The 72,089-nt window shown below is 39.5% G+C and overlaps 1 protein-coding gene and 1 long non-coding RNA gene across 4 annotated transcripts; both read right to left on the reverse strand.

The window, feature by feature from the left end:
* Positions 1-44,275: 44,275 nt before the first annotated feature.
* On the reverse strand, positions 44,276-55,657 carry pcdh18b (protocadherin 18b). Of its 3 annotated transcripts, none has more exons than XM_014975388.2 (4): positions 52,479-55,657; positions 52,004-52,059; positions 51,524-51,693; positions 44,276-45,771 (listed from the first exon to the last, which is right to left on the reverse strand). In XM_014975388.2, the coding sequence occupies exons 1-4, from the start codon at positions 54,981-54,983 to the stop codon at positions 44,816-44,818; spliced, it is 3,687 nt and encodes a 1,228-aa protein (XP_014830874.1). In that variant the 5' UTR covers positions 54,984-55,657; the 3' UTR covers positions 44,276-44,815. The 3 variants fall into 3 exon arrangements, with proteins under 3 accessions (XP_014830874.1, XP_014830875.1, XP_014830873.1); XM_014975389.2 differs by having other exon boundaries at positions 51,578-51,693; positions 52,004-52,092; positions 52,479-55,656; XM_014975387.2 differs by having other exon boundaries at positions 52,004-52,092; positions 52,479-55,656.
* Positions 55,658-67,113: 11,456 nt separating this feature from the next.
* Positions 67,114-68,152, reverse strand: LOC106913684 (uncharacterized). The gene is made up of 2 exons (XR_001417394.2): positions 67,468-68,152; positions 67,114-67,280 (listed from the first exon to the last, which is right to left on the reverse strand). It is a non-coding gene; the product is annotated as an uncharacterized LOC106913684 (long non-coding RNA).
* Between the last annotated feature and the right edge of the window lie 3,937 nt (positions 68,153-72,089).

Here is a 72,089-nt window from a genome sequence, read left to right on the forward strand (position 1 = left end):
AGAAAAGTTTCTAAAAACCCTTTTTTACATATTTGTTTTCATCTGTATGTCTTTATATGCGATGTATGTGACCTTCTGGTTTCAGATGTAAGTTGGATCTGTAGTCATTGTCAGATCCAAGTTCTGAATTCAGACTTTAAGGGGATGCAACACAAACTAAAACAGCAGGTTAGAATATATTGAAGAGCACAGTGATGGATAAATGATAATAATAAATTAAAATCTAAAGCGAAAACAGGGTGTGCCTCCAGTTAAGGACCTGTAGCATTACAACCAAGAGCTAGTTTACTGTTTATATTGTTTACATAGACCTGTTGTCCTGAGAGCTTACATCATGCTATCTAAGGATGTTGGCCCACCTGAATAATACCAGAACCCCTGCAGTTTGCTTATCACTGTGGAGTTGGAGTTGATGATGCCATCATGCACCTCCTTCAACAAACCCACTGTCATCTGGACAAGGCAGGCAGCACTGTGAGGATCATGTTCTTTGATTTCTCAAGAGCATTTAACACAATTCAGCCTGATCTGCTCTGTGAGAAACTCCAAAGACACAGGTGGAGGCCTCAACAATCACATGGATCTATGACTACCAAACACACAGACCACAGTTTGAGAGACCATTCCTTTTCACTCTGAAGATGAACACAGAAGATGGTTTTAGATTTCAGGACAAACCAGTGTGGCAGGATGAAGTAGGTGGAGCCTGCACCTGCTGGCAGAACAATTGCTTTGGTCAGCCAATGACAATTGGAGGTGTTCACTACAAAAGTGCAGGCCGACACTCATTGGCTGACACGTCACTGTGTGCTTCATTGTTGTGCTTTGTGTGCCGAGTACGGGTGGGGCTGGCTGCCTGCATCAGAGCCAGGGTCCTAAAAAGGCTCAACAACCTGGCAAAGAAGCATGGTTCTGTTCTGGTTCTGTTCTGATTTGGTTCTATTCTGGTCTGTTTTGTTCTGTTCTGGGCACGACTGTGAAACTTCTAAAGATGATGATGCATAGAAGGATTCTTCATAAACTCAAGAAATTATGGACAACCCTGACCATTCTGTTGATGAGACTGCCTTGGGAAAACAGAGCATCTTCAGTCAGAGGTTTCTTCAAATTCATTCTAATACAAACTACTACAGGAGATCGTTCCTGCCAACAGCCATCAACATCTACAATAATTCTTTGAAGAACTTTGAATTAATGAGTTACAACAACATGGTTTTCCCTTTGGAAACAGTAAAAAGTTTTTGAATTTGAATGTTTGGCACTATCAGCACGCTCACAATATTCTAATTTTAGAAATATTTTAATGTTTTGACATCAGGATTACTTCAAAAGTCTAAAGGGACAAACATATTGTCACTTTCCGTAGGCCAAACAAAGGCTTAAGTCATTGTTTGGCAAAAGTAACTTCACTTTTGGCAAAAGATGACATAGGCCATTATTTTAGGAAGGTGACAATATTCTGATTAGATTTAATTATTAGTAACTTTTATTTATTTTATTATGAGTTTGAGCTTTCTTACCAAATATGTCCTAAACATTTGACATTAATTTATTTGATTCTGAGGATATAAATATTATTTATTAAATGAAAGGTTTTCTTTTGTTTCTGGTAAAATAACTATGTGCATATGAATATTAAAGAGCCTTTGACTCTGTTATTCTATGTACTTTTGGAGGACACAATATGTCCTTCTGAATTAGAAATTACACAGCACTACATCTACTTTGCATTTCTACTTGGCCACAGCTGTGAAAATACAACTAATGCTTGGCCAATGTGTGCGACCTGTCTCATTTGCATGTTTTCTTTTTCTTTGTGTTCAATGTCAGATGCTGTTTGAAATGTGAGAACAGGTCATTAACCTGCAACCAGCACATAAGTGCAATTTTAACTGTCCGATCTGTTAAACTGACTTTTGGCAAGGCAAATGAGGAAATATTACATATGATGCTCAAATGCAACTATAATGCATGAAGCAGGTATGTTTTGTCCCAATCACTAATTTGTCTGGATTCACAGCATCCTGTGCAGAGTCACAGTCAGTGAAAGTTTACAGCAGTGGTGTCCAAAGTTAGTCCTTGAGGGCCAACATCCTGCATATTTTAGTTCTCTCCCTGTTTTAACACTCTTGGATCCAATGATGGCTCATTAGAGGCCTAAGAAGAACATTGACCTGCTGAAAAGGTTGTTACTGCCACCGGGAGAGAACTGAAACATGCAGGATGCCGGGCCTCTAGGACCGACTTTGGACACCCCTGGTTTACAGCATACTGAACAAGCTATACAGTGAACATCCTCATACTGAATTAAGTGTCTCAACTGTATGTTATTACATGCATCACATCTACAAACACAACAAAAACAGACTGATGTCAAGGCCAAAACTTTGACTACAGTTTTGTTCTTATTGGATTGTTTTAACCACCACTTCTTGCATGTACTATTCTAGTTTCTCTTGATTTTCATCTTCAGTTTTCTGTCATTTCAAACCAAATGTTTGAATCTTTTCTTTACACACCATCTATTGCTGTTACTCATTCAAGCCTCTGTTGTGTTGCTTGCACAACAGAGTCGTTGATGGTTCACTTCCCTGTGCGACACTGACGTCATCACTGATTAGTGCTACAACACATTCAGGTATTAACATACTATTAATATTTGGACATATTCAAATATTGTAGTTAAAACTGTGGGACAGTACATACTGCACATTAAGCATTAAACTGATTTAGATTTTTCAGAAAGGAAACATTTAATCATATAATAATTACAGGATTATTCTTCTGTAGATTCTCAGCTTATATTATTATGAGCATACAAACCCGCTCTTCATAAAATCCAGAATTCTCAAATTTGACGAGCTTGTAGAATTTAAAATGGCTCAATTTATGTTCAAAGTATCTAAAAAGTTGTTACCTGAGCACATACAGAGCACGTTTTCTGAAAGAGAAGGGGGGTATAACTTAAGGGGTCACTCAAACTTCAAGATCCGCAATTTTAGAACAACAAGAAAAAGCTTCTGTATTTCAATTACAGGTGTAAAGTTATGGAACAAGTTACATGAAGATTTAAAACAAAGCAATAGTTTAACACAATTCAAAAGAAAGTACAAAGAGGTAATTTTCAATAGATACACATACGGGTGATAGAAAGCAATAAGGTGTGTATTGCAGATAACTTGGTGTAAGGGTTTAGAAAGACAAACCAGCATAAAATGGGAAAATGTATAGGTAAATATTAGTAACTGTTACTTCTGACTGCCACTTTGATTTTGATTTTTTTAATGACAGTAGGACTCTAAAGTTTCAAGTGTTTAGGGGGTAGGAGTTTATAAGTTCTCACTTCTTCCTACCCCATTTTGAGCATGATATGTTAACTGAAACAAAAAAATCTGTATTTTCTCTTCTTTCTCATGCACTTCTTGTTACTGTGCACTATTTTATTTTTATATTTGTATCATGTTCGAATAAAATTTCATTTCATTTCATTTCATTTCATATTACCACAAAACATGTTTATTTCTGAGTTCTTCTCATACAATCTAACAGGTAGATTGCTGCTGAGTAGGAGCCTCGGGGTCTTCCAACACTTTTTTTAAAGATGACTGCAGACTTTTCTTTCTCTGATTTTTCTTTCAAAAGCAGAAACTTTTATCAAAGTCTCTGCTTGTATTGTCTCTTTTCAATCTACATGTGTTTTTTTTTCTTTGTTGACAGTTTTTCCATCTCTCCTAATGTATCTGAACACTACCCTTAAACAAAGATTAGAACACATATCTAGTGGAGCTATACTTCATCTATCACCTCTGAATATGTTTTGTATTATCACAATTACAAAAAAGTTAATATTGCTACATAATGTTTTTATCTTTGTCTCTAATTCTGAATTTAAATTTTGTGTCATTGTCAACATTCTACTCACACCAGGTATCAGACTCAACACACTCTTGTTCAAGGCAGCTGGAAACTGAGAAATATTAATACTTTAGAAATTAAGATTTTTTTCTTAATTAAGTGTTAGTCTGTCTCCTTGTAGAGGCAACACACATCAGCACCATTAAGGAAGATGTGGAAGACACCCCATCGTCATTAATTCAAACAACATATTGTTTAGAATATATTGTTTTTTTATCTTTAATTTCTATGAACGTAGTCTTAGAATTACGGAGCCCCCCAGGGGACATGGGGAATTTTTTTTCTTTTGCGTTCCCTCGCAAAAGGTTTTGCGTTCCCTCGCAAAACTTTTGCGTTCCCTCGCAATAATCTACTGATCAGTTCATGCGGCATAATTGATACTATAAGCCTTTTTTACGGAGGAAGCCGTACTTTCTGCTTTAATACAAGCTTATAAGGTTTTTCCACGGACTATTGAGTTATTATCGCGGGGTAATTAGTCATCTGATTGTGTCTCTATTGTGTTCGTGTCTGAATGGTTTAAAGGGCTGCTTTCAGTGCCGTTCCATCTGAGCCTTAACAGACATAAACATGCAGTAAATAAATCGATTTTCAATCAGTTTTTTGCACCAAAGCGTTAATAATAATAAACACGTTTTCACTGAGGCTCTATAAGAGCAATATGAATGAAATAAGTAATTATTGATATGACAGGAGCAGCAGCTTTGACACCTGGTGGTGGGCGTGTCGATGTGGGCGTGACGTCATCAAATATGAATGGGAAGGTGACGCTGCTGGCTCTGTGTGTATGAGGCAGCGGGTGAGCTGGGTGGTCAGTCCTCGCAAAGTTTGGAGCATAATAAAAATTTAAAAAATCGATAATTGTGACAGAACAAAGAAGAGGTTAGGAGTTGATTGATACACGGACAGATGAGATTCCCTGAGTTAATCCAGTGTGGCCGTCTACCACCATTAGTTTGCTGTGTTTTATAATAATAAAACGTGTTTATTATTATTAACGCTTTGGTGCAAAAAACTGATTGAAAATCGATTTATTTACTGCATGTTTATGTCTGTTAAGGCTCAGATGGAACGGCACTGAAAGCTGCACTTTAAACCATTCAGACACGAACACAATAGAGACACAATCAGATGACTTATTACCCCGCGATAATAACTCAATAGTCCGTGGAAAAACCTTATAAGCTTGTATTAAAGCAGAAAGTACGGCTTCCTCCGTAAAAAAGGCTTATAGTATCAATTATGCCGCATGAACTGATCAGTAGATTATTGCGAGGGAACGCAAAAGGTTTTGCGAGGGAACGCAAAAGTTTTGCGAGGGAACGCAAAAGGTTTTGCGAGGGAACGCAAAAGTATTGCGAGGGAACGCAAAAGTATTGCGAGGGAACGCAAAAGGTTTTGCGAGGGAACGCAAAAGTTTTGCGAGGGAACGCAAAAGAAAAAAAATTCCCCATGTCCCCTCGGGGGCTCCGTCATTTTTAAGAACCATCAGTAACAGGTTAGATCTGTTGACCCTAAGCAGGCAACAGGCATTCCATGAACATTAGATAGATAGATTTTACATTCATATAGAAAGCACAGCTATGTTGATATTTACACCACTTGATTAATTCATTAAAAAATTAAAAATGAAAATATTGGGTTGGATCACTCCTGCTGCCATTACACTAGAATAAATCACATGTATGTGATGTGCTAAACATTATGTGATGATGTAACTGAAATTAAGGTCATCTTCAGTAAACAAAGACTTTGTTTTATGAAACTCCAATAAACAGAAGGAAAATAGTTCATATGTTGGAGGCTGTGAAGTTTACTCCAGTTTTTATCTTCATCTTTTTTAGCTAATTTTTCTTAAAGTGGAAAAAATGTTCAGAATAACTCAAATGACTTTAAAAAGTCCTTGAAGCAAAAATCTTTGCTAGTGGATTCATTTCTTTATAACTCCACATTTCCATGCAGTTTGAGGTGCCAGAAGAAGCCAAGGCCTCCGCAGGCTCTGTGTATGTGTAGCTGAGCCACATAACACAGCATATTAAATGAAGATAATCACTATATTTTTTATGGCTCTATGACATTACTTTGCCACATCAGTGGTACAAAAATTTAAGATCTGATTGCAATTTCTGGGTGTCATGAAAATCTGCCATTTCCTTGGTCTACTGGGAGGCTCTGAAAAGAAATGTTATAGTATTTACATAAAGATTTTCTTAAACTAACAGGAAGTAAATGGCTGTGCCTTGTGTTCGCCTCTTCCAGAATGTTCTCCTCTTGTTAAATGTAAACATTTTTTAAAAAGTGTTCCATCTGTCACTGAATGTTTTGTGGTGCACCTATAAAAATGCCACCAGAGTATTTATTTATTTATTTTTATTAATTTTGAAATGTTTTCATGTATGATTTATTCTATTTTCTAAAACAGTTAACAAATAACATTTTATTTGCACATTTATAGTGCTTTCCTGAGGTGGGGACAGGAGCAGTAGTGGCGAAGCGGAACCTTTGTTTGGGAGGCGTTGCTTCCAGGTTGGTTTTGGGATGGACTTCCGGTTTGCCTCAAACACAATCTGGATGCTAACGGCAGCGCTCGGTCGTCATTGCTGACTTTTGTTTATTTACTCTTCAGATTGTGTCATCACTGGTTCAGTAGTCCTGACACCCGGGACCTGTAACAGGTCGTTCAAAGGAAATCCACTGTTTTATCTGTCCCTATCTAATGTTCCTAATGCTTACCTTTCTTGTGAATAAAGTATTTAATAGTAAATAGTATTTTATGAGACAATAGAATATCTGCCCAAACAGCTCCATGTTGTTTATTCATGCATGTAGTTCCACACAGCCAGGTGCAGAAAGCTATGTGTACCTTTCTGTAGACGGATGGAAATATCAAATGAAACCTTCATATTTATAAAGTTCTATTTACCAGTGGAATAAAAACCTAAAGTTATGAAAGCTAAAGTTAGAAACATGTCCAAGACAAGACGATTCTGACCTACATCAATAAGATTTAGGACTTGACTGGCAAAGAGACATTTTTTATCCATCTATCTGTTTCAGGGCAAATGCAGTATTGCTTAATCTCTACTTTATGTCTGCTTTCTCCCTTAATAGTGTTTTTTTTTTTTTTATCTTTCTTGCCGTTTCCCATGAAGCCCAGATTTGTCAACAGCAGGAATAGCTGCTGTCCTATGGATAGGTTCTTCCACCTGCACTGTGGATTTCTGCAGCTTCTCTGGTTTTCATTGGCCTCTGTTACGGTCCACACAGGACACACAACATAAGAAGTCCAGACCAATTTACATATAGCAGAAAGATTTTATTGCATAACTAGATACAAGATAACTAGATGACTTATCTAGTTATCAAGTTCTAGTTATCTAGTTATCTAGACACAGAACTAGATTACTAGTGTCTAGATAGTAATATACTTGTTAAAGCAGCCCTCGTACTCATAAAGGCATGTTTGCTGAAAGCAACTGGAGATGATTTTTGCAGAAATGTGTCTACATGGATCATGAGCCCAGCAGACACACTGTGTGTGTATTTTGTCTGGTGCTGATCCAGAGCAGTATGGATACACTGCTCAGTGTGTTTACTTTCCACAGGTCTAAGGCAATTTCTGCCTTTTGAAACTTTTTTGGACTGAGGCTTTAGCAGATCTCACCAATTATCTTTAGTGTTTTCAAAACCATAAGTGCACTTGTAAAAGTAATTTAGACAAGTATCATCTCACAGTAACTTACCTGTAAAATCTCTGAATCTCTCTCTCTCTGTTCATCTTCCTGAAGTAGCTGTCGTGTCATTAGTAGAGGTTCACTGTAATGAAAAATTCATGTTCTGAGCAATACAGATGGTCAAGTTACATAAATAACATGGTCATCTATGTAGTCTGTTCTCTGGTAAAATGTGAACCTTCAGTACAAATTCAGTATTCTTCATCACTGATTCTCCCACATCTGATTTGTCACTCTTTCATGACTACAAATGTGCAATAACACACAGTCCAGTCAGAGAGCACAGAACACATACCAGTCCATACACAACAATCATAATGAACCTTGCCAAGGCTGTGTGTGGGTGACTTTTTTCACACCCTTAGCCTACTTCACGGGAAGTGGAGAGGTGGATGATGGAGATGATTAGGAATAGCTGTGCTAGACAACACTTCATGTCTGTAGTGGAAGGAATGTTCTGGCATCCTGCTGTCCAACTGCAAACAAGCAGTTATTCAGAGGCAGTGGATCAAAACACTGACTGCTGTTTGTTGGACTCATGGTTTTACTTCTACAATATGTTCTTGTGCACTTGTTAAACAAGTGTGGTCCTTCTTTGTGTTAGGGTGTTATTTGGGCCTAGAGACAGAAGCCACTATTCTAAAGAATATTGCTCAATAAAAAATGTTACCTGGTGAAGAAAAAAATGACTTTCTGAGGAGGAAGTTGCAAAATCAAGAATCTCTCTTTGTTATAACGTTCCTAACTTTTGGGTGAAGCTTGTGGTGAGATTCTTCCTGTGGATGGACTGGATTGAAATTTCTTAATTTATTTGTTTCATTTGGATGTTGAGCATATGGGTCTCTTTTAAAGTGTGATGGATCCTAAATTCTATATGTAAACTGTACATGCTGTACATCTGTCTGTAATTCTCAAGTTTGCCACACTGAAACATGAATCTGTCGCTCTAAAGTTTAACCACTTTGGAACCCGGCTTCAGAAATGATCGTTTCTGGTCTCCCAAGATGCAAAATTTGTGTGGACACACAGCAACAAAATATATTGGTATACACCTAAAATCACCTGCATGCGAATGAGGCCTCAGCTTCACCCTGATGCTGCTGGAGGTTTCATCCTGTTAAAAATGGAGTTCCTCTTCACTGCAGTCACCACATGCTCACTGTGGGATTGCTTCAAACTCCCAGCAAGCATCTGGCCTTACATAGATATCTTTTTACCAATTCATTCAGAATGATGAACTAACTTTGCTCGTAACAATTTAATAATATAATAATATGACAGATATAGATGGCACACACCTGGATTTGAATGGGATGATAAAAAGTGTTTGTAAGAATAAACTGGACCTATTTAAATCTTATGTTAGTCTATTGTACATGGCGAGTTTATCAACATTACAACTCTGTAATAAAATATTATTATTTCAATATATATATATATATATATATATATATATATATATATATATATATATATATATATATTATATATATATATATATATATATATATAGAGAGAGAGAGAGAGAGAGAGAGAGAGGCCTCTGAGACAGTCCAGCACATAACAGCAGGGTGCAAGATGCTGGCAGGGAAAGCGTACATGGAACGACATAACCAAGTAGCGGGCATAGTGTACAGCAGTGGTTCCCAAACATTTTCTGCGCCCCAATCACCCACCCCCCATGGATTACAAATGGCTGTCTGGTTGAAACGACGGCGGGGGGGGGGGCATCGACTTTTTTGGGGGCAAAATGAATGTACGTAGCTGAAAATAGACACCAACATCGGTAGCCTAAGGTACTTGTTAAGCTTAAGGTTCTGTATTGATGTTAGCTAGTCATCTTTTAGCTAACATTACCTGCATCCAACAGCTTTACTCAACTCAGTCGGTTAGTTTGGAGGGAAAAACTGTGAAAAGTTCTTTGCGTTTTGCTGGTTTGCTGCCGTGATTCTAACACACCTGAGCAGCAGCAGGTCTCCTTCACAGGTGTAAACCCAGCGTGAGTGTCGTAGCGCTCATGTTGCGTTTAAAGGCGGCTCGGAAAAACAGGTTACAACATGTTAACAACGGATTAAACAGTTTTAACTGCTGATAAAAGTGACAGAGGACACAGATATGGGAAGTGTGGAAGCCTCTACTGTATCAAATTGACAGGAATAACAGAGAGTTGGCCATTCTAAGGTAAAAACCCAGCGGATACAGATTCATATTTTATTTGTTTCTCATCCAGACGGCTTCCCGCGCCCCCCCTGCAATGACACGGCGCCCCTCCTAGGGGGCGCGCCCCACAGTTTGGGAACCTCTGGTGTACAGGAACATCTGTGCAGAATATGGACTGGAAGCCCCGAGGTCAAAGTGGGGAACACCCCCAAAGGTGGTGGAGAATGACCGAGCTAAGATCCTGTGGGACTTCCAGATCCAGACAGACAAGATGGTAATGGCGAACCAACCAGACATTGTGGTGGTGGATAAACAACAGAGGAAAGCCGTTGTGGTGGATGTAGCAATACCAAGTGACCACAACATCAGGAGAAAGGAGCAGGAGAAACTGGAGAAATACCAGGGCCTCAGAGAGGAACTGGAGAAGGCCTGGAAGGTGAAGACCACAGTGGTGCCTGTGGTCATTGGGGCCCTCGGGGCAGTCACCCCCAAACCTGAGCAGTGGCTAAAACAGATCCCAGGAACAACATCAGACATCTCAGTTCTAGGAACTGCCAAGATACTGGAGGAACCCTCAAGCTCCCAGGCCTCTGGTAGAGGACCCGAGCTCAGAGGATGAAAAGAGACCACCCGCGGAGGGTGAGAAGGGAATTTTTTTTTATATATATATATGTGTGTGTGTGTGTGTGTGTGTGTGTGTCATAAAGGCAACAATGGCATTGGCCACAGTATTTAAACCACTCTGTGAAGATATATGAAGTCGGAGTCTATAGTAAATGGAAGCAGGTATTTCTAAGGATCTTTGGGTTTCTTCTTGGTTAGCAGTTATCTAGTTATTACACGGTGTACTGTTCCTGTAGTGGTGTGTTACTTTGAGTCACAGCATCCACCAAAGCTATTTTAATTGAAGAAAACCTGAAGTAAATGAGCAAAACAGGGAATGGTTTCCTTATGTTACCAAACTTTAATCTAGTACCAGTGTTGTGGTACTCGAAATTGGTCTTGGTCTCGAGACCGCTCTTAAGACCATTTTTTGATGGTCTCGTCTCGGACTCGACCGCATTTGGTCTCGGTCTTGTCTCGGTCTCGGGCGCTGAGGACTCGGCATTTTATTTCAAGACCAGTCGAGACCGCAACTGTGAAAATATTACTAAACGTGCAGCATACTGTCCAGTTTATTTGTTAACATCTTTGTTTTCAGTGGATGCAAAACACACCAATTAAAATCCAAGCAACTAAGTGTTTCGCCCCCTCCCGCCCCCCCCCCCCCTTCACTCGCACATGGCGCTCTGAGACATGCGCAGTGGTTTTCTCTCAGCGGCAGAAAATGTTTGTCTAATCGTCAGTAATGGAATAGCGCTGCATAAATCATAAGAAATCCGATGGCCACAGCTAACTCAGCAGCGCTTCGCTTTCAGAGATGATGGAGACAATGTCTAACTATTTTCGTCACTTAGAAAAGTAGCTCAAAGAAGGTAAGATCCGTTGACGTGATGTTAGCAAAGCTAGCTGTACAGAGACACATAAGCATTGTGATGAAAAAAAAGTTGTCACTCACTGCGCTGAATTATTGTGCGGAGATGTTGACTGACTTGTCGCATATATGGGACAACGCTGTGTCCAAAAGTCTGCAATATAGTGATGTGACATTCAGGAACAGTACGATTCATCTGCTCGTCTCTTTACTTATTAGATAGGACTGGAGTGTCGCTGAGAGCCGTTGTTCTATCAGATTACCATACGCTGTCAGAATAGCAAACATGCAGTGAGTACCATGCCTGCACATTAAGAAGTCCGACTGTCAGAGGAGTTGTCAGTTCACCATACGCAGCAAGTTATGACGAAAATAAGTCATTAAATTGTTTTCAATGATAACTATATAGATATACATGTGTTGTCATGGTTTCAAAGTGTATTTAAAGCAGGTCTGGCTGCAGCTGGAGTCAGCTACAACACACGCCCGTGTAAAACTCACTTAACCGCTAAGTCAGGATGCCATACAACTGTTAATAACAAAGTGTATGACGATCTAAGTCATGATTCTATGTTGCTGATTAAATGAAATCTTATGGTAATGACAGCGTATGCATGTCTGAGCTAAGCGTACGACTATCTGACAACATATGCTGATCTGACAGAACACCGTGAGTTTTGCTAAGCGTATGACGATCTGACCTGACAGAACACCCGTTCTTTGTTCTAGTAATGCTCTGTGTACACTGCATCATTATTTTATTTATGTACGTGGATATTTAAATTAACAAATAACTAAAACACAAGAACGAAAGAGCACGCAGAGCATGGACATTGCTCTTTGATTGTTTTTGTTCAAAGTGGCAGCTGTAATGTCTGCCATGGTGTCAGACTACCTGGCTTCATGTACTGGGAGAGAGAGTGAAAACAGTCACGATGAGCGCCTTCTGTTTAGTTACTTCTTGCTTGTTGCTCCTTGGTCAGTGTTCGTAGTTGAGCGTTATTTACCGTCAGGGCATTGCCTCAATTGCTATGTTTAATGGCGCAACAGTGGTGGTTTCTTATATGGGCAAATGTCCAGGGTGTTATGTTTTTAGGGATGGCATGAGACCATCACACATTGTAGCACAGAAATGGAATATTTAATATTGGTAAAATGTATTAAGTATTTAATATCTAGGTGTTTTTATGGGAATATGGATCTTTCAGATTATTTTGAGAAGCAATTTTGATCATATTTTACATTTTATTGTGTCATGTAGTACGGGCCGCTGGTCTTGGTCTTGACTTGGTCTCGGACCCTAAAAGTCTTGGTCTTGTCTCGGTCTTGATACACTCTGGTCTTGGTCTTGTCTTGGTCTCGGGTTAGGTGGTTTGAACACAACACTGTCTAGTACTGTAGCTTATTTTGCTTTTTTAACGAAAATAGTGTATACATTTAACACTTACTGTAAGTGAACATGTATTAAGTTTATCCCTGGAGCCAGATGAATTAAAAAAAAAAGAAAAAAAAGAGTGTGTTAACATTGTAAAAGGCAGCCTGGATTATGTCTGATTTTTTTTTCTGCTAAACTCAGAAGATCAAAGCAACATTCAGTCAAAAAATGTCAACATCTGCCCATAAAGCAACAAACATGTCTTTTAAAAAATGCTTTGCATGACAAATTTTTCACATACCGTCACTAAATATTTCATTTTTATGCTCGTTTCAAACAATCACTTTATTTCTGTGAGGTTTCTAATTTCTTCAAGATGGCAAATGATGAAAGGGTGTATCCCAATACTTGGATGAAATGAAACCATATTTCATCAAATATTTAATGGTTTCCTGAACCATGAAATATTCAAGAATATTTCAAGAATATTCAGGAATATTCCTGAAGATATTTCCTGATGAAACCATATTTCCCGATGTCAAGAACTTGACAAAATGTCAAGTTCTTGACATTTTATTGTATTCACATAATAAATGAAAGGTTAGTGTGACCCAAAGTATAGTGTAAAAAAAGTCTGTAAAAAAAAAAAGTGTAAATGTACTGTAAAAATGTGACAAAAATTGTCTGTTTTGCTAGGCATGTCATGTTGGGTTCCAGTTTCTTTACTCACATACAGAACACCAGCAGGAGAACAGATAATCAGATAAATAAAGTTTATTTCAACAATGACAAGGTGATAATGTGAGTCTGGTCCTCGGGGGAGGCGCTACCAGAGTAGACTGTATGCTGAAGAATAGTGACAGAGAAATGGTGAGTTTGAGGTCGTCGGAAAATAGAATCTTTTGAAACAATCAGAAAGATCTTACTTGATCTTGAAGGATATGTCTGCCAGGGAGGAGATACTGTGGGTCCAGGATTTGGTCTCTTTGTGAGTATCCTTCAAGTGATCCAGGTTCCAGTTTGAGATCTTGATGGAAAAAGTTATTCGTTGGAAATATGGAGGCTGCGGTGGAGGGTGGATAGGCAACAGGCGTGGAGGAAGGAGGAGCGAGAATCCAGGAACGGTTTTAATTTAGTTCTGCAGAGACGGGTAACCAGTGGGTAACAATCCACGGCGTCACGAAGGGGAAAATCCACACAAAATAAAGAAAATAAAAATAAAAGTATGTGAAAACCTCGCTCGAATGTAAATAGTACTTTTCCTCAGTTTTTGTCTCATAAAGATGTAGCGCATTGGTCTGTGAGCCGAAGCGCATGAAATGCATCTATGGGGTAATTTCATTCTCACTGAAAGAAGAAAACAGGGTTAGATCAGCAGATTAACCCACATCTGCTGATTAAAAATAATCAAAAAGTTTGATTATTTTTAAGGTGATCAAGGTGTGTATGCAATCACATGTATAAAAGTAGCTGCGCAAAGGTGAACCGCGTAATTGTGGAGCGCTATGGCTCTGATGGAGAACATCATCAATGGAAGGATTCAGAGGAAGCGATTGATCTGAGATCATATTCTCCTTCTTTAGGTTTTGCTCAGAGCTCCAGGATGATCAGTCTGAGCAAAACCTAAAGAAGGAGCAGTGTGGTACCGGTACCGGTCCAGCTGCAGTCATCCTTCAGTCCAGCCACCCGCTTTGTGAATGAGCCTTATGGACATAAAGCATCTTTATTCTGTAAATTTACAACTCATGCACGCAACTCATAATCTAGATTAAACGTTCACATTCCCACTCAAAGGACCCTCTGACTCTCTGTCTGTCCTTAAATCCTGGCTGAACGCGCTACTGTTCAGACAGGCATTTGCACGATCTCTATTTTTATTTTTTTAATTTGGACCTTTTTTATTTAAAATGTACTTTTATTTTTGTGAGGTGACATCATGTGCCCTCAAAGCACATTTTAAGTAAAATATATAATTATTGTTATTATAAATACTTCTTCAAACAAGGACGTTGCCATGGTTATTCCCCCCCCGTGGTGGCATACTTCCGGGTATTTATCCTAATGTATTTATGGATGGCGACAGGGCAGACCAGCAGCTGAGCTCAATTACCCGCAAATTGGGATGTATAGATTTTTTATTTTGTGCGCCGCACTTTCCTAAATTTTTCCGTACGCCAAGTTTTAGTGAGAAACCTGTGCACTCTTTTATGCATGAGGCCCTTGGTGTCGGGCTTCACAACGGATTTTTCCAGGGCGTCACAAGGAAACACCTGAGAAAGAGGCGACAAGGACAAATTACTAATAGTAATTTCAGAGAAAACACAGAGAGCTAGTAATGGGCCATTTGAATCCAGGCTTCGAGGCATGTACTGAATAAAAAGGGGGCGTGTCCGATGAAGTCCCACTTCGAGGCTTGTGTCGTCTTGCTGAAAACCACGTGACTGGCAACAAAGAGGTTTCGCATTGCATGGGTCACGTGACTGCTTCATTTTGCGTGTTGGTTTTCAAAATAAAAGCGCGATGAGCCTTGCTGTGTCATGGGTTGTTGTCCATTTGGTCGCGCATCAGAGGAGAATATTTGTCTTCAGTGACCAAAATAAAATTAACATTATCCAACATATTTGATGTGTATTGATGATGGCACTCATCAAAATGTAATGTTTGTTACTGGTTTTCTCAATTGTAGATTATGTTTTTTTTTATGACTTTATATTTTTGTGATTTTATTATGTAAATCTCTTTGAACTGAATGGGGTATATGCCACAAGAGGTGACGTATTTCCGTTTTAATTTATTCCACATAGTTTGGTTCCGGGTCCTGCTTGCTCCTATTGTTCTTGGCCGAAGCTGCAAGATCTGTACCATGAAAAAGACGCAAAACTTAAAATATCTGTGAGCTGCTGGTACAACGACTGAGTTTTGTGGTGTGCCGTTGTTTCCAGTAATTAGTCGGTACCATCCAGGGCTTAGTTTTTTCATTTTCCAGCTGATATCAAGGCGACAGCGGACTGTAGCCAAAACTTAGCCACTACAGCTAACACACGGTTTGTAGCTGCCTGCTATTTAAAAGCTTGAGGATATTGAAGATCCAGCGTCAGAAATGGGAAGATGGGGGATATAAAGGGAGTTGTACGTGGTTCGTTTAGTGGAATAATTTGTTGGAGGAAAATAATGCTGGAGGAAATCTACTGCAACGGGAACAGGCTGAGAACAGAGGCAGCGATTCGGCACAAGGTAAGTCAATACGTGTGTGTTGATGTGCGTTTATGTTATATGGAGTATGAAATTATTTTTAGGCAACTCCTTAGTTTCTGTTTATGTGACAATTATATAAAATACATTTAACATGCAGTTGGAGCGATACCGAGCACGGTCATTTAAAAACAGCCGAGAGCAGCAATGCTCCAAACCACACAAGAAGTCAGTCAGATTAAGGTCCAAAACCTTCGCTTTACAGCCGTTTAAGTGGCACCGACCCACATAAAAAACCCACAGAACAAATGGTGCAAATCACGTATTTCCCGAATCCCGAATATATGATTATCTACCTTTGCTGTTTCATAATTATTATCCACGTTAGAGTGAATTTTTCCACTTGACTGCTATAATCTGTTCTTGCGTTACACAACGTAATTTCTCTTTTTTTCCCTCTGAGATTCTGCTTAGAAAATGAGGTTATGAAGTTACATCCTCCTGCTGCTTTTTGTTTTTAAAATGGTTAACGGTTACTGTGGGCAAATCCAGCAAGGACCAAGTGAAAAACTCCATCTCTAACACAGAGTGACCTGTGCACCGGAAGCAGGCTATGTGGAAAAATAGCCTATTATTGCTGAAATGTGCTACACAAACTTGACTGATTGTCTGAAATGGAGCCAGCAAGAGGAAAATCTCTGACATCTGGGAATACATTGAGATTATCCTCACAATGAAATTCTTCTTAGATAACAATAATTAACCTCTCCAACTTCCAGTTTCTCACCTTCTGGAAAGTTCCACTATTATTTGTAGTCTGATTAGCAAAGATATATCAGACTTGCACAGCAAAAAGAGATTTAATGCTGTCGAAAGACTAAAATTCTGCATGTAGCTAAACATAAGAGATCAGAGCCAATTAAAAATCCAAGAAAAAGCGAAAGCCCCTACAGGCACTGCACTCCCAAGACACTAAAACATCAAATGTCTTCATTGTCAAATCCGTCTGACATAAAAGACTGACGTTCAACCAGGATTAGATTGGCTACAAATCATTTTAATAATTAAAACATATGACAATTAAATATAGTTTCATTGATTCTCCTGTTACTAAACATGAGTTTGATGAAAACTTTGTGACAATATTGCATTTAGTAATTTTTGGAAGTATCATCCAACTGAGTGACAAGGCTGTTACAGTTTCACCAGCAGATGTCACTATTGAGTGATGAATGAAGCATCAAGTAATGAACCTTTTTACAAAGCAAAGGGCTGGAAAGCTTCGTTGCTTCATGAGGCTTCATTTGCCCATCACTACAGAGAGCTAGCTCAGAGGGGCGCAGAATACTATAACTGGTAAACACCCAGGCCTCGAAGTGCTGGCAGCCTGCTCCTCATATACTCCAGGATGATTGTCTGATAGATCTCAGGTGCTGACAGAATCAGCAGGCATGCCCTCCACAGAGTGCAGCCTCCAGTCGCCATATAGTGGATGAAGGGGGAAGTAGCAGGCAAACAGAGAAAAACCCACAAAGAAACAAAAACCTCAGTTCCCAACAAGGAAGGCTTAACTCAAATGACAACTTAGACTGCTTCCAAAAATCAACAGGTTTACCTGTTGATCCCGTGTGTTCCAAGTAAAGGTCGGTACTAGTGATGGGTCCGGCAAGACCGATGCGTCTGTGCATGTGTCAAGCCCCAGTCCAAAACCCGTATCAGTGCACGTATTGGTTTCAGCAAGTCACATGACCAATACAGGAACTGTTTTGAAATTACATTAAAGTGCCAAACTGTATTTATAAGGAAGCGAATCTGTCAATCTGTAAAAAGCATTTGCATTGATCTTTTACATCGCTAACTATGGAGCAGCCTCAAATAAAAGGTTTCTGCAATGTGGGACCATTTTGATCTTATATTGGAAAATAAATTTGTTTTCTTTTTGTTCTTTCATCCGGTTCTTGTCAGTTTCTATTTGATCTATCTGAATCCAAATTCAGCTCAAATTAACTCTTAGTTTACTTTCATATTATGTTCTGCAGGTTAAGTGTCGCATATGTTTGACTAAACTGTCTTATTTAAATAAATCCACCTCCTCAATGCCGAGGCATTATGAGGCCAGACATGAGAATGAAGTCCCAGATCAAATAACTCTCTCTGGGTTCTTCACAGAAAAAATCCAGGACATAACACTATTTATGAAAGAACACTATTCATGAAATAAATTTTCATAAAAATTTTCCGTATTTTCTGGTCTATAAGCCACATCGGACTATAAGCCGCAGATATCTCTGATGCTCCAGGTTTTCCACAACGATGCAGCAGCAGCAGAGGGGGGCGGACACCCAAAATTTGAGTCAATTGAATATTGAATAAAGTTGACAAGTTTAGATTTAACTGAACTGATTACGGTAGTTTCTGAATGGTAACTTTAACAGTAAAAATGCTGACCCTTTGTGTCTGCTACTAGCATGTGCTAAATGAAAATAGGTGATTTCTTCTTCTTCTTCTTTAGATTTCAACGGCAGCTTGTATCCATTATTGTTGCACTACTACCATCTATTGGATCTTAATATCTATGCCTCAAATTCTCATAATGATCCCAGTATTATTTAAAAAAAAATTAAAAATCTTATTTTTCCCCTCAATGCTATTTAACTGATCAACATCATTCTCAAATTTTGATTCACTATTAAAACCTAATTCCGTTTTCTTCTTTTATTTCCAATTTTAACTTCCAATGATTCACTTCCTGCTAAAGAGCCCCCTGGTGGTTGAAGAAAAATACACATACACTGCTCAAAAAAATAAAGGGGAACACTCAAATAACACATCCTAGATCTGAATGAATGAAATATTCTCATTCAATACTTTGTTTTGTACAAAGTTGAATGTGCTGACAACAAAATCACACAAAAATCATCAATGGAAATCAAATTTATTAACCAATGGAGGCCTGGATTTGGAGCCACACACAAAATTAAAGTGAAATGTTCCCTTTATTTTTTTGAGCAGTATATAATCCGCACCAGGCAATAAGCCGCAAGGTTCACAGCTTAGGAAAAAAGTAGCGGCTTATAGTCTGGAAAATACGGTATATGAAAAAAAAATCTAAACGCTCTCTGGTATTGTTCAGGGGGCCGGACCAAATGTGGAGGCGGGCCGGATTTGCCGAGGTTTGGGGACCACTGGACTAGGTCATCAAATCACTACGTTGCCTGTAGGAATTTTTAATGTCCAGCAGGTGTCAGTATTCAGTGGCACAGTATCAAGACAGAATCGACACAGTTTTGCTACGGTTAAAACGACACATGACGCCTTGTCTACCCATCACTAGTCGGTTCACATGGGATCAGTCTGAAAGGGGAGAAGTTTCCGAAACACTGGGCTGAGCCCAGAGTCAAAAACACACTATAGGTCAAAAAGGTCACTGGAGATAAGAATACCTGGGGAAAAGGTGGGTCCACTTGCTGGTGAACTGGTATGGAAGGAAGGGAGCAGGCTGACTAAATACACACACAGGAGGAGATGATGGTGAACAGGTGTGTTCAGTCAGGCTGGCAGGGCAGCAGTGAGACAGCAATCACTTTAACCCTTGTGTTTAGAAATAGGGTCCAGCAGACCCCACACACGTAAAACTTGAATCATTTGCCACAGTCCTCTATGTTTGCCTCAGTCCTCACACACAAGGGTTAAAATCAACATCACACTGAACCAGTAACTGTAAAAGTAGTTATTTTTCCATCATTTCACATGAAGAACACTTTTCATTCATGCTGGCTTCAACTGTAGTTATACTAGTTTAACCTTATCTAGTAACTTTTCCTTAAATTCCACGTATTGTACATATTTGCAAACTTTGTTTAAAAAAGAACAGCCTGAGTTGAAAGGAGATTTTGTTCTTCCTCGTTTTAACTAAACCATGTCAGATTTTTCATCTATCATTTCATAAAAAAATAAATCAATGTTGAACTCAGATGCTATTCTCAAAGGCATGTTTCCTTTTAAAATGCACAAACTTTCCTTGAGTTCATTCCAAGTGTAGATTTAAAGAATGTGGATCTGAAAGGTCTTTGCTGGAATGAGACAAGACATGAGGGCTGTGTGTTAGCAGCTGTGTGCAGGTGCTGAGTCTGTGTGTATGTGCCTCAGTGCCTCTGCTCCAATGCATGTCAAGTTTAATCAGCAACATGTTGGAGTAATTAGAAGCAATCAGCTCTTTTCAAGTCAATCACACATGACTGAGAAGAAAGAATTAACAACAAGTTGGGCGCAAGAGGGGAAGAAGAGAGGAGGTGAGGTCACCAGGGAGAGGGAGGAAGAAAAAGAGCTTTGGATAGATGGTGTTCACTGAGGTTTCATTTAGTTCACTTTCTATGATCATCGTGCAACAATCTGAAATGCTTCGTTGCATTATCTGTTCATGCTTTGAAATGAAGTTGTCCTTACTTTTGCTAATGGCTGCAAATATCTTGTTGATAAATAAAATAAACAACTAGAGAAAAAAAGTATTTCAGAATCAGCTGGTTTTCCTTTTACTTCAAGCAATGAAATACAGGTGATTTTACCCCTTTGTTTCTCAAATTTATGTTACTCTAATTTGATCTCTTTATTCTCTGGAATTGGTGAACAACGAAGACCTCCTGCATCGCTGCTGGATGATTTATTAAAAGAAAATGAATTAAAAGAAAATTTAATTCCTACGGAGCAGATTTCTTTCACTTGAACCACCTGAATAGTTTCCCCTGAAATGTACTGTACTGTGATTTACTGTACTGTGATACAGTACATCACAGTAGATGCATATCTCAACCATAATGGACCAGATCAAGGCTGAGACAAGTCAAGTACAAGAAAGTCCAATAAGAAGGAATCCAGGGAGAAGGTGAGATCTTCTTCCAGTAGCTCACATTAGCTTTCACACTGGCAGCTGGAAGGCCTTCAGAGTACACCCAAACTCTTAGTGTTCTGTGATTGAGCATGGAATTTATTGAAAACTACATTCAAACCCAAACCGGCTTCTCATTAGATGATTGAAAGTTTAAGAGCTTCAGCCAAAAAACACAAACACTGAAGTAAAAGTGTCAAAAGTCATTTGGACGAGCTTGATGCCAGTTTGTTATGCAGGTTAGTGGCTCCATGTGGAGAAGATGGCTTCATGAAGGTCATTCACTGTCTGATGTCCATTTTTCTTTCATTTCCCTAAATGATTTTAATGGGATTTGTTGTTTATCCTATGAATTGTTGAAATACTACATGATAACGCCATGGACAAAAACCTGCAATCAAGTCTGATGTTTGCTGAAATAACTCCACTAGCCAGCTGCAAGTTGACATACAACCTGGACATCTGTGAAGACACAATCTCTGATGTCATCATAGACCCTCTGTCCATGGTATAGTATATTATAGTACACTATACTATAAAATAGCATAATACAGTGGTGTAGTGTAGCGTAGTATAGGATAGTGAATATTTCATTTTAACTAGAGTAACATTATGCAGATTGGGAGTTATTTATCAAACATCATTTTATTTAGGTTTTCCTGGATGATAGAAAGGTGAGAACTAAAATACAGGAATCTTAACTACTGTGTTGCCTAGCAACATAATATTTTGTCTGAACAAATACAGCACAGACTTGCTTTTTGCAGCAGCTGTGCTGTCTATGTTGTTTATACATGTCAATGTTCCAGCTCTGTGGGGGTGATGTCCTCATTTCTAATTAATTATAGTAAGGCTTTACTGTGAAGAGGCCTGAAGTGTGTGTGACAATGTGGCAACATTTAGAATGATTGCTTAATGGTCACTTTGAGACCTCTGAATGTGAGTGGATTTTGCATTTATTTTAGGTTTGATACAAAATGCTTTGAAAATTAAGTCCTGATATGCATAAATATTTTAATTTGCTTGCCTGATTTTACTTCATATAACATTGTGAATCTTTGATTCAAGCGTTTCAGTAACACTTTATTTGAAGGGATGTGCATAAGACTGACATAACACTGTCATAAACATGACATGACATCTGTCATGAACATGAACGAGTCTTTATGAATGTCTGACAGTTGTCATGAAGTGTCATTCGGTAAATAATGACACTTTAATGCAAAGTTGCACTAAAAGTCCATTAAATTGCCAACTTTGCATTAAATTGTCATTATTTACAAAATCATGCAAAGTTGGCACTTTTAATGGACTTTTAATGCAACTTTTAAAGCAACTTTGCATTAACAGTGTCATTATTTACCAAATGACACTTCATGACAACTGTCAGACATTCATAAGGACTTGTTCATGTTTATGACAGTGTTATGTCAGTCTTATGCACATCCCGTCAAATATTTCTCATTCAGCTTCATATTCTATGAGAACATCAGGGATTGCTCACTGTAATTGGTTTGGCCTGGCCACTATTGGATGCTCAGGCAGCACTGTTCAGGACAGCAGTTTGACTTCTGACACATTTATGTGGATCTGAATGGTGTTTTAATGATACCAGAGGGAAATTAAATTTGTGAAGGGAACAAAGGGAAATGTAAAAGTGAGTGGGGAAAAGTCACACAGGTACATCATTCACACAGCTAGACAAGTTACTTCCTGAGAGACTCACAGGAAGAGATTGTTTTAGAAAGCAGAAATGACCTCTTGTAACAGTTCTTATTGTAGCGAAGAAAGTCTGAGGCTGAAAGTACTCTCATCACTCATCTGTATACTGTGCAAGTGGTGAAAAATCTGGACTGCTATATTGGACAGTGAGGGTAACATTTTGCTTTGTACCATTGCAACTGGAGGACCCAGAACAGTTTGATAAAATAAAATACCCTTTGTTTCCTAACCATGTCAACTTTTCAACACTGGTGTTATATAAAAAAAAATACATAAATTTCCATCATAGATTTATGAAACTTGCAATAAGAGAACAAAAGCATGAGCCTTTTTTGGTGAGAAAAAAGTAAACCAATATATTCTAGTACCCAGTTGGTAAGTAGAGTACAGTCATCTCTGAAAACAGTTGGAGTGGACCCCCGCTATTGGGGACCACAGTAAGTAGATCAAATATGTGAATCCTTGAGATCCCCTCTGGAATATCCCTAATATGCCTTAAGATACATTAATGTACACAGTATAAACCATCTTAGCACTACCATAGAGGCTACATCAACCCACAGAGTGTGCAGTAACATTGTGCCAAGTATTTCAGCTTCCCAAACCAGTTCTGGGTTTTTTTATGACTTCCTGGCCGAGGGGTCAGTGTCCGGTCTTGGGAAGGTTCCCCACTGTTCTATTTTTTTTACTTGTTGGTAATAGTTCTCACTATGATTTGATAGAGTCTTAAATATTTAAGGAAGATGCTGTTTTCCATTCCAGACTGGGAAATGTCAAACTTTGTTTCTTAGCTGTTTTATGATGTAATTTAGTTGGGTTCCCATGTTTTGCCTTTTGAGATCTTTTATGGAGATCTGCTTGATTTTGTCAGACAGCTCCTCAGGTTTGGGGGTGGTCAGTTAAAATGAATTCAGGTTTTGTCTTTTATAGTTGCAGCATATGACTTTTATAAAAAAAAATATGGTTTTACATATTTGTTAAAACTGCAACATTGTATTTTGCAGAGCAACTTAAATGTATATCTTAGTTTGGTTTCCTTACTGTTTTAATGCCTTTTATTAGATTTGAATCCATGTATCGTTCACAGTTTAACAACTGCTGTTGATTGTTAGAATTCGATTTCTATTGATTTTCCAAAGCTCCGTTCCCACATAACTCTTTATATCGCTGCACATTGACCCACATCTGTTAAAATGTTTCCACAATCTCAAACCCCTGATCTATTAAACTTGAAATGTGCGCTGCTGATGACAGATGGGTGCTTGTTAATCATAAGGTTGAACTGATGCAAAAGGGCTGTTTTTCTGTGCTTTCTGTCACTGGTTGAAAAAACGTCTTTTCATACACACAGGAGCACGCAAACAAACACGTCAGTGTGTGTGCGCTGCTTACACTCCTTGTAAAAAAACAGCAAAAATATGTGACAGAAATTGTCAGCTCACCTTGTAAAAGTAGATTTAAAGGTATCTGTCAATAAATTAAAATGTCATCAAGTGAAAATGTATTTCAGTAATATAAATTAGAAAGTAAAACCCATATTTTATGGGTTCATTACACACAAATCAATGCATCTTAAGTGGGTGCTTTTGTTCATTTTGGTGATTATGGCTGAGTTATAAGCCATAATCTGAGTTATTACAAAAACACACACCTTCCTTCACTGAAACGACATTTTTTATTGGATATTTTTTAAAGATGTAGTGAAGAACTGCATTTTCTTAAACAGTCTACCTTTAGTTATTAAAAATAAAAGAACAGCATATTAATTTATCATTTTTACAGTTGAGCAAAGAATCTCCCAGGTAATAACTGTATTTGGTAACACTTTATTTGAAGGGGGTTGAATAAGACTGTCATGACACTGTCATAAACATGACATAACACCTGTCATGAACATCAATAAGTCTTCATGAATAGTTATGACTGTTGTCATAAAGCTTCATTTGGTAAATAATGACACTTTTAATACAAAGTTGACATTATTCAAAATGTCTTCGTTATGACAACTTGTCATTAACCAAGAAATCATGATCTGACATAAATTTGTTATAAAAGCATTACCGATTAAACTTTAAAAATTAGCTTTATGTAGTAATATTATAAAGCTCTGCCATGTTGTTTAGTCTTAATTTTCTTAATTTAATCGATCTTAAAGTTTTACAGCAAGATGTCAACAAAGCACTTATGAACTTAGCATTTGAAACATTATTTAAGGTTGTTTTAACCCTTGTGCGTGCGAGGACTGAGGCAAACGTAGAGAACTGTGGCAAATGATAAAAGTTTTACGTGTGCGGGGTCGGTTGGTATGGATCCCATTTCTAAACACAAGGGCTAAGTAGTGCAATACACCATCTCCACCAGTGAGAGGCAGCAGTGCACGAACAGGCGTGCAGTGTGTTGGTGAAGAAGAAATCTTCCATATTGTGGCGCAAACCTAACACAAGTTATAACGGCCAGACCTCCTGTTTAAAAAGAAGCCGAAGTTTGATACCTAATACATATGAGGTATGTGTCTTATTAACTTTACATTTTCTTTGAGAAAATAACATTGACTATGTTCTCGTTCTCTGTAATGTTAGCTATAAGCAATTCAAGCCAATCCTACCTTGCTGTAAGTTAATGTTAGCTAAAGTTATTAAACACAATTACTGTAAAGTTAGCCCTTAATATTAAATATATTTTAAAGACAGGCAAATTGTTTTTCCCCCTCCAATTTTAATCTAGCAAATTAAAAGCTTATATATTAGTCAAAGTTATCCTTCATGTGCATTATTTAGCGACTTGGCTGATGTGACACAGAGTTTGTGTTCTTTGCTTTGGCAAGTTTAGCCACATGAAGACCCAGGCTAGCCTAAGGACACATGGTGGGGAGGACAAAGTTGGCTAATGAAGACATGCTACCAGTGTTGTGTTCAAGACCACCTAACCCGAGACCAAGACAAGACCAAGACCAGAGCGTATCGAGACCGAGACAAGACCAAGACTTTTAGGGTCCGAGACCAAGTCAAGACCAAGACCGAGGGAAGTCGAGACCGAGACAAGACCAAGTCCAGCGCCCCACGCTACATGATACTATAAAATGTGAAATATGATCAAAATTACTTCTCAAATTGATCTGAAAGATCCATATTCACATAAAAACACCTAGATATTAAATACTTAATAAAATTAATCATTATTAATTTTGCTTCCATCTCTGTGCTACAATACGCGGTGGTCTCGTGCCATCCTTAAAAAGATAACGCCCTGGGTGTTTGTCCATGTTGCTCATGTCAGAAACCACCACTGTCTGCACCATTAAACATAGCAATTGAGGCAATGCCCTGACGGTAAATAACACTCAACTATGAACACTGACCAAGGAGCAACAAGCAAGAAGTAACCAATCACAAAACGCTCACCGTGACTGTTCTCACCCTCTCTCCCACCACATGAAACCAGATAGTCTGACACCATGGCAGACTACCATTACAGCTGCCACTTTGACCGAAAACAATCAAAGAGCAATGTGCATGCTCTGTGTGCTCTTTCGTTCTTGTTTTATTTATTTGTTAATTAAAAAATGTCAATGTACATAATTAAATAAAATAATGATAGCTGCTACAGTGTACGCAGGGGATTACAATAACAAAGAAGAGTGTTCTGTCAGGTCAGCATATGCTGTCAGATCGTCATACGCTTAGCACAAACCCACGGCTATATCTGTCAGACACGTCTTTACTATATAATTTTATTTAATTAGCAACATAGAATCATGACGTAGATCATTATACACTTTATTAACAGTTGTATGGCATCTTGACTTAGGTTAATGAATTTTACACAGGCGTGTGTTGTAGCTGACTCCAGCTGCAGCCAGACCCTGCTTTAAATACAATTTGAAAAAACAATGCATGTATATCTACATAGTTATCATGGAAAACAATTTAATTACTTATTTTCATCATAACTTGTTGTGTATGGTGAGCTGACAACTCCTCTGACTGTCGGACTTCTTAATGCGCAGGCATGGTACTCACTGCACGTATGCTATTCTGACAGCGTATGGTAATCTAATGGGCTCTTTGCACCTACGGCGTTGACATTACATCTCCAGGAGCTAATGCGGCTCACTTGTTTCCGCTTTGAGTTACCATGACTGGTAGAAAAGACTAAGTTGTATTTCAGATGCAAAAAACGCAATACTATGAATGTTGTTGTCTTCCTAATATAATGAGCTTTTAAGTTTTCATTAATTTCCAAGCAATCCTGAATTAAGAAGATGGTGGCTTGTAAATATTTGTCACCACCAGTTAAAGCTAACGCTGCACAACACAAAGTTTGCAGCCTTCACTTCACTCCGGATCAGCCTAAAAATACCAGGGATACGGATAATAAATAAAGGAGCCTCCCTGAGTTATTTCCATGGAATCACTTCTGTATTCAGCCTGAAAAAGCGAGTATATGGGAACGAGACAGCAGACCAGAGCCAGACAGCCAAGCAACTGATCCGTCTGCACATACTGCTGTAAACACCACCCTGAGCTCTTCACAAGAAACATGCAAAGGTAATAAAACGAAATAACACGGAGACATGAAGCAACACGGTCATATTTTTCTAAAAGCAGCAACTTTGAACCTGAACAGCTAAACCAGATCTCTGACACCAGAGCTGTGTCTAAGCTATGAGGCTTGTTGTGCTTCGTTGTGCTTCGGAAGTAAAAAGCCCGAACCGTAACCAAACCCCTTTAGTCTGACACTAACGACAATAAACACACAATATACTTGAAAATTAGGTAAAAACATTGTCCGTTATAATGTTTAGATACTTAAATAGCACATTTTTACAAGAACAATGTCCGAGAATATTGCCTACTAGCATAAGCTAAGGTTAATGTTAGCTACAAAGTTTAAGTAAAACTCACCTTCGTATCACTAAATGTATAACGAGGCATACATCTTAAAACCTTTCTCCAGCTTACTTGTTGGGGCTCCGGATCGATGTACAAACCTTGGCCAAGCCCTGAAAGCACCTATTGTAAAAGGCCATTTTCAATAGATCGGAAACAATCGAGCCGCTTTTCCCCAAACGCGGAAGCTGAGGTGCAAAGAGTCCATAGAACGACTCTCAGTGACACTCCAGTCCTATCTAATAAGTAAAGAGACGAGCAGATGAATCGTACTATTCCTGAATGTCACATCACTATATTACAGACTTTTGGACACAGCGCCGTTGTCCCATATATGCGACAAGTCAGTCAACACCTCCGCACAATAATTAAGCGCAGTGAGTGACAACTTTTTTCGTCACAAATGCTTATGTGTCTCTGTACAGCTAGCTTTGCTAACATCACATCAACGGATCTTACCTTCTTTGAGCTACTTTTCTAAGTGACGAAAAAAGTAAGACGTTGTCCCCACCGTCTGTGAAACTGCCTGGATGTTGAGTTAGCTGTGGCCATCGGATTTCTTATTATTTATGCAGCGATATTATATTACTGACGATTAAACATCTTATGCCGCTGAGAGAAAACCACTGCGCCTGTCTCAGAGCACCGCGTGCGAGTGAAAGGTGGGGAGGGGGAGGGGAGAGAAACAGAAACACGCATTTGGCAAGTCACGTTATTGCTTGGATTTTAATCGGTGCGTTTTGCATCCACTGAAAACAAAGATGTTAACAAATAAACTAGATAGTGTGCTGTATGTTTAGTGATATTTTAACAGTTGCGGTCTCGACTGGTCTTGAAATAAAATGCCGAGTCCTCAGCGTCCGAGACCGAGACAAGACCGAGACCAAATGCGGTCAAGTCCGAGACGAGACCGAGACCATCAATAAATGGTCTCGAGACCGGTATCGAGACCAAGACCGATCTCGAGTACTACAACACTGCATGCTACGAGTGTGGAGGATGATCATAAGGACCAGCCACCAGAGAAAGAAGTTCCTATTTCACCAAAGAGAAAGAAGCATATGAAATATTCCCCAAGAAAATTAGGTAAGTCGTTTTTGTGTTAATATTTTCACCATGTGAAGTGGGGTGGGACAGCCAGGTAAGAGGGGAATGGGGAGCAGGAATCAACATTCACCAGCTGAGTTAAGTTACGTTTTAGACAACTAAAACTGATGTTAAATCTATTTATTTATTAATAAGCTTCTTGCAAACAACCCTAAGTTAGAGTATCTGGTTAGAAATAATTTAGAATGCTCATTAAGTAAAAAGATGCATTCATGTGCCTAAAACTATATGTTAAATGATGCATTCGAATAACAGTGGCAGTCTGTCTGAACTTCTGCCAGACAAATATTTGATCAGAATAATTTTGTTCAGCTCCAGTTATTATTCCACTTGTATTAAGAAATAATTGTATTGCACTTTATAACAACCAGTCATTACAAAGGAGATGGCTGACATAATCAAAGCAAAAAATGTTACTGTTGAAAGAACCTATTTTCTTAAGTTAAAGAATAAGTAATTCTGTTTTAGTTTTTCAATCAGCATTTCAGAGTAACAATATACTGACCAGACGTTAAACCCTCTGTTATCTTAGAACAAGTTATCTTTTGTTTTATTCCAATGTACAAAGGGTTTGTTCTACAGCTATGATGGTAGTTATAAGTAGTCCAGTGTGTTTCACTACATTTGAGGTAAGACTTAATATCAGTAACTCTGTTAGCATAGCATTTGACACTGTAATAAAACTAAATGACATCTTTATAATTGTTGCTACTAGTTTCAATTTATTTGAGGTAAAAGTTGATATTAATGACACTTTATGACATATTCATAACTGGTGCTACTTGTTCCACCGTAGTTGATGTAAAAGAAATTGTTAATGAGTCTGTTATTAAATCATTTGACCGTGTAATAAAGCTTAGTGAAATCTTTATTGCTTGTCCTACTTGTTTTGTTTTATTTCAGGTAGTGGAAATATTAATCATTATTTTGTTAAAGCTTTTGCTACTGTAATAATTAAATCATTACGACTACTATTATGACAAATTTATGTTAGATCATGATTTCTTGGTTAATGTCAAGTTGTCATAACGAAGACATTTTGAATAATGTCAACTTTGTATTAAAAGTGTCATAATTTACCAAATGACGCTTTATGACAACAGTCATAACTATTCATTAATACTTATTGATGTTCATGACAGGTGTTATGTCATGTTTATGACAGTGTCATGACAGTCTTATTCAACCCCCTTCAAATAAAGTGTTACCCTGTATTTTGATATGTTGGCAACACAGATATAAATTAGAATATATTAAAAAGAAAAGCTGCATGTGTAAAGTTCGGTGCAGTTCAGTGGTAGTAATGTTTTTCCAGTATGCTGATATGTCACTACATCATGGCTTGATCACTCAGTGCTTCCATCGTTTCTTGACATTTTCTGCTTTGGTTTGTTTTCAGCATTTCTCAGAAAACACTGAATAGCTTTCATGAGCTGTTTAAACTTAATTATAAATTTCCATTCATTTCTCAGCTGTTAGACACCAACAGGTTTCTGTTACTTCTTCCCCTTCACATTTTCAATAGCGACTCATCTGAGTATGAGTCTGGTTCTCTTGTACAGAAAAAACACACCGGCTTTTGTAAGATGTCCTAATTTTTCACATGACTTTTGAATTGAATTTCTGAAATAAATAATTTTTTGTGATATTTGAATGTATTAAGAGACGCCCTTGTTATTGACTGTGGTGTCCTCTGAAACTTATGAACAAAATAATTTGAATGCTTTAATGTTTGAAGGCACGTTAAATAAAAACACCGTTCCCACAGTTCCTTAAAAAAAGATTGATCTTTTTAAAGATTAATGTTAACAGATCCATGAAAATGTGGCAACCTGGGGGGTGGATTTTCCTAGTATGAACCCAAATATAAAATATTAAGGGTCACGATAACCAAAAACGCCACCTGGAATAAATCCAGGAAAATGTAATGCAATAAGGTCACAGGTAAGTTCTACTGGAAATGAGATTCAGAAAGTTCTACAAAATTTATTAAATTTCAAAATATCTTTTAAATTCCCAATAATCTGAAATTGAATGGTTAAAACAGTGAATGCATTTGACAAGATTTATTATAATAAATGGGGGAGGTAGTGAGGGAAGGGGGCAACATCCAGTGCAGAAAAGGGGACCACCCTGGACACTACAAAAACACGGCAAACAAAAGAAAGAAAACGGTGCTCCAACAAAACACACAAGACAAGACACCGCCACCAGGGGTCAGCACCGCCACCACAGAAGCCTCAGTCCCTAAAAGACAGACAAGAAAATGAAACAATGTGAGTAAAACAGTGATACAATAGCTCTACTATATTGCACTTTATCCCCTTAGTAGTGCCATCAATGCTCCCGGCAGCAGGGAAAGTGCAGATTAGTATTTTAAAACAATTTCTAAGTAGGCAAAACAGCAGCGAGTGTCACTCCAGGTGCAATGCTGATGAATCAGAAGGCTAAAAAGAATAGAGCAAATTATTAATACAACTGCTAACAAAAACATAACTTGCAGCAGCTGCTTACCTGTGACCTGATTAATGACTGCACTGCCAAATAATCAGATCCCCAATTCCGCCTAGATGCAGTGCAGCTGTAAGAAAACGCTATGTGAAGGTTTTGTTTACATGGGGTAGATGTTACCTAGCCACGCTAAGCCCTTACCTTCCTGTCAGCAAATGAATAAACGGACAGATCGGTCCAGATATTGGAGGTGCAGCAAAGGAGGCTAAGCAGATAGACCAGTTAGCATTAATTACTATTAAAGCAGACAAAAAAACGATAAAACAGCCACGCATACCCAGCACGGTGCAAACAAAGGAAGCAGATTGAGACGCAAGCAGCCTCATGACAGGTGAAGGCTTACTTATATGCAGCAGCCGAAATTGACCTTAAAGTGGCAGCGTACCATTTATGCTGCTACAAAAACATTCCTGTGTTTAAACGTTAATGAAGTCAGCTGGTGTGTGTCAGTTAATGTACAATATTTCTGTATAATGAGGGAGCTTAAGAGCCTTTGAGGCTCACGTGATTGAGGTTTTTAGAAGTATGTCATCCTGGTTAAATAGAGGGGGGAGGGGCTGTTTTCCACTAACTGCTGGCTGATGCTTCGCTCAGCTAAAGGCCAGTCTAGTGTATCTTTTTTTTAATCTGAGACTTACAGTTTGAACTTACAAAATAAGACTTTTTGAACCATATCATGACAAGTAAAACATGACATTCAGGATGCAAGTTACAGCATATGTTTGATATCAGCCACTTCAGTTATTTGTCGGTGGTACATCCCATGTAGGGGCTTGTCCTCCCATGATGGTGCCTCCCGCACCTCGTCCTCTGTTCCCCATTGTCTGAGACATTTGCTGAGCACAACATCTGTTGAGGCTTTGTCCTTGATGTATTTATGGATCTTGGATGTTTCATCCTGGACAGTGGCTCTCACACTTAGTCCTCTGCCTCCTTCCTTACGGCTTGTGTACAGTCTCAGGGTGCTGGATTTGGGATGGAACCCTCCATGTATGGTTAGTAGCTTCCGAGTCTTAACATCCGTGGCCTTTATCTCTTCCATTGACCAGCTAATTATTCCTGCAGGGTATCTGATTACTGGTAAGGCATAGCTGTTTATTGCATGGATCTTGGTCTTGCCATTGAGCTGGCTTCTCAGGACTTGCCTTATTCGTTGGAGGTATTTGGCTGTGGCTCCTTTCCTTGTGACCTCATCGAGGTTGCCATTTGCTTGTGGTATTCCCAGGTACTTGTAACTGTGCTCTATGTCTGCTATTGTTCCTTCTGGGAGTGAGACCCCTTCTGTGCGGACGACCTTCCCTCTCTTTGTAACTATCCGACCACACTTCTCTAGTCCGAATGACATCCCAATGTCAGTGCTGTAGATCCTGGTGGTGTGGATCAGTGAGTCGATGTCTCGCTCACTCTTGGCGTACAGCTTGATGTCATCCATGTAGAGGAGGTGACTGATTGTGGCCCCATTCTTGAGTCGGTATCCGTAGCCAGTCTTGTTGATGATTTGGCTGAGGGGGTTCAGGCCTATGCAGAACAGCAGTGGGGGACAGAGCATCTCCTTGGTATATGCCACATTTGATGGACACTTCTGCAAGTGGTTTGCAGTTTGCTTCAAGGGTGGTTTTCCACAGCCCCATCGAGTTTGCAATGAAGGCTCTTAGAGTCCTATTGATGTTGTACATCTCTAAGCATTCAATGATCCAGGTATATGGCATTGAGTCATAGGCTTTCTTGTAATCAATCCAAGCTGTGCACAGGTTGGTGTGTCGGGTTTTGCAGTCTCGGGCGACTGTGTGGTCTACAAGGAGTTGGTGTTGACCTTTGCCAAATGTCTTCTCCTCTCTCATAACCCACTGTGGCCACTAGAGCAAGAAAAAAGTTACATTCTGCAGCTTTAAATAAATAATGCGGTTAAAATCACGTGAATGAATTTATTCACCCTATAAGTCATTAGAAAATATGCCATCACCATCCTCCTACCACTTCTTCGTCTTTTCCATCAGCAGTAACATTCAGTTGTTGATCACATGACTCGTGATGTGAAAATGTGTTCCCTTTGCACTTTTGCAAAATATAGTAATATCTTGATGCTGATGAAAAATACAGTGGCTTGCAAAAGTATTCATATCCCTTGAACTTTTTCATATTTAGTCACATAGTGAGAAAGAAAAATATACATGATTTAAAACATTTTTTACAATGACATTGCACCACTATTTTGCCATACCATATTATTATCCATACTGTCGCCAGCTTAATAAGAATAAGTGACTGGATATAGTAACCAGCATGCCACGCGACCCCATATGGATAAGAGTGAAAGATGATGGATGGATGGATGGATGGATGGATGGATGGATGGATGGATGGATGGATGGATGGATGGATGGATGGATGGATGGATGGATGGATGGATGGATGGATGGATGGATGGATGGATGGATGGATGGATGGTATTATCCTGTTGTGTAGTGAATAGAAAGACAAGTCTACAAAAACATCAAAACAAAAACCAAAAGATATAAACCAGCAAGAAATCAGATTTTCAAACAACAATAGAGATTATTTTTGTTGTTTTATACAGTGTGTTTCAATCATACTTATCTTTTCTTCATCACAATTTATAACTGCTAAACTTGGTCACCGTATAATTTATTGGACATTTTGCTTGGTTTGTTGCATCCTCATTCTACCTGAAAACAGTTCAAGTGCAGCATTAAGCCATAAAATGAACCTAAAACATTGTGGCCATTATTAGATGGAGTTTGATTATTCAGAGCTTTACTTGTACTCTGGATTCATCATGAAATAAAAAAGAAAAGCTGAAATTGAAGAAATACAATATTTTCTTTTTGTTCATTAGAACTTGTTTTGCTGTTTTCAGTGAACTGCAGAAACAGATGGGTGGATTTTTACATTTTAAGCTATAATTTACACAATATTTAGCACTTGGTACATTTTTAATACATTTGTCTTTTATTTATGTATTTTTAAAATAAAACTGTGGCCATATTATAAACTGAGCTAACAAGCAATATATTAGTGCATACAGTGTTGTTCTTTATGCAAATAAATAACAACATACGGATGTCACTGATGTTGAGCTACGTGAAGTATTAGGTTGTGTGTGTGTGTGTGTGTGTGTGTGTGACTCCTCTCAGACAGCATTCACATTCTGCTTCAGCTGAACTACAGCAACAGTTACTGAAATAATTGAAAAGAATGAATAATGACGTTTTTTCTGAAGCCCTCAGACCTTCATTATTCCAATTTATACAAGAATGTTTGGTGCATACTGATCAAGGAAAATATATGCAATCCAAAACAAACAGAACCCAAAGAGCGGTGGAGAGACACAGAGGTCAGCAGCGCCTGGGAGCTGTGTTCATCTGCCTCTGATTTCCAGCACACAACTAGGTGATAAACAAGCAAAATAAATGATTTGCTTTAATCACACTAAATATCATATTAGACCTTTCTCGCCAACCTTTACATCTTTATGGCTCCATAAAGTTCATAAATTTGAACTTTATGGAGCCATAAAGTTCAAATTAAATTTAAAATGGCTATTCCATGTGGGTGAGCCAGACTGTGCAGCTCCAGGATTAACATAACACTCACAGTCAGAGTAATTAATTAAACTTGCCCTTTTCTTTCTGTGCAGAAAGGTATTTCATGATGTGAAACACAAGTACCGTAAAAAGTGTTGTGTTTGGATTAGAGCACACTTATGAGAGCATTTATAACAACACATAGCGTGTGATCCCAACGTGACTGCTAAGCAGCCCTTTAGTTCTGAGCAGGAACTGTTCCACCTGGCACTGAACTTGATCGGAAGCAGAGCACGCATGCAAACTGTAGCTCATGCTTTGAACTCATTATTCCTGCATCGCAGCCACTGTCAAAAGGGAAAATGACAACAGATGTGTGCAACAATCTGCTGAGGCTTTGGTGGGCGAAGATAAATCCAATTTAAGTGTGTATACTGGAGACGCATTTTAACACCAGGTGTAAGTGTAATCCTGCTAAACCGGAGCAGAGGCTCACGCCAGATATGAGACACATGCTGCTGCCAGTTGGAGAGGAGGCTAGAGTCAGAGAAAGAGGGGATATCGAGGGATCATATCCATCCTTTTGTTATTTCACTGCTGATCCATTTGCTGCTTTAGTCAGAGAGCTGGCAGTCCCATCCACAGGGAAAGAGCGGAGAACGATGGGATGGTTTTTATGGAAAAGGAAGAGCTCCCCCCAGTGGTCTAAAAAAGATTGCAGCAAAGAGAACATGCAGAAGATCAGTGAACCCAATGTAATCATATCAGCACAATAATGATGACGAAATTACACTTCTTAATAAAGGAATTAGCATAAGAGTCACAGTCAGAGTTTGTGCAAAAGAGCAAGCACAAGACAAAAAACTTTTCTACCTCCATCATATGACCGATCTCAGGTAAAAAGCAGCTGCTTGAGATTTTTTTCACACAAAGGTATTCAAACACACGCACACACACACACACACACACACACACACACGCACACACACGCACACACACACACACACACACACACACAGCTTTCTTAATATCAAGGATTAATTCATCAGTCGTCGTCGTGGTGTTCGTGTCTCTGGCAGGGACAGATGTGTGTTTGCTGATTTATATCGGATGCTGGTGATGCAGCTCCGCGCGGAGAAGCGCACCCTGTGTGGCGGGTTAGATGGCGCCCTGCTTCAGTCTGCCAAGCTGGATGTTGCTGCGTCTTCCATAAAGAAAGCCTTCTTGGCAAGCAGCGTGAGCCTGAGATAGTGGAGGTAGATGCACACACTCTCTCTCTTTCACACACACACACACACACACACACACACACACACACACACACACACACACATGCACACGCACACACACACACACACGCACACACACCCCCACACACACACACACACACACACTGGGAAGCTTATCAGTCATGTTGTTGATGTTAAATGAGCATTCTGGCCAAAAACAGCTGTGTTGACTGCAAGACCTCTGCAGAAACAGAGTTCAGCTAATAGGATCGTGTGTCCATTGTCAGTGAGGATGTTGAAGAGCTGCAGTCTAATGTTGAAACAAAGCAACTTGGTTTGAATCTCTGTAAACCTGCCGCTGGAAATTCTTTTGCAGTTTAATGAAAACCTTTCATGTCTTCGTTCCAGCGAACAATATTTGCTATTTGTATCACTGTATCATCAGCAAATGTGGGAACCTTCAGAAAACAGAACGTTTTATAAGTACCAAATTTTCCAAGCACCACACCTGACTGATATTTTACATGTATATGTATTTTTAAAAACACATTTTTTTAATCAAATTGCATTCGAATTATTGATATCTAACTATAAATCAGATTTTTAATCAAAAGTTATGTGGCCTCTGATTAATTCAAAGCTGAAAAGTTGGAGGATTCTTGCAAATAAAACATATCTGCAGGTAAAATGGTTTATTTGCATTTCTAATCATTTGCATCTCATCAGATCTTTAATACATGTCTTCAAAGAACTGCAAAAAATACACTAAAATATATTGTTTGTACATGGCATACTTAATAATAAATAGCTTGGTCATTATTTTCCAAACATTGAACAGGAACACGTATAAATGGGGTTTGAAGTTATCCTCAGATCCAAGTTTTGACCAAAGAGATCAATGGAACAGAACATAAGCAGCATCTGCTCTTGTTCCTGGTTCACTATTGTCTCTTTCACTGGGAGTTCTAAAGATAATTTTGTACTTCCTTTCAGAAACATCTCTGATAAAGCAGATTGTAATTCATAAATAGACATTTTTGGGTATTTGAGCTTATTAGCTCCAAGTCCCAGTCATCCATACATTTGTTGGGTGCCAAGAAGCACCAGGGGTTCCTTCAGGTCAAGAGAAACATGGGGTGTGTTGAATAGATCCAAGATTAGTTGTAACAATAGACTTTATTTTGGAAATATTTATTTTAGATGTAAAAACAATACAGTAATATTACTGTAAGTTATTTAGTTTTTATAGATTTTTATAAAATATTGTCATACCGTCACCATGTTGCTCACGCTGGAATGTATTCTGGGTAAATGAGTTCAAGTTGGTCCAACTGCCTGGCTCCTTTCAGCCTAAACAACGATGAGTAATTTTATTAAGCCTTTAAAATTTGAATCGGAGCTCTTTGAAATCAATTGGAATGTAGAAATCACAAGAGGTGATGAAGAGGAGGAGGACCAAATGGAGGAAGAGGACAGAGCTGGCTGTAGGAGCTGGTGTTTGCTGCTTCTGCTGCCTTCAGCTTCATAAATGAAACAATGAATGACACGTACCTCTGGTCGGACCGTGAGATCTGGTACGTACTTCTATAGCTCTGGGTCCGGTTCAGCATCTGCTGTGCTGTTCAGGGGCCGTTGTCTCTGTTTAGGGTGGCCTTGGTCCAGTCAGATCAGTGGATTTAGTACTGGAGAGGCAGTACGGGTCCTGTTAACATTTAAAAGAGCGTCTCTTTTAAATGCAACATGGTGCTGAGTCTGTCTCAGGGCAGCACGACATTTATTTTTAGCACATTAAGATAACAATCACCTGTTAGAGCCTTTGTTAGTTTTGCTTCGTCGGAAGTTGTTTTCCACTCCGGCTCTCGCACTGCGCTCTTCTTTCTTTCATGTGGGAAATTATCCAGATTCTACGGAAGAGGATTGGGGCCACTGGAAAAAAAAATAAAACAGTTCTGACTTTAATCTCAGAATTCTGAGATTAAAGTCAGATTTTTTTTTCTTTTTTCCAGTGGCCCTAATCCTCTTCCGTAAGATTCATCTCACTTTTCTTTTCTTTTTTTTAATTACAAATGTGACGCCCAGGTGGAGCTATGAAGGTGTAGACTTCCAGTCTACAACAAAAGGGCTTAAAAAGAGAATTAGATGTGGGAATGTTGAAATGTCAGTGTAGAAATCAATTTTCTGTAGATGGATGTACCAATATTGCATCACAGCAAGACAAAGCAATTAGGTTACTTCAAATTATTGCTGCTAAAGGTGCTTCTGCAGGATGATGAGTTATGGGATCAGGTACAGGGGGATTTACACTGCAGCCAAACAACTGTTCGGTTTAACCCCCTAGTCCCTGCCCAGTATAGCTGTCTGTGAATCTCATTCATTCACTATTAAGATTTTTTCTAAACCATCAGCATATATTGTTGTTTTTTTTTGCCCAATAAATAAAAAACGGTTACCTTTTTTTTTCTCAAGGCCCATGAAGCATTACACAGTTTATTTGTGTTCTGTTTATCCATGTCTAAATGGAAATAACTATTTGTTCAAATGCTCTAAAGTCATCTAGTTTAAAATAAAGGTTCAGAAAGCTGAAACATGTTTTACACAAAATATGGATTCCAACACGGCAGTTCTGCAGGCTCACACATCACTAGAAGAGATGATGAATCACACCTCCTGCCCTCCTTTTGTAAAGCAACGCAGCAAGTTGCTTTCTTTCCGTTTCTCCTCCTGTGTCTGTTTATTTACCAGCTTTCAGCTGAAGGTAAAGGTCTCTATCTGGTCAGACCTGGTTTCCTTCCTATTCTGTGACCAAAGAATATTTATTAAAAGCAGAGACGAGCGTATGGAAGGCATCTAATTATTCTATGAGTTTCAGCTACCTAGCATGGATGGGAGGGGCAGAGGAAGGGGAAAATAATGCAACTAGCACAACACAACAAGCAGTTTGTCACAACAGGAGGACAGAATATTATAAAATAAAAAAATGCATCACCAGTTTAGCTTAGAAAATGTTTACTGTTGTCACTACACAAAAATAATGTTTTATAATAATTGTCTTATAATAAGACTTATAGTAAGGCTGGTCTGACACTGACAAAGATCATCTGAGCAGATCAGATCAGATCTCTGGTTCTGAGTGGAAACCGTGAACCTGTCCCACGTGTTGCCGTCTTATTCACTCTCAACTTTCGGAAACATGGTGTAGAGTTCACATTCTGATAAATGCACAGTTTTGTCAGAAATGTAGTGTTTTGCTACAGTACTTTGCAAAACTATTGACACCCCTGAACTCTTTCTTTATATGAAAATTGTTTCTGTCTTAGAGCAACGACATGGAGCATAACTGAGAAGTAGGGAAACAAATACTCTCTTTTTTAAATAGTCATTTACAAATCAAATTCTAAAAAGTATTGCATGCAATTGTATTTATTTTCTCTGATACCCTGAAATAAAACCCAGTGCAGGCACCTGCCCTCTGTAAGTGTGCATGTTGTGATCACCCACTATAAAGGGCAATTACGTATGTAATTTAAACTCAGTGTAAGACCCTGGAGGTTTATTAGAGAACAACAGTGAACAATATCACCTCTAAGTCTATATCTGATGTGTGGAGGCGTTAAGACTTGGCTAAACCTCAACTTTATTCTGCTTCCTCTTTATTACAGTACAGGTTAATGCCAACATGGGCATTAACTCAATACTGCCCCCTACAGGCCAGGACCAAGGTACAGAGCAGAGCGGTAGAAAGGTGTGGAGAAACTTAAAGCAGGTTATTGTTGTACAACTTACTCCAAAAACTGAAAGTGGTTTAAAGCATTGCATTGTGGGATTTATAGTTTTATATCAGTCTCTTTGTTCCATGTATGTAGTTGAGTGCTTCATGACTGAAGCAGAACTCAGAGTTCTGTTAAGAAACTTTCTGAACATGGAAAAAGAACGACGCTCTTGTCACTGCTTGACTGGAAGAATCATTTGTTGAGCCAAACTTGAGCACTTCACATGGCTCTGATAGGCAAGTGTTGACAAAAGAAAAGTGTGCTGGCAGCCATGTTGGGGACACAGCAAACATAAACACGGTGTTGGCATCATCATGCTGCAGTGATGCTGTTCATGCACAGGGACAGTAAAATGAATGGATGGTGCCAAATCCAGAATGATCATAGGAGAAAAGCTTTAACCGAAACATGTCAGAATAGAATCAGAATAGTTACTATTTCAAAGTCTTACACAGTGGAAGAGCAGCCAGTGGAAGAGTGTGTGTTTTTACACACACACTTCAAGGACAACAAGACCCACTGAGCTAAGCTCCATTGAAGCACAGGACCAGAACCAAGACTGGGACTTCAGTGTTTTGGTCCAACAGTACGTACTTCCTCACATCCTCATATTTGCTCCTCAAAACTCTCCATCTTTTTTTTTTTTTCAGCTTTCTTGATGTTAAACCAGCATATGGAGATTGGGTAGTTGAAGCTGTTTTGGTCAAAAACAAAAACACCCACAAGATTCAGACCAATCACACAACAGTTTGTGAGAAAAGTTTGCCAGGGGGTTCTGACTAGAAGAGATGAGAACATGTTACAAAACTGATTTTGGCAGTTTGGACCATCCATGCAGATCCCTCTCAGGATCCTAAACGCAAATAAATTATTTAGAGAACAATTTGTATACCACGAGTAATTAATTGTCCTTCTTGTTCTTGGTAACTGAAGTTGGTAAACAGCTACTTCATGGTGATGTTCTGTTTTTATTCAAATCTTGCTTTATAAATGCTCAGCACATATCTCAGAGAGTCAAAAAGCTCATGCTATCTGTCAAGTGTTCTATAATTTCATGGCTTCCCACACTTGAAAAGGAGGACATGAAGAGACTTTAAGATTTCACTCAATTTTTTTTATTTTCACCAGTGAGTGTGAATCAATGAAGAGGTGAAAAACCTACTAAACACATACATTTTTTAACATACATTTTAGACATTTGGCTTAAAGTTAATAATTTATCTTAATGACCAATTAAATTTTTAACCTTAGACATACATTTCTTTCACAATTTTAACCATGATTTTAGAATTAAATTATTGAATTTTGTTTGGTTGAATCAAATAAATCCAAACATTTTAGAATGATTGTTTTTTCCTTTTTCTCAGGACATAAGTTTTTACATTAAATATCTTAAACATGCATTTAATAGAGACAAACTGTAAAAAATAGCAGTGCAAACTGTTTCTTCAATATATTAATTTATTTTTATCAAATGCAAAACCAAAGTCAAATTACATTTCAACTGAGTCCAGTGAACTGCTTACCAGAAGTCCTTGTTTAATCCAAGTCCTTTCCCATGAAATGCTGCTTTGGAGACTGTGTCTGCCTTCCTCAGCTCTGTTGCAAAAACCAGCCAAATGTTTGGTGGAGTCCTTACATTACCTGAGTTGAGGGTGCTGCTGATTGGACCAGTTTTCTTTCACCTGCTGAGAAGTGCTGCAGAGTGTGTGTTCATGCACCCACATCTGAACTCATGAATAGATCTGCGCAACACTATCTGTCCAAAACTATCCCCAAGCTGGACAGACTGACTTTCATCTCCTTTGTATGTCTGACACATCCTGTCGCTTCCACACACATAAACACTGATATCAGGTTAATCTGCTGTGGGTACCCCCAGCATGTTCACAGATAGTGGCCAGAAACCCAGCAAGGTGTTTACTGACATATACACAAAGATTACACCGGCTTATTGAGCCCGAACACACACATCCACTCCCCATTGTGCTGCTTTGTTACCTCCCTCTCTGTCTGTAGCACACACACACACACACACACACACACACGTGCGCGTGCGCACACACCAACCCATCAAAGCAGAAACACAGTGGGTACAGATACAGGCCAGAATTACACGTGCAGAGGGATACATTCATGTTAGTGTTCTATTAAAAACGTCATTACACAAAAAGTGTGACACGAAACAATCAGAACTCAAAAATGTGTGTGGTCAAAATGGAGCGCACAAAACACGGTAAGGACACACACCTACACACTGAGATAATAAGACATTTGCCCACAAACAATAAAGCACACACGTTCAGCAGCCATTATTCAGCTGATGGTCCATTATCTAACTACAGCCAGCCCTTCTCGTCACCAATGTGCCTGTGTGTATTTGTGGATAGCACACCTCCCACCATGACTGTAAGCTTTTTGTCACACAGCAGCACTACTACATTCACCCCACACAGAAACAAACACACAGCGGCTTCACTGAGGCACACTCAGAGACAAAAGCAGCATTGTCGAAGCTGTAATCCTGGTGCAAAAAAACATCTTTCAGTGTTGCTGTAATGAAAACTGAAAACAGGAGCATATTGTCTTGACAGCTGAGAGCAGCCATGTTGCTTTGTGAGACGTGACAACCAAAGTGAAAACAGACTGATTATCTTCTGCACCATATCATGAACGTTCCATTGAGAGCCTGACTCCTGCCTCCGATAAGAGACCTTTCACTCTGTCTGCATTTTATCCTCTCCTCCAGGACGCTGATAAAGCTGAATAGGAATTTAATTGTAAAAGGCTCAGAATTACATTAAATATCCATTATTATGGAAAGTTCACTTTGCTCCACCCATTTCATTACAAGACAACACTAACTTTGTTAATAATGGCTGCTAGAAAAGGAAACTACATTCCTGTCGGCTGCAATACAGAACATGTGTTCATGCATTTTCTCTCCCAGTCATGGAGAACAGAGCTGCATGACTTCATTTTATTATTGCTTGCAATGTTCCTGGGATATTGGCAAAGAAAGTTGTAGATTTTTCAGATCAGTTTAGGAAGAAGTCCTCCAAAAACTACCAACACGACAGGATTTACCAGAAGACTTGGCCTGAAGGAAGGTTCTGTCCCTGCTGTTCATCACAAATATACAGATGATGGTGATGTTAGTACATAATGGTGTGTTGTGAGTTTGGTATTGTTGTTTGGCACGGACATAATTTGTCATTTAGCACAAGCTGACCCTGGAATTCACGTCATGGCACTCTGCCCTGAAGCAAAGAAGAATCCTCAGTTTGAGCTAATAATGAAATGTGTCAGATCCACAGTGTTTAATTCTTCAGTGGTTGTGGCTTGATGGTTGTTCAGGCTCCTCTTATACATCTGGGTCAAAGATCTGTGGTTGTGCCACAGTGAATCTGTTATTCTACATTAAGTAGCTACTGTTAGCTTAATCACAGTACAAACAATAAATAGACATTTTGCAGTTTAATAGTGAACTTAGACATGATTAGTCAGTGGGGTACATGCAGCCTTGGCCCTGTGGTTGTTTGAGGTAAATTGAAGAGAATATCTCTGATATGATGGAGCTGATTATCGAGGGCTTTATATGTGAGGAGGAGAACCTTAAAATCTATTCTGGATCTAATAGGGAGCCAATGAAGAGAAGCTAAAATAGGAGAAATATTATCTCTCTTTTTAATTTTCATCAGAACTCTTGCTGCAGCATTTTGGATCAGCTGAAGACTTTTAAGTTTTAATGATGAAACTAACAACCATCCACACACATTCACACCAAAGGACATATTTAAGCTTTCTGATTAACACCTACATGCAAGAAGAACACGTGAACGACCAGTGAAACAGACAGTGAAACTTGGACCTTCTTGCCTTAAGGAAACAGTGCTGACCACTAGTCCCGCCCCCATGCTAAGAAATAATAAAACATGTCAAATGTCCTCTCAACCTGTATAAGCTGAACCTAATTTAGCTCAAAGTTGCAGATAAAGGTAGTTATCTACAAACAATTAAATTTAAATAATCAACCAAGCATGAAGACTTAATGAAAACTTTCTTGATCCAATTAAATATTAATATAATCATCATAATTTTTTAATATAAACTATAAAGCTATACTCGGGTACTATGGCATAAATGTTGCTTTCGCTTTGTTCCCTTTGTTCCTTTTTTCATCAAACTGCAGTTCAGCAACGTTCCCTCCAGGGGGCTCTGTTTAGTTACTTGCTGTGTCTAGCTGCTGATAGCTGCACTGGTAGTGATGAGGTGCCGGGAGCTCAGAGCTTGAATCACAAGGTTCCAGTGCACACAATGAACCTCTAGGTGTCACTCAGTATCAAGCTGTTCCAGCCGCACAAGGGGGCTGGGGACTGGTATAAGGATCTGGGGGCAGGGGCCGGTGTGGAGGGGCGGGGATCTAACAAAGCCCTCCATGAAGCTCTCAGCACCTCTTTGTCTCTTCACAGTAGCTTTTTCCATCTGCCTCCACAGTTGTGTCTCCCACAGGCAGATCTTTTACCTTTATTGTTTTGCGAATGTTGTTTTTTTCCTCCCTTTGTTAAGCTGAGCATCTTGTCTGCCAAAGGGTCGTTACAGATCTATCTATCTATCTATCTATCTATCTATCTATCTATCTATCTATCTATCTATCTATCTATCTATCTATCTATCTATCTATCTATCTATCTATCTATCTATCTGTCTGTCTGTCTGACAAATTAATATTTACATTTGAAAAACACCAAAAAAAAATAGCCATCAGAGGGTTTGTGTACTGTTTTATTAATCTGCCCTCCTCTTCTCTTCACAATAAATCACAAGTGTCCAATAATTCAGTATCATACTCATGTATACATATAATATTGACAGATAAAAAAGAATCACAATACAAAAGTTTTAAATATGCAGAATGTCAATCGCATGTCAAAGTTTTGATTCATCGTTTCTGTACTCAACATGCATTAAATTATAAAAATAGACTTTTGATTAAATTTATATACACTTTTTTTTATAAATATAAGAATACAAATGTATTTTTAAAATACAAAGATAAATACAGTCACATAATGTACATTGTGTACCAAACAGCATTTACAAACAATTTTTTTTTGGATATTTAGCATTCACAAAACACAAACATTTCAGAAGAAATGCAACTTTAACGACAATTACAAGTCTCACTTTTTTGTCTTTTTATTCTTACAAGACTTACTTAGCTGCGTTTCTTTTATGGTTACCCACAGTTTTGTTCTTCATGAAAGGAAACAATGAGCATCCAGTAATAAATAAGAGGATGTGCCCTTACGTCTGCCGGACATCCTGTAAGAGTTTGTTGATCTCAGCCACCAGCTCGCTGGCATCCACCAGCTCATGCCGGCTGTCGCTGCGCTTGCCCTGAAGGTGGCTGAGCACCGAGTCAAAATCGTCCTCCTCATAGTTCTCTGGGATCTCCTCCATGGCTGGAAGCCATTTTGAAGAGGGCCCATTGAGTGTGGCTTGTACAGGGGGCTGGGCCAGAGAAGTCTGCACCAGTGTTGGGCTGACCAGCCCGGACAGAAGGGGGCTGCTGGTGGGTTTGGGGTTGTGGCCGCTGTTCTGGGGGCTGTTTTTAGTTGCCTGTGACCCTTTATGGTTGCTGCTCTGGCAGCTGAGCTTGGTGTTGGCTTTGAGGGTGTGGTAGCTGCCACCCTGGTGCTGCCCAGATGGGCCGATGCTACTTCCTGGATTCTGGAAGTGAGTATTGGCAGCCCAGGCTGCTACACCCTGCTGGTGAACTGAGGGGCTGGGCTTTCCAGGTAGATGACCCCTGCGACGGTCTAAAGATCCCGTCATTGGAACGCCAACACCACTCAGGCTAGTCCCCTTCTGGTTCTCATTGACCTGGACATAAGAATCCAGACCCTGCGGTAGCAACCTCTGGAACACGCTGCTCATCTCCGACAGCAGTGAGGTGGTCCCACACAGGTCTTCGTCTGTGGACTTAGAGCCTCCCTCCAGCCCATCCTCTTCTGCACCATCTTCCCCACCCAAGTCTTTGCCAAAGGTGGAAAAGCTCTGATTGCGAGCAGTGCAGGTGTCAGTGCAAGGCTGGGGGACCTTTTCCTGAGTGATGTCAGTGGCTTGATGGGCTTCCTCTCCAGGAATGTAGAGATTGCTACGGTAGTCGGCAGAGGAAGAGGCAGGGCAGCCCAACGGGGGCATCCAGCACTGATCTGAATGGCCCAGAACTCGGCACTCCTCTGTGCAGAGCTTCATAGCTGCAACAAGGAAGATAAAACCTCATTAGTACACAGTAGAAAGCTGATGCACAGGTGGATGCTGGGGTGATGAATGCCTTAACATTAAACTGTAGTTCATTCCATAAGAATCCAGGACTGGTTTTCTGCACAGCCAACAAGTAAAAGCTGGTAAAAAAAAAATGCATGGTTGAATATGTATATACTGTATAGACGCTAATGTACAGCTTGTTTTCACGCTGCCTATTGGAAGCTAGCACTGAGTTTATGATGGAACAGAAAAAAAGGGATTATCAGGGCAACAATTTGTGTTTCATTTTTGTGTCTACAGTCAGTGGCAGATAGTTAACTGCTGCTGGCGTTCTACTGCTGGGGACATTTTGAGTATTTTGGATATTTTTTGGAGGATATCGGTTATGCTGTTCAGTTTCAGGTACAACATGTCTGAGAATTCAAGAAACCAGAAGAACACTTTAAAGTCATTTTTAAAGTTAAAAAGTCATTCAGCAGAAAATATGTGTTTGTCTGACTTTTCTTGAACTAAAAATAAAAGAGTAACTAAAAATGCAGTCCAGAGACTCAAAAATTTCTGGAAAACAGGAACCATAAGATGTTATTTCATAATAGACTTCATTATTCTTTAATCTAATATAAGATACAGAGAATCACGTAAAGACTTGGTCTAAGGGTGCGTTCACACTGCAGCCTGAAGTGACTCAATTCCGATTTTTTGGCAATTCCGATTTTTTAGCCGGGGCTGTTCACACTGCCAGTAAATGCGACCTGTATGCGTTCTGCAGTGTAAACGGGCAAACGACCTGAAGTGTCCCGCATGCGCAGTAGAGGGCGCAATAGCGTCAGCATTCTAAGTGTTCTGCCAACTGCCATAAAAAGAAGAAGTGCTCAGTGTTCGCGGAAGTAAACATGGAGGCTAACGGTGGAGCTTAGCTTACATATTTGAAGTTGTTGTCCGGCCGGAGCAGCATATTAACAACTTAATCCTCATATAATCCGTCACGGTTGTTGCTTTTCTTCCCACTTGCACTTATCAGGACGCAGAATAGTGAGATTTGTTGAGCATCAGTGACGTTCAGTTCGGATGAATGCGACCTGGATGTTAGGTCGCATTTGAATCGGATAGGTATTGGATATGGGTCACATTCGAAAAAGAATCCGACCTGTGCTGTTCACACTGCCATGAAAAGATCGGATACATGTCGCATTACGTCAAAAAAATCGGATTTGAGTCACTTCAGGCTGCAGTGTGAACGCATCCTAACAGTAGAACAGCTTCACTTAGAGCTCCTCCACCCTGGGTAAAACTACACTTTACCCTTCATGACCTAGATTGAAGTATGAATCACAGAAAGTTTGGAAACCTTACATACATTAAAAAAAAACCTCAATGACAAAGAAGAAGATAACAAAATACCAATCATCAAAAAATATTAAATATCATAATATTTATTTTTGTTTCTTCACAGGAAACAGGGGAAAACAATCTCTGTATTGAGAGATTTTTATGCCTACAAAAAAAATTGGACTTTTAGTCGGGCTAATTAACTGATAAAAATATATTTGATCACTTTATTAATATTCTGTATATGTAAGATAAGGAACTATTAATCCAATGTAAAAATCAAAGCTGAAAAAGTTGGCCCCGTGTCTTTTTTCATCTTGTTGATATTTCCCTGCCAGTTCTTAAGTGTTTTTCCCCCCGCTCTCTAAACATGGTAGAAATCTGCCCTAATTAGTCTGAAAGGCTCTCTGCAGGAGCTCAGCCTGCTACCTTCCAATGTATTTACCATGGAGAGACAATTCAGCAAGGCCGATCAATGCCTATTACACATTGAAAATAACTCCCTCTTTAAAAGCCCTGCATTTTCCCCTTTCATGTCACTCTTTTCAATATTAAATCTTCAAATAGAAAATCTCCGAAGAATAAATTAGACAAATCAAATATGCCAACTTAAAGCCTTCATTAAAGGAGTGCGCTGCTTTTCAGTCGTGCCATTGAGGGACTTCATTATCCCCTCATTAACATGAAAGGAGCATTTATAATACATCTTAGAGCAGATGAAAAGTGCATTTGGGCGCACTGGAAGGAAAAAGAAAAAAACTGCGTAGGCAGAGACTGATTGGGTGCCCCGCTGATGAAAGGATGAAAATAAAAGATTTAACCCTAGTGATCTGTGTGTGAGCATAAAAAGAAGAATGCAAAGTTTGCCTGAAAGCTTGGCTGGGCCTCAGTTTAACTGATTTATTTGCCAGTAAATAATTTGACAAGTTCATTCAAGTTGACACAGCTAAATTGCAAAGACTGTAATTGTTTACTACCAATTACCAATTCTATTTATCTGAGCAGGCAAAAACAACAAAACTACAAAATGCTCTGTGAAGAAGATTAACTGGCAATATAATCACTTTTTAAATTTTACCTAATAAGCCCTGCTGATGTGAATCAGAATCTTCTATCAGAATCAGAATTATTCTGCTACAACTTCACAGTTTTCTTGATGTCATACAGAAGTCTGGCTTTGTATGGGAAGTTTAAGAAAAGCAGAATGAACCTTAAAGTGATCTTAAGTGCTTTTCCTGTCTGCCTGAGTTTTTCTGTTTTTCTTTTTTTTTTCACTGAAACTGTCAGACATAGATAAATCCTGACATTTGATTCACATAGCCTCAGTCACTCATTCACCTCCTCCTCTGTGTGTGATAACTGTCTTTTGGCTAAGTTTTATATCATAAAATCTGGTTTACTTAGTGTAGGTTCAGGCAAAGTATTTATATAATGAAATCATTTCATAAGTCAATTTGTCACTCAAAACATAATCATAGTATTTTAATCACACTGTAAAAAAAACAACAACAAAGAGATACATCCCAATTAAATTACGGTAAAATGTCAGCAGCTGTGGTTGCCAGAACTTATCGTATTTATATTGTAAAATTCTGGCAACCACAGCTAGCGGTATTCTACCAAAAATTATAAGAAAAATTACTAAAGACACTGAACTGAACTATCCTTGAGCAACAGTGATTATAGCTCCAATTTTCTTTAGAAGGGGTGATGTTTAGAAAATGGAGTCAGCATAAAGTGAGACAGATGTGGAAAAAGTTACAAAAACACCTAGAATGTTGTGATTTTCAATCATTTCTAGAGATTCAGTCAACACAAGCACCACAAACAAGAGTTTTTATAAAACTTTAGGTGTGGACAGGTGGTGCGAATGCAGCAAAATATATCTATTTTGCAAAGTATCTGTATTCACATCATGTATTTTGCCAAAATATTTAAGCTTTTATATTTATTTGGAAATGGATAAGTATTATCCAGAATTATTTAGCCTAAATATATTTAATAATTTTAAGAGTCTGTCAAATGTTTTCGTTTAAATTTGTTGTTTGATCGGGCCAGAAAGGTGAACAAAGACTGATGACTCTTTCACAGCATGCTACATCAGGCTAGCTATTTTCAATATCCTCTCACTCAGTATTCAGTCAAATTCTGCATACAGACCAAAAAATGCATTGAAAAATCTCCTATGTCTACCAGAACTCCAGTGTTTGCCACATTTAGCAGTCTGCAGAGGTCCTCAAACCCAGTCATAATTGTAAAGAGGAAACTAAATGCTGCTCAGAATCCTCCACCATGCAGCGAACGTGGGGGCAGGAGGTGGGCCCAGTCTGCATATGGAGAAAGGTGAGCTTTGAGTTGCAATTATGTTCTTCAGGCCCTAATCATGAGCACTACTTAGATCTGACTCCATAGCAACTATTTGCCACATGGCAATTAAATAGCTGCTTTTCATCAGGGAAGCAGGAGAGGTTCAGATTCAATGGGTGAAAGTGAAAGCTTGAAGGAAGGAAAAAAAGAAATTGACTAACGAGCTGAGCTCCTCCGCACAGCTGTAAAGGAGGGAAGATGGGGAAGGAGGTGTTAGTGATGAGACTCTCTGCCCGTCTGCAGAGACTTTAATTGGGATGTATCTCAAATGGCGTATCGAGTGATGGCTGTGTGGGAAGCTGGCTGGATGGGTAGAGGCACCAGCACTGGGAGAAAACGGATGGGGTGATAAAAGAAGCTGCTCTGTAACTTCGGTAACGTCTGGTGAGACAGGAGAGAGACGGAGGAATTTTGGAGGAAGTGACCAATTGTGTCCCTCACAACTAGTCTGCACAGGCTGGCGTATATGAGATGCTTGGGAGCTCAGCATTTCAAAGTCAGCCGGGACACTCAACAAGTGTTCCAAGTTCTTACTTGTTAACTGGGCAGTAGATAGGATGGGGAGTCCATGCAGTGTGACAGCACAGAGAAGCAATGGCTGGCTGAATGGAGGATCACTAGAGATATTTGGAAAGATATCTTAAGGACTTAGTGACAGTGAGGATAGATATGCATACACCAGCAGTCACCATCTTCCAAGGCAAAAGCAGTTAGTGCAGAACAATCAGTCCAGCTCAATTTGAGACATTTTTTTCAGCATAAGGCTTTCACCTTGCGCCAACTTCTTTACCTTTCACTGAGTTAGAATCATCATCCTAACAGTACACCCTTTACACTACAGTTGAAGACTGATGCTTTAACAGAAAAGACAATGCTCTTAGTCAGCATAAATTAGTTATTAAATGCCAAATAGTTATACTCATTATATGGAGTTGTTTAGAAAAGATGAACAAACCTTTCTGACACCGTACATCTACAGCTTGGTACCAAAGCATTACAATGATCATAGCTCTTTGGGACAGCATTGGCTTTTGGTTAAACAAATACTAAAGTCTGGAAATGATCTGTATGACAATGCATCTTTAGTCAACATAAACTGTGTGTTTTGTCTCCCTTCTCCCTTCTGTTTTGAAGTTACATATTTGTTTGGTCAAATCCAATAATATATATCCATCTTCATCCATCCATTTTCTAACACCCTTGTCCCTTAGTGGGGTTGGGAGGGTTGCTGGTGCCTATCTCCAACTAACGTTTCAGGCAAAAGGCAGGGTACAGCCTGGACAGGTCGCCAGTTTGTCGCAGGGCAACAGAGAGACAGACAAACAACCATGCACACACACACTCACACCTGGGGAGAATTTGGAGAGGCCAATTAACCTGACAGTCATGTTTTTGGACTGTGGGAGGAAGCTGGAGTACCCAGAGAGAACCCACACATGCACACACAGGGAGAACATGCAAACTTATATATATATATATATATATATATATATATAATATATATATATATGACGACAATATCACCCACCCTTATTATGTATCAACACAATGACAAAAAGGACTGACACAGCTAGAGACATAAAACAAATTAACATAGTCAGGATAAACCTGAGATGAGATGCCAAAGAACTGAAGGAGATATTAGAGCTGCAGAATATTAGGAAAAGGTGAAAGAGCCATATTATTGTTGGATGTTGAAATGACATCACTGATTAGGTTTACAAATCACTCCCTTGAGCTCATGTTTTGTCCAAAAAGTATGTGAGAACAGATCCAATTGGCTAAGTCTGTCATTAGCATGTGGACGACTGTGATTCAATATATTGTACAGCTCTAGAAATTGTAATATGTTTGCTGAATTTGTCTGGTGGTCTTTAGATGGGGTTACTACCTCTAATTTTATTCATAAGTCAGGGGAAACACTGAGAATTTGCAGTTTCAAGCCTACATTGGGAAATGAGGGGTTGAGTTTTGGGATGGAGTGAATGCACCCAGGGGTGGAGGTTGAGACAGTAGGGAAGTTGCGGGTTGTGGACAGGGTTGTACCTGCATGCGAACAGTGCTGGCCATCGGGGGAATATAGCTCAGTAAAGGCCTCACCAAGGAGCCTGTCGACAGGCGACTCCCTTCCTGGTTCGTAGTCACTGTCACCAGCTTCACTGTCTCCACGACCGCTGTCCTTCAGACTGAACTTATCCATCTCATTGAGAGCATATCTGCACAGTCACAATAAGATTTGATGCATTAATCACAGATTGTAACACTATCATGACTACGGGGGGGTGAGTCGACATGTCACTGATGGATCATAAAGTTCACAGAGGCAGACTGTGCTCTGCATAAGGGGTTTAGCATAAAATTATGGAAATTTCAAGTTGTGGAGCATACAGCTTTGATCCAGGCCAAAAAATCCCTGCTGGTTATGGATAAATGAAATATGTGAAAGCATTGACATCAAAAAGTAATCCACTTCTGCCCAAGTCTGACACCAAAAGCTTTCAGAACATAATATTGCATGTACATTACCTGTAGCTCCTAGTGTATTTGTTGCCTCTGAAACTTGGTCGTGGCTGGTACTGGCCCTGATGGAGCATGGACAGAAGCTGTGAGACTTGCTACAATCCCAAAAGAAACAAAAAAGACAAAAGACAAAAAGAAAAAGAAAAATGAAGAGGGGGAAATGAATGGATTCCACAAGCAAGACCACAAGACAATGTTGGGTTTGTGGTGGGAGTGCATTGAGGGGAAGGGCTACAAGCTGAGGTGACATGACATTGTGATTTGACCCTGAAATGATGATTAACAAAAACATGAGGGGGACGACTGTGAGTAACAAAATATGGAAGTAAGGAAGAAAACTCAGAACAAAGACTGCATATAAAACAAAGAAATGGTCAGTGTATCACATCCTGCATTAATTTTCTCTTTCTGTTTTTGATAGTGAATACAAACAAGTTCTGTTATTGAGGCCAAAGTAATAAAAAAAAAACAGTTGTCTTACCTCAACAGGAGGTGTGGCATGGGCTAGCTCCAAAGCAAAGTTCTCAGCCACATGATTGGAGGAGATAGTCACTAGGCTGTTGAGAGACTGCCGACTATGATGGCTATGCCTGCTCCCCAGAGTGCCTCTCTCAGGAGTTGGGGAAGGCAAGGGAGATCGTGGGTGAGACCGAACGGGTAAGGTTCCGTTGACAGTGGGCACCAAGGTAATGTCTGCCTTGTGGATCTGCCTGGCAGGCTTCTTAGGGTGGTTCTGGTAACTGTTCTCAGCCACACGACAATTATAGTTGTGCCTAGGGTCTTTTTTCTCACGGCTGCAGCGGGCAGTTGCAAACATCACCATCACGACAAGCAGCAGAGCACAAACCGCACCGAGAGAAATGATGACAATGAGGGAGAGATCCAGCGAGGCCTGGCTGGATCCAGTGGGATAAAGAGGAGGGAGGATGTCCATGTTCTCCTGCAGAGAGAGCCTGAAGAGGGCTCCTGTGGTTAGCCGACTGGTTCCTCTGTCCTGTACCTCAATCCTAATCTCCATCACATCCCGTGGGGCCTGCTCCAGGCTGGCATTGGTTCTGAGCTCACACCGCCGGGCATCCATCACAAACAACCCGTCTTCATTACCCCCAACAATGGTACAGCTCACCTCTCCATTAGCACCAGAGTCCCGGTCTGTGATTTTCAGAGTACTGATCAGCTGACCAGGTGATGCATACTTCCACACTGGAAGCTCAGCTGTGTGGTTCCGGAGAGAGGGCGAGTGGATGATGGGTGGGTTGTCATTTTCATCCAGAACAGTGAGGAGGACAGTGGTGTTGGCTGACAGTGCAGAGTTCCCACCGTCACGAGCTTGGACAGTGAAGGCAACACGGCTGACGTCCTCATGATCAAAGCTGCGTAAGGCGTAGATGGCACCGTTAGAAGGATCAATGGTGACATAGGTAGAAATGGGGCTTGCTTGGATCACAGCATCTATAATGGTGTATGTGACCTGACCGTTGGTGCCCAGATCTGGATCTGAGGCCACCACAGTCATTAAGTAGGCTCCAGGTGAGTTATTTTCAGATTTAAAAACCTCATAGCGACTTTTCTCAAAATGTGGGGGGTTATCATTTTCATCCAGCACCTGAACAGTGAAATGCTTGATGGTAGAAAGGCTGGGGGAGCCCTTGTCTTCAGCCATGACAGTCAAGCTGTATTCTGACCGCTTCTCCCTGTCCAACGACACATTGGTTAAGATCATGTAGTTCTTCTCATGGGTCTTCTGGAGCCTGAAGTGTCCATGACCATGCAGCCTGCACACCACTTCCCCATTGAGGCCAGCGTCCATATCATCAACACGTACCAGAGCTATGAATGTGTCCACAGGAGCCCCCTCTGAAATGTAGGCGACCTCCTCTTTGCCTGGAGTCATCAGATTGATATTTATCTCTGGTTTGTTGTCATTCACATCAACTACTTTCACCACAATTTTGCAAAGTCCAGGGATCGAATTAGGGCCCAAGTCCTGGGCTTGGACATCCAGCTCATAGGAAGCGGTGGTTTCATAGTCCACTTTCTTGATGAGAGTGATATGGCCATTTTCTGGATTTATTTTAAATGCTTCCAAAATCTTTGGTGAAACGTGGCTGCTGAAAGAGTAAACTATTTTCCCATTTGTACCCTCATCTGGATCTGTGGCATTTAAATCAATGATCAGAGTCCCAAGAGGAGAGTTTTCCAGCAAATTGATGACATAAGCCTGCTCATCAAACGCTGGGCTGTTGTCGTTGGAATCTGAGATGCTTATCTTGAGTAAAGTGGATCCTGATTTGGGGGGCACGCCATTATCTGAAGCAGTGAGCTGCAGCTGGTAGCTGGACTGCACCTCACGGTCCAGTTCCCTCATCACCACCAGTTCTGCGTACTTGGCGCCATCCGTCCTGGTCCTCACGTCTATTTTGAAGAAGTTGTTGGGCGTCAGAGAGTAGGTGTGCAGGGAGTTCTCTCCGACGTCTGCGTCCACTGCGCCGTCCAGCGGGATGCGCGTCCCAACTGATGCGCTCTCTGAAATCTCGATGGGGACTATTGCGCGGGAGAAGTGCGGGGAATTGTCGTTAATGTCCAACACCTCCACCTCCACGTGAAACAGCTGCAAGTACTCCGTGGGCAGCGTGACCACGTCGAATTCGATCGAGCAGTTTAAGTTTTTTTCGCAGAGCTTCTCACGATCGATTTTGGTACCAATGCTGATCTCCCCGTCCTCCTCCCGGACGGACAGTAATTGCGTGCTGCCCCGCTGCATTGCGCGGAACCGAAAGCTCAGGGAATTCGGGAGTTTGGACAAAACCCCGGCAACATCTTCCTTTAGCCGTGCAATAACTGTCCCCACTCTCTGCTCCTCGTAAACTTTGTATTTAAGAGTCTTACCGGTGGAGCCTTGGAGAAGAGCCACCAGAAGCAGAAGCAGCGCCAGTGGAATCGTGCAGTTGACATTTCCTTTGGCTTGAATCATTTTTGGTCCCATCTTCCGTAGCCACACTGTTGTGAATACTTTCACAAAGAAGGGGAAATCAGGGGAAGGGAGAGGGGCGGGGAGGGGGGGGTAAAAAAAAAAGCCGATGTCACCTCAGAAGTCTGTCATCTTAATTCCTCTGTTGCTACGTAATGGCGAGAAAGAAAGAAAAAAAAAACTAAATTAAACTCCAACACATTTCAGGGGATAAATATAAATAAATAAATTAGAGTAGATTATTTTAGAGCGCCGGATCAAGAATGAACTCTTGTCTGCGTCTACAGATGTCCATCCGGCTCCTCTGTGCGCGCTGATGGATGAGTGAGAGTGCGTGTCTGAGCAAAGAAAGGCGCAGCTTTCTCCCAGTCTGCGTGTGACCGTGAGAGAGGGAGAGGGAGAGGGAGAGAGAGAAAGAGAGAGGTGGAGGGGTGAGGGAGGAGGGTGAAGTCTGCCCTGTCGCCGCTGCTCCGATCCTTTCTCTTTCTATTCGCCCGCCCCGCACCCATCTGCCTTCCCCCTTTTCTTTTTCCACACACAACTCCCCTCCTTCTCTAATTCACTAGAATGTCCTCCTTAAGGCAGCACAGGAGGGGATTATTCATGGGAGCCCCGTCCACCTCTCTTTTCCACCCTCCCACTGACACAGAAGACACCTCTGAATTAAAAGTGTGCCACAACAATGGAGCAGAAAAGAATTTATTCCGGGCTCTACTACTTCTAACACAGCCGTCACTGACCCTGACAGACTTACATTGTTCAGAACGTGTGCCAACTCTATGTGTGCCTAAACTGCAGACTTGCTGCGCTCACAGGGAAGAAAAGAGGAAGGTGCCAATCATTTAAAAGTTGGAAGAATCATTGAGACTTTCAGCATTATTTCATCTCTGGTTTCCATGCAACTTTCAGGATTTTGCTAATCGGAAATCCTTGCTTAAAGCGAACTCATGGTGCGCAGTTACGCATGAGACACCTTTCCATACACTGCTTCATTATTCATAACATAACATAGACATTATTTACATGAACTGCTACCTGGCACTATATCAAGTCTTTCTGTCTTAGGTCGCTTTGTAGTTACAGTTTTTACAAAAATTAGATTACAAAAGTTATTTCAGCGTAAATTGGAGAATTTACATAACTTTTTTTCAAATCCACCTGTATACAGTCTTAGTTTGGTAGAATTGTTTTTGATTCAAACATTTTAGGTGTCCATCCAAAATCACTTGGCAACAGTTTCCTAGTATTTTGGCTGATTACTCCTGTGACTGAACCACAGTGATTTTCCCCCCTGCCTACAAAACTTCTCTAGGCTGAGATCAGGACATGGAGACACCACTGCTAAGCATTACCTTCACTGTCAGTAGATACCCTATCACGTTTTCATTTCCCAAAGACCCAAAACTTTAACTTCCTGGCTATTGACTTCAAATGTTGCTTCCATGTTTCCACATCATGTCCTGCCTCATCTAATTGATTCTGTCCACTGAAGTTTCCTCAGACCAGATCACATTTCTAGAAAATCTAAGGTCTTTGTCTCTGAGGTCGTCTTCAAGGTGTAATCCCATCCTTTATGTTGGTTTTGGAATATTAGTTTTGTTCTTTGTGAGTGGCCTTCACAACGGAACTTATTTTCCTTTAAAAATGTCTTCAGGTATTTATATAATAGATGGAGATACAACATCAACAGGAACAAGTACACTAATTTGCTAAAGTTTCTTAAATTCTGTGATTCATCCCCATTTTATTACTTGAAAAGAAAAATCTTAAACCACATCTAGTTTAATTTTAAAGCTAAATTAAACCAAAAGTGTTTCAGGAGATTGGTGAAGTACATCATTGATGTTAGTGGAATGAGGTATGAGATACAGAAAATATCTTTCATCAGTCAGATTTCTTTCTCAGTTCCCTTTTGCTAAATTTGTTGTCAGAGACAAAAAATGTTTGTAGCATAACTTTTTTTGAAATTAATATTCGGACATTTTCCAAAATCTGCAGTTGGCTTGTAAAGAAAATAAAAAAAATAAATAAAAAATATAAATATATATATATGGACGCTAAGAAAGTAGTTAAGGTGAAAATATAATACTATTTTTAAACCAGCATATTCTTACTGTTTAAATGCAAACAGAGAGAGAACAGGTGATGGACTTGGCATATGAGAATACAGCAGTACTTTTAGGCTAAACTGGATTGTCAGAACCTTGAAGGCTGAGGTAATGACCGGTGCTCTGACCCCACCTATCTGACCCCACCCCTCCTGCTCATGGCCTTCGCTCCATAACAATGTTTTGTAGAAGCCTTCTATGCTGATCAACCTGTGGAGAGCAAACAAGTGGGTGAGCAGCGCTTTATGAAAGCAGCACCAAGCCATCTGGCCCGAGCCGCAGACAACCCAAACCTACAATTATCATCTATCATGACCCCATCAGACCCACCCGACAGCCAGCCAGGGAGAATTAGCTCCAGCCCATGATAGATAAAACCTAACACTCTCCTCTTGCTGCCATGAAAAATATTTAAAGTTCAACTAATGAAAGCAGTCAGGGAGGCATTTTTAGCAAGTTTTATGAATCTGGGAGTCACACTGTTGTTAAGTAATCTTTAAAGTGCAGCTGCTAAAGCTGGTGAATATTATACATTATAAGACATAAATTTGTCCAAAAGCAAAATGATTCTCTGGTAGCAGAAAATCATTCAGGGTGAATGCAGACGCTGCCCAGAAACACTTTCCAGAAGCTTCATCTGGAGCTGAAACCTTGAAGGGGAATCTAGAGCATGAGGCCGACGGGCGCACCGTTTGGTTTCCACACAACAAATGATCTTCCTACGGACCGGCCTCTGTGATGGATTTTATCTGCATTTTAAATTCCTATGTGCGAGCCGTGGGAACGGGCTCTCTGCGCCACCATCTGTCTCTGAACAAACACATGGACATCGGCTGCAGACACACACACACACACGCACGCATACACGCGCATACACACACACACACACAAATGGATGATGCATGACTCACAGGGGGCAGAGTTTATAGCATACTTGTGTGTCTGTGAACATCAGCATCATGTTGTCACTTCTGTCTGTCTGTCAGTTGAATCAGTGTTTTGTTTTTTAAACAGCATGTGGAAGTTCGGCTCCCATGACTTTTGGTAAAGTGGGAAAATCTCCAAAGGTGAAATCAGCCACTACAAGAACACAGAACACTGATGGGTCTGTCTGGATGTCTGTCTGTGCCAGAAGAGATTTTTGTTGTGTGTAAATGTTCGTGAACTAAAATCTTTAAAGGAACCCAAATCTCATTTAGAGACTCCAGGTGTAATCATGCATTCTATTTGTGCCCAGAACTTGGGATTCTTCTGTTCCTTGTTTGAAAAATCAATTGAAATCCTCCTAAACTAATAATTCTGACTATTTAACTCATAATATGCAACATTCAGTGGTGCTATTATATCAATAGCTAAATTTCCACTGAACATAAAATTGCGCAAAATGGAATTACAAAAATAAATTTGCTTAATAGAAACACTCCAATTAAAATAAATAAATAAATACATTTTTGATCAAAAGTTTTTGCAGTAGGATGAGGTGGTTTTTGTGGCCATACCAGATTTTAGTATATTTCACAAAACTGCAACACACAAGTCATGTGATCTACAACCTGATGTTACCACTGGCAGAAAGATGAAGACGATAGGAAGTGATTGGAGGATGAAGGAGCAACATGTTTTTAAATGAACAAACTTATTCATGTTTGATTTGAATTGTGTTTCTTATTTAATGTAAACACCACAATTGAAAAATTGTGTTTTTTCAAGATTAGTATATCAGAACAGATTTTGCACACATTTATAATGGAAATGCAGCATAACATTGGGTTGGCTTTAATTCCTAGCTCAGAGATTCAGCTCATTGTAAGCCGTAAAGAGTACGTGCAGATGACGGGTTGGAAGTTTGGTCTGAAAGAACTTAATGGTTCCAGCAGCAACACTGCAGTAGGAATATTCTTCATGATAGTTGTACAAACCAACAGGTTAGCATGGAGGCACACAACCATTCTGGATCGAGACAGAGGCAACTCTTTCCAATAAGACTAAAGTCTCATCACCCCAAATGCTTCATATGGACGTGAGAAAAGTAATAGGGTGGATGGGTGAATGCAGAGTTGCCCTCAGGGACCATAAAATTAGTGAAAAGAGTTCAGAGATGGTGTAGGGTGGTTGGGCTGAAGGGTGAGGGGCTCCACAACTTTGTCATTGAAATGAAGCAGGAGATCCCTGTGACAAAGGCAGCATAGCAGGTGGAGAGAAGACGGCTGCGTTGGAGGAGGGGAATTCTGGATCGGAGGGCTTGTGTTGTGTGTGCATTTTTAAATTACGGGAAAACATGCACTCTGTGCTTTCCCTGGAGTCATCAGCTGATAGTTTACAAGAGACAAAAATATGACTAAATTCCCCAAAAGTAAATGTAAATAATAAAAGTAAATGTAAATACAACTTTAGCATTTAAGATTTATTATAAACAAATATTCAACTACCGATAAATCTCAGTCCTCATAGGTTGGTAGTCAGCATGTGTTTCTCATGAGGCTGAGGGAAGTCTCGGCGTGTGTCAGAGGTTGGAGGGATTGTAAAGGCACGCGAGCATCTGCCGCTGTCTCATTACCATGCTGTTAGCTCGTGCGAGACAGAAGGGATTTTGGGTGAGAGAAAGCAGGATTTTTCCCACCCACCAGCCCTGGGTCAGAATGACACACTGACAAATTTAAATGCAGAACCAGCTGATCCCTGATTCCAGAGTTTAAAGCAGGACAAAGTGGAACTCTGACAAAACTTAAGGGATTTACCAAAATAAAAGCAGGAAGAATGAGGATGTCAATAAAAATAAGTAGTGTAACATCTATGTTTGAAGTAGGCTGGTAAAAACCAGCCACTTATTCTACACTTTGCCTCTTTCAGAGGGTCTGGACTCTCAGCTGTTGAGAAACAATCACTTCCTGGAGCTGTGGCTTTGTTGAGGTTTTAAATTTTAGCCAATCACTAAGGTTTGCCCATTGTGAAGAGTGGAGGATGTTAACGTTAATGTTAATATTTGGAAGCGTGGCCAACACTGACGGAAGGCCTTCATTCACTTCCTCTGCTGTCATTGCTAAAACTACAGACAGACTGCATTTCTAAAACAGCAGAAAATCAACATCACCATTCACATATTCTTTTTCCGTTTGCTGATTGGCTCAGTCAAAAATCACCCAGAGATAATCTGGAGAGAAAGGCCAGACTGTGCTGGAAGCAATATTGCACAGGATGGTAATGGACAAGCTATGTTTGAAGATGTTTATGGAATGAAGTCTGGTCTCATTTAAACACTGAGTTATAGCCGGGCGCTGAAGCTGATATCTGTCTGGGGCGTTCTGCAGGCCGGTCACGATCTGCTTCACAAAGCCGTGCAGTCTGGGCATGAGACGACCCAAAACTGGCCACACATAGCTGAAGGAACAGTACTATCTAGTTCATCTGAATTAAACTGAACTACACTGAACTGATTTGAATAGAATCAAGTTCAATAAGATTCATCTATACAGCAAAAATTTACAACAAATGACATCTAAACACACTTACTGAGGCAAGGAGCTCAGATAAAACACTACAGTCAAATTCAGATTTTAATGCCAGGTAGAAGGAAACCCAGCTGATTTTGTTAAGTCATTGACTGTAGAAAAAAATCTGCTGACAGTTAAAAGGAAGAAACATGCAGGAGATCATGTATCGACACAGAAAACTCTGAATCCTTGGTCTGGGAGATTAGGGCCAAAGTAACAGATTTATTTTTTGAAATTATAATAATGAGGTCATAGTAATAACAGAGCAAAGAGATAACATTTTTAAATGAAAGTTGTGCAATTTAGGAGAAAAAAAAGTAATTTTAATGAGAAAAAAATAGAGTTGTCAGATCTGATGTGACTGCATCATCTAGCCGGTGGCTCTTTTTCACAAAATAGACACAGTTGTTTGCACAATTGTCTCAAAGTCCTAATACCGATAATAATTTGATGCTGATGTGTTAAAAGACCAATCAGACCCAGGAGGAGGGTCTTAGTGCTGTCAATTTTCCTCATGCACGCGCTGCTCACTCACTCAAGAAGATGAGGGCGGATAAAAGGGTTTCCTGAAATGATAAGTTGTTTCTCCACCATTTAGCAGCACTTACTCAAGGTTGATTGACGCTGCTTCTCCTGGCTCCGATTGGTTGATTTTGACCAGCAATAGTAGCTCAGGGAAGTGTTGGAGATTATTTTTTCTCTGACCATCTGCCTAATTTTATACTGTCATGACATGGTGATAGTTTGAACAAATATGTAAAAACAATATTTTTGTAAAAGTTACATTCTGCAGTTCAAAGTATTTTCTTATTTGCAAAACTGATATGAAAGTATAACTTCACAAGATGCTCCAAATTCCTCATTTTATTTATTTTTTATTAGTTTTTATGGAGGAATTTTCATGAAATCTCCTAATATATGACCTTATTATGTTAATATTTCTTTAACTTCACAATAATCCCAGTTCATTCTTGTCTTATACAACTTTATTGTGGTACAACTTCATTATCAAAATATTATGACTTTATTCTCAAAATGAAAACATTTTGTTTTTCCTAGCTTGGCCCAAATACTCTCTCTCTGGTAAAGAAAAGTTTGGTACACAAAGTTAACTGCACTAGCTTTGTCTAAAAGAGCTGCACAAATGCAATAACCCAGTTGGATTATCAATAAGATGGAAAAGGGATCACAAATAGTTATGTACAGCAGTTTATTAATGTATAGTTTTCCTGTCATCTCAACTAAAACTTTTAAATAAACTGCACCCATGTTTGTGAAATCCAAGATGTGTTTTGTTGTAGCTTGCACACTTTGCTGTCACAAAGCAGCAAAGTGTCCAGCAATTTGTTTTTGTTTTAATATTTTGGTACACACAAGTAAACCAGAGCATTACGAACTTTAACAGATGAAATTTAAAACCTTGCATGTTGTATTGTCCACCATCAAAGACAGTAATGTCACCATAAAAGTCTACACTCCTACTGCAAGTTGCAGAGGCAGCAGAGTGACTCTGTGTCATACTGAACTTTCCTACAGAACTAGATGGGGAACGGTGAAAAATTTTGTTTTCAAAAATTCTCGTCTTTTCCATCATGTCTACAGGCAGAACTTCATCACTCCCTCCCATTGCCCAAGAATAAAGTTAAATATACACACACTCACGATGACACCTGGTTATTAGTGACCTCTAACTGGAGGTCACTAATAATGTTGCTTCAGTGTGTGTAAATTCACAGAGAAAACTTCAGACAGTGAAAGTGTTTCTGCTCCTCTCCCTGATTTCAGGTCAGCCTGATAATGTCCTTGAGCTCTGCACTGTCTCCTGTCTGGAGCACAATCGTTCAACTTGCCATAATGCAGATTTTCAGTTGGACCCAAGATGCAGATGGTACAATTATGAGATTTTAGTGAAACAAAAGCTAAACTTATAAGCAGGAAGTGGGAGGAGAGCAACAGAAAGAGAAGAGCAGACAGGCAGGCTGAGGGAAAGAGAGAGAGAGAGAGAGAGAGAGAGAGAGAGAGAGGAGCAGGGGAGGAGTAAACACAAACCAGGAAACAGAACATAAATCTGACAGAAAAGAGCAAACTGAACAGGAGGAATGAACTAAGTCAGTAAAATCTAAACATAAGTGCATAAATAACAAAGGAAAGACAAATCAAAGTAGCAGCAAGATTAACAGAAACAGAAAACAAAGAATGAGGCTGAACACAAATAAACAAGAAAGAGATCAAAAATGCAAACACTGTGCAAATGCAAAACCCAACAAACCAGAATCCTGATGCAACCTGTTTGGAAGAACCTAGTGTGAGGAAAATATTGGACCTAGAGTAGACAGAATCACAGAGTTCCAGCTCCTCTGCAGCTTCTTACGGTATTCATTACCCACTCAGACCACATCTGCTTAATATCACCCAAAAAATATATTTAGATAAATAAAACTAGCAGAGAACTGTCTTTCAGAAAGTGATGAAGACTATTTCTTCAAAGTCTGATTGGAATCTTCAGAGCTCCGCTTCCCTTCGTCCTCGGAGGAATTCCTCTCCTGCTTGTCATGTTTGATATTTTTCAGAAGTAATTGTGTTTCAAAAACCTTCTAGGTTTAGCTTATGTTGCGTCTCCAGCATGGAGTGTCAAACTCCACAAAAGGAAGTGATGTCTAGCATTTTTTGCAAAAGGAAATTGCTTTGCTTTGCCTCAGTGGGACAGAGCAGGATGGTAGTTTAAAGCCTACACAAAGACGGATACAAACGGAAAGATGATAAATGTGCAACTATGCAAAGCTGCAAATTTAATTCTTCCTCTCACTCCGACTGTCAACATTAAACACCTGGTTTTTCATTGTTTTCCCACTGAGAAATATTTCAAACCTTAGTGTGATAGCTTTGGTGTAAAGCTGGACTTTAGTTAATAAGTCAACATTAAACCGCCTGTATATTTGCACATTTCCACAAACACATTTTGGTTTGGACAGGCCAGTGAGGCCAGATCTGTCTTGAGATTATTTTACTTTTAACTTTTTAGTCATCAACATGGTCCATGTAGGAACACAAAGCTCTTAAGATGCAAATGAAACTTTGCAGTAAGGTGCTGAACAAAAGTGTAAAAGTAAAATCAAAGATATTTTTCAGTTCATACGTAAAAAGTAAAGCAACAGAAAATCTCAGAGATTAGATGCATTTTTCCTATAAAAAAAAATAAAAAAGGAAGCAGGATTACACATGGCTTGGTATGAACCTTTTCAAGGGTCATGAAAAAAAATAGTCTATAAAAAATCACTCACCAATATCATCTTCCTTCACATTTATTATTGTAAAACTTCTCAGACAAATTTTCTCCGTGTAAATGATCACACAGTAATGATTTAATATAAGTCTTTCTTTGTCATTATTTGTAGTCCAGTAATTGAAGAAAGATGGTCAAAGAAAAAAATATATATATTTTTCATTATTATTATTTTGGATTTTTTTTTCAGTAAAACAAGTGGATGGTTTATTTTTTATTAATGCAATTTTAATCATTTAGATTAAGCTGTTATTTTGATGGCATGTAAGACGTAGAGCTCAACATGAAGAGAAAGCCAACAGACTTTCACCTTCTTTCTTTTTGCATTTTGCAAAAGGTTTGTATGGCAACACTGTAAGAACAATCAAGTTTATTTGTGTAGCACATCTCAGCATCAAGGCTTCACATCATAAAAACACAAAATAAGTCATAAAGATGACTGAGGTCACATCAGCGTGTCTTCAGTTGGAACTTCATCAGGAAACTGTCATGTCACTTTAACATACTGAACATTTTTCTGTGTTCATATTAAAGATGTTAACTATAAATACATATTTCTATATCCTCTTTGCCATGGTCGTGGCTTTAACCGGTTCTTTCCCAGTCAGTCACATTTGTCTCCATTTACAGATCTTGTGGTTCCTCCACATTCTTTGAAACCAACTCATGAGTTGTACAATCTGGACCTGGCTGAGTTTTGCCTGTAAGCACTTTCATTGGCACCACACTGCATTTGTTAATTGGCCTGTGGAATCTGTGAAAATAACATAGCAGTTGGCAAGATTGTCAGCAGCAAATAGATAAATTTATGATCAAACCTTGAAGTTCAAACCTTTCTATCAATTATGGCGGAAGAGCAGATCATTGTGGATGGAGCACCCCACAATGAATACATTAATCAAGGAATTTCAAAGAACCTGACTGCTCAAGGATACATGCACAAACAACAGAGGGTTGACGACAGGACCTCACGCCCCGCTCACATCCCCACCCGTTTTCATGCCCATATAGTCAAGAACACACTGCCAGTGGAAACACACCCAACTTGGCTGAACCAAATCAGACATTACCGAGCTAGGGTGAGACTTGAGATTGTATAATATAGAAATGAGAGCAGATTATCGTTAGATAATACCAGAGATTGTAAGTGATATTTACTGTTTGCAGACACACACTGCCTAATATCAGACAGTTTTGAGCATATTTTCACTGAACACAGATTTCACTAATGATAAAGCTCTTCTCTGTTAGCATGAGAAGAGCCACAAAGCTATGGAAAGGGCTTGAGTTTAATATGAAGCACAGCTGCTTATGTTTGGACAGAACTGAGTCACCAATGAAAATCTGCTGAGCTTCAAAACTTAAGAACAAGACAAAGAAGTTCAAATGTGAGCTTAGCGGCCAGTGAGTTGTAACTACACCCCTGTTTGCATCATTTTTTAATGTGTTTGTGTCCATGCTGAGCTGTTCTCCTGTGGTAGTAGCTGATCATCCTTTAGAGACGCAGAAAAGCTTGTTTGCTCCCCTCTGCCTCTGGACAGCTCTGATTGTCTCCGCTGTTATCCCACCCAGCGCTCTGGTACTGTAGTCTTGTTAATGGCGCCCCCAGGACTCTATTCACACTGGGATACTTTCAAGAAGGCCCTTGCGTTGTTGATGGGGCCCAAAGCTTTCTAAAAGGCTCTTGTCTTGTGAGGTATGTTGTGTCTGTGGTCACCATTTACTGTATTAGCTTTCTTAAAGTTTTGAAAATGTCCTTTCAAGATTCACAGTTTACATTGAAGGATAACTCTCACAAAATAACTAAGCAGTAGCTACATTTCCTTCCTACTGTCACATGTGCCCCTTTTCCACAGGCTCTACTTCAACAACCCGGCTGGGCTCTGTTTCGGAGTGACCGCGTTTCCACCGGCCCACTTGGCTCTGTTGCAGGGTACCGCCTCCTGGTGGCGGGGGGGTGTAGCGCCCCGCCTCCAGGAGCTACGTGCTGTGCTTCGTTACATGCGACCTAACGCGAGTTGTTGTTTTTCTGATACAAAAGAAGAAGAGAGAGCAGAGCTATTTTTATAGCCTGATTGAGATTTTTCTGAGACTAAAAGAAAATGTGACAGTGGGAGGAAAGCTGCGATGTGGTGAGGAGGAGCTGATCTCCGCCTTGAAGAGGCAGGAAAGCAGGTGGCTCAGACGGTTCAGGTAAGCTAACGATGATTTTTGTATTAAACTACGATAAAACTTGTAATAGTGCCGAATATACATGAGCTAATGTCAGTCAGGGTGTTGCAAATAACTTACAAATATCAGAATTAATTCATAATATACTGCTCAAAAAAATAAAGGGAACACTTAAACAACACAATATAACTCAACTATGACCTGCTGGAGGTCATTTTTGTTTGATTTTGTTATCAGCACATTCAACTTTGTACAGAACAAAGTATTCAATGAGAATATTCCATTCATTCAGATCTAGGATGTGTTATTTGAGTGTTCCCTTTATTTTTTTTGAGCAGTGTATATTTCAATGTGTTTTCATGTTGGTAAACTGCCGCCGCAGACCATCGTGGTTCTTCGTGCAGCCTTTGGGTTGTAGGATCTCATCAGTGTCCGTCTTCCTGACTGCTGGTCAGTGTTTACCTTCAGGATGTCCAGAGACCTTCACCTTTCTGGAGCAGGAATCACATGAGCTCAATATGCTGATGAAACATTTCTGATAAAAAAATGTGTCTGTTGTTTTTAACTTCTCAATACGTTTAATTATGATTCACCTGATGTCCAAGTTATACTGAGAACAAATAAAACCATATTCCTTCAAATCTGACTGGTTCTAGTTCCATGTTTTCACATTTTGGAGACTAAGAATTTAAAGTTTAAACTCAGTCTTATTTATCACTAATTAAGGTTACAGGTTTTGGACACATTTTCTCCCTTTCTTACATTGAAGATTCTGCAGGAAGACAGATAAACAGTGAGTGGATAGAATGATGATGTATAAACTAGAAACTAACATGATTTGTATTTAGGGTTCTTGTTAATAGAAACTCTGATAATAATGTCAAAATGTTTGGTTTGCTGAATAACGTATTCAGTTTCGGATGGCTTCATTGGTAATCTACAATGTTAACTTCAATGAAATATTTATGTAATATAATGTTATTTTCACTCTGGCTAAAGCTCCTCACATTTTGGGAGGATTGTATTAGGAGTTTGATGCCATATAAACTACAGTATATACAATAATGTGTGGAGTGAGCAGAAATAGAGACTTTGTTCACTGAGACACAACAACTTTTATTTTTCTGTTCGTCTCAATTCTCCATGGAGCTCTGCCATATCTGCTGGTAGCTGCTTCCTCCTGAAGGAGATCCTGTTGTTCTGATGGTTCTCCTCATCGTTCTCCATCATGTCAGCCATGTTGCTCTCCTTCTGCTCCCTGGGAAAAGTAATTAGATGTTATAGCTTATAGCACATAAATATGGATAAATAAGTTACTAATGTAAATAAAAGCACAAAAGCAATAAAAATACAGCAGACTTTGTGTTTTAAATGTCTTCCATGACTGTATGTATGCAACCTTAAATGTAGTACAAACCAGACAGATATATCTCCAAACTGCTCACCTGGCTGGAGAGCAGCAGCTGCGTCTGGTCGGTGTTCACCGTGGGGCTCCGTCGCTCTGAAGCGGCTAACGAGGCTGTACATTCGCTCCACTACTGACAAAAACGACTCATTCCTCACGGCTCCATCGAGCTCCCGCTGAATATTGAAATCCGAAGCAAAGAAAAAAGCCGGCATCTTATTTTAGTTAATGGCTTGTTTGTATCTTCCATCACTTCCGTGTTGCAGCGAGTTTCAAACGTTGCGCCTTCATTTTTCTTCTCTCTCCGCTGCTCCGTCTTGTCCACGCCCTCAGCCAATCAGTGAACAGCAGCGAAGCTTGCGTCACCTACCAAACCAGGGCCGGCCCGGCTGGCCCTGCTCTGAAGCAGGACCCTAAAAAGCAGGGCGAGCCCCGTTGAAAAGGGCTGGTGGGAACGCATTTAAAGCGAGCCGAGCCGAGCCGTTGGAAAAGGGGCAATGGATTTCCAGGAAACGTTTAAAGAACTGTTGCCAACAATGAAAAAAAAAAAAAAGAAAAAGTGAACTGTGTTTGTTTTCATCTGCTGGTTTGAAGTGAATCCACCAGGCTACGCAAAGAGTAATTTTGTCAGACGCTGACGTTACCCAGAGCTGTAATAATCCCCTTCAGCTCATTAACTCTTTTTTTTTAGAAAAAAGTCAAAATTATTATTTTTATTATTTTAAATATTGCCATTTCCATCAACCTTATCCAATGTGATACTTCAAAATGTGCATAAAAAACAATATATATTTTTAATCAATCACTTGATTTGTCACAAAAAATTGTTCTCTGTGAAGTTCTTGCATATAGTCATCTACATTCTTGGCTCTGAGGAAACATATTTTAAATTAGTCCCTTTATGAAGTTGGTTCACACATAAAATAGTAATGAGCTTCAAAAATCAGGAGCATCTAGTTGATATCCTGAGCAAGGAGCTGGTTGCCACACTCTAAAAAGCGTATTTGGGCTGCAGTTCATCTTATGGACTTATTTACATTAATTCCACTTCATTCTTTTGCTTTTTCTATGACAACTTACTTTTTTGTGTTCATTTAACTCAAAACTTACAAATCTTTAACCTAAAGGAACTTTTCACTTTGACTTTTACTTAAAACAATTGAGTTCAATGCCAGTTTCGCATCCTACGTCTGACCAACTCAATTTATTATGATCATCCAACTCAGTTCACTATGTCCTTCCGTCTCAATTTGCTAAGTTTTTTATAAATTAATTCATAAGGGGGTTTAACATGACAAATTTAAGTCACTCTTACTCAAATCATTTATTTTGTTCTAATAAACATTTAAAATCTCTTGGACTTAATTCTACAGAAAGTCAACTCAAACTTTTAAGTAGTTCCAAACTAAATATTTTGGGCTTCAATCTTCTTAGTTTTCAGCCTTATATTGATTATAACATATTGAATTGGTTAAACTTAATAGATTAAGTTGGATAAACTTAATTGAATTGCTTGTTACCCATAAAAGCAATTCAATTAAGTTGGTTCAACTATTTTCTTTTTAGAGTGCATGAACCGTCCTTGGTAAATGTGAGGAGTGCCGACAAACTCTACATAGGTATTTGTCTGCTGGCACTCGGCCGCCTGCTTGTATCTGCCACAAAGGCCAACTGACTTCTCCAGCTCACCTAGAAAGACATGTGGTCGTGTTAAATTTCATGCTCCAACAGAGAAGGCCTGTTTCAGATGATCACAGGCACTTTTACACATGCATTCATGCTGGGATGGAGCAAAAGGCCTCTTCTCAGAGGGACACACGCCTGGCATATGCTGCCCTGTTACTTGATAACCTGTTTTGAAGGCTTCACAATAGCTGCTTCTGGTCTCCGCCCTCTTTTCATATCTTAGCACAGAGAGATTACGGTCCAGCTTATTGTTGTTTCTCTCTAATAACTTCTAAAGCTTTTGTATCATAAATTTAACCACACCCCGCATTTCAGTTGTTTGCCTTGAACTAGTATCCAACAGATGTCAATTAGGTTCTGCATAAGACAGGGTACATTTCAAACCTTCTATTTCTGATTGTTTATCCAATACAAGCATAAACTACAGGTATGTTTTCACTGGATTTAAAAGGGTGAACAGAAATCAACAGAAAAACCCAAGAGAAAAGGCAGTGGTGAGACAAAAACAGCACTTTTATATTTACCCAGACCTTTTGTGAGTATTGCTGTGGAGGAGGACAAAGTATTTTAACTGGTTGATTTTTCAACATTAAATATATTTATATAAAGTAGACTAACCCTCATATCTGTTAACTTCAACTATTCATTAAGATCTTCTACCTTATGTAATAAAAGAATAAATACTACATTCTTGTAAAAATATAAGGCGCTAAACCATTCAAATGACTCAAACAAAAAATCCACAACCCTTGTCCCAGCTAGCAAGCAAATGTTCGCATGACGTCTGTGAACGTAGTCTGAAAGTCGAATGTCAAATGTTCAGACCTGACGTTCAGCAAACGTTGTCTGAACATTCACTCTGAACATTCGTTCCCAATTAATTTTCTTGCTGTCATTTCATTTGATTTAGTTTTTATATCTTAAAAACTTATGGCTGTTATCAAATTTTTATTTTTTTCTTCTTATACAAAGTGCATATTTCTGAATGTTGTTTGAACGTTCTTGAACGTCTTCCAGACGTTTTTATAAATGCTGCTTTAAAAAACTTCCAAAAAAACCAAAACAAAAACGTAGGCATTACAAAGAGCTTCTCTTTATTTCTGCCTATGAAACTTATACATTTTTAAGATTCTCTTTTTTTTTGTTGTTGTTGCTGTTGTTACTCTTGCTGTTATTCTAATCCAAATGTCTCTTCAAGTAAAAATAAATAAATAAATAAATAAATAAATGTTCAGACTTGATGTTCGCCGAATTTCAATGTATTTAAAACCTTTATGGTGGTTAATATTTTTGACAAAATCTCTTTTTTTGTCATTTTAGGTCAGGGGTCCCCAAACTTTTTCCTGTGAGGGCCACATAACTTTTCCCTTCTCTGGTGGGGGGCCAGAGTCAGTTTGTAACAGAAAAAGTGTGACGATTGTAGGAGTGCCTAAATGTAAAAAAATATTGTTTTCCAGAAAGCACAATCAAATAACCCTCTCTGGGTTCTTCACAGAAAAAATCCAGGAAATAATACTGTATTTTCCGGACTATAAACCGCACCGCACAATAAGGCGCAACCCCAACGATTTTTTTTTTTAAAAACAGTAAACATATACATATAAGCCGCACCAGACTATAAACCGCAGATATCTCTGCCACTCTAGATTTTCCTCAACGATGCAGCAGCACACAGCAGAGGGGGGCGGACACCCAAAATTTGAGTCATAACAGGTCAGTTGAATATCACATTTATTACGGTTGAAAATAGAAAAAGTTGCCAAGTTTAGATTTAACTGAACTGATTATGAGGGCGTATGAGTTTGAAGAGAAAAATCTCCTTAATGTCTGATACTAGCATGTGCTAAATGAAAATGGGCGCTTTCTTCTTCTTTAGATTTCAATGGAAGCTTGCATCCATTATTGTTTTGACTACTGCCATCTACTGGATCCTAATATCTATACCTCAAATTCTCATAATGATCCCAGTATTATTTAAAAAAAACGAAACATCTTTCCCCCTCAATGCTATTTAACTGATCAACATCATTCTCAAATTTCAATTCCCTATTAAAACCTAATTCCGTTTTCTTCTTTTATTTCCAATTTTGACTTCCAATGATTCACTTCCTGCTAAAGAGCCCCCTGGTGGTTGAAGAAAAATCCACATATAATCCGCACCAGGCAATAAGCCGCCTGGTTCAAAGCTTAGGAAAAAAGTAGAGGCTTATAGTCCAGAAAATACGGTATATGAAAAAAAAATCTAAATGCTCTCTGGTATTGTTCAGGGGGCTGGACCAAATGTGGAGGCGGGCCGGATCCGGCCAGCGGGACGTAGTTTGGGAACCACTGCTCTTCAGTTTAACACAACTTTAGATAAGGAGTTATAGGTGTTACCTGAGCACTGTTTTCTAAATGAGGTGGAAGCTAAAGGTCAAAGAGCATTCACATTCAATGGCATGCTGAAATCACAGCGCCATGCAGTGGTCTGGCATGAAAACTGCAGTAGATTTAATATAACTGGATTCTTTTTCACAATCAACATCCAAAAATACCCGTAGTTCCCAGGCAGTGGTCTTGTAAATGTAGCCTAAGTTCTTGCTTGATAAGATTCACCAGAATAACTGAGTTTTAAAAAATATGGAGGTCCTTCTGTCATGCCACTTTAAAATCATGGTTAGCTCACTAACTTGTCAAGTAACAACTTAGACTCATAGACACAATGCTGTCTACCTCTTCTTTTCTTTTGAAACGTCTGAAACGCCGCTAATGCATGGCGGCAGGACAATGCAGAGACCAGAGCAGCAGTCTAGGAGTTCCTCTGTAGTCACCCATTTGTCAGTGGGGGGAAGGCAGCAAACAAAGGCCTCCTGTGTGACTCCATTTGAATGTTTACCACGTGTAGGGCCAATGGGTGACATATTTTCAGGAGTGCTCATTCATTAGCATGAAGATTAACCATCCCCAGTAACCCACTAGACCCATCGTCTTTTCTGT

The sequence above is a fragment of the Poecilia mexicana genome, unplaced genomic scaffold, assembly GCF_051168715.1.
Source record: "Poecilia mexicana isolate PSO_F unplaced genomic scaffold, ASM5116871v1 scaffold_10, whole genome shotgun sequence".
In the NCBI taxonomy this organism is placed as follows: domain Eukaryota; kingdom Metazoa; phylum Chordata; class Actinopteri; order Cyprinodontiformes; family Poeciliidae; genus Poecilia; species Poecilia mexicana.

What these genes read in the sequence shown, in the direction of transcription:
- pcdh18b (XM_014975387.2), bottom strand. Translation starts at nt 54,983, where the DNA reads ATGGGACCAAAAATGATTCAAGCCAAAGGAAATGTCAACTGCACGATT. An exon ending in AAATACACTAGGAGCTACAG is followed by an intron (nt 51,694 to 52,003) that starts GTAATGTACATG and finishes GTGACTGTGCAG; the next exon opens with ATATGCTCTCAATGAGATGG. An exon ending in CCAGCACTGTTCGCATGCAG is followed by an intron (nt 45,772 to 51,523) that starts GTACAACCCTGT and finishes TCCTTGTTGCAG; the next exon opens with CTATGAAGCTCTGCACAGAG.